The following is a 65,881-nucleotide window of genomic DNA, read 5'->3' as shown; positions in this document are numbered from 1 at the left end:
ATTATGTACTAAAGCACTTAGTGTGTAAACACAATGTGAATAAGCAATAACTACATGCAGTAAGCTACAAAAGAGCTGTTTCCTATTGCATCATGAATACAAGCACATGCTTGTAATATGTTATTCATGGACTCTTTTTGAAGAAAATATGATTAGTACTACTAGAAAAATCTAATCTGTAGTGAAAAGACTAGCTTAAATAAAAATAGATGAGAGAGAGAGAGAGAGACACAGACAGACAGACACACAGACACACACACAGACAGACACACAGACACAGACACACAGACCACATGGCTCGCAGAGGACACGGAATCTGAGAGCTCCGTCCTCGCACATTGACCTCCTCCAATGTCTCCGATTGTGGACGGAGCGGTCCACTCCAGGGCGACCTACTCAGGAGCCCATACATGGACTCCTGTACTTGTGGCCTGCACCTGGGCAGCGTCGGCACGCCGGCACATGCAGCTCAGCCTCAGCCATGGAGACTGCAGGCATTAGCCGCTGCTAGTTAGTATGACTCCTATGCCATCTAACCCTCTCCCCTGCATCCACTGGTGGACCTTGTTTGTTCTTTTAGCTTTGCTACATGTACAGGGAGCTGCCATTTTACCTCTGGCCCACCACACTTATAGACCTACTGTAATTCCAGGACTTTGCTTCAATCACCCAGCCTCTTTTTTTTTTTTTCTTTCTTCCTTCCCTGGGTTTCAACTCCATGGGCTAAGCTGCTCTGTTATCAGAGGATTGTTCTGTCGTCATCCTTCGAGATCTGCTAATCCACTTGCAATGATGTCATTGTCTGTGTCACCAGGTCTCCAGTGCATCTAGTCATACGTTTAGTGGCTCTTCTATCAAGGAAGACAACCAAGGAGAATGGGACTCTGTGAGCACAGTGCTTCCTCCTGATGCTAATGCGACTCCTATACTGTTTCATATGTGGTGGGCAATTCATGGCACAATGGCACCACTGACTCAAGCTCAGGCGACTTATTTTAAGGAAGCTATTAAAGATTTAATTGATCAGTTACTGCAAAAATTTCACCAAGTGGAGATAAACACAAGATCGGAGAACATATGCAGAGCATTTCTACTGTATAGCAAGTTTCATTCCTACCACATCAATAGCTACAGATGGTCCACAGCATTGATTACCCGGACAATAGTTCCAGGCACAATAACCTTCGCCTTGTTGCCTAATATTAAAGGCCTTTTTTAATTTCTTACATCTGATGTGCCCGGCTTACTTAATGTGACACAGGACCTGCGTTACTATGAAATAGAGAGTGCACATTGCTTGGGTCCTACCAGGGACCCGATGGTGTCATAACTCTGCAATGTCATCTTTAAGTTACGCAACTATTCTCACAAATATACTCTATTGTCTGATTGACACAATCCTATGGTCAGACCATCAACTTCTCCTATTTTATTTCTACTCCATGGAGGTTTTGTACCCAGCTTGTCTTATGATAGCAGGGACAACACAGATTTTGCCACTGTTCTCAAACTTTCTTAATGGAGGAAACCCAATAACAAGATTTTTTTTTTTCTTAGGGGCTGTCGCTGCTCCACATCCCCTGCATCTGGAATGGCACCCTGCGGCCAGTAGCGTAGCTTCAGTAGCGTCCAAAGGATGAAACGGGCATGCACACCGCAGTGTGTAGAGCCGCCCGGGAAGTCTGGGCAGTTCTACGCTCTCTCCTGCCAATAGCTCGTTCCCTCTTGTGACATGTGTTTGGGGTGGGGGGCTGGCACAGGGCACCGGAAAGCACTGCTCTGGCGCTGGATACCAGATGTAAGTTATTGTATTGTCTCCAGTATATGGCCACTGTGATGGAGTCTCACTGATTGAGACACAATAAACATACAAGCCCAATGGAAACATCTGGTCTGATGGATATGTTTGCACTATGTGATCTCCTCCTTAAATAGGAGGGGAGAGAGTGTATATGGGCTGTGGATTGATAAGCACTGCTCTATTTGAAACCTGATTTTTTTCTCCTTCATCCACTAGGGGACACTGGAGTTCAAGACAGTGGGGTATAGACGGTGGTAGAGCAGAGCCTGGCACTTTAAATAATTCTTAAGTGTGACTGGCTCCTCCCCCTCTATGCCCCATCAGCCCCAGTTTTTAGAATGTGCCCGAGAGAGCCGGGGCTGAGCTCCAGCCCACTCTTAGTATTTTTTCTTTTATTTTCAACTTTATTTTAATTTCTAGCTTTCACAAAGCATTGAGGACAGGCTGACAGAGTACTGCGTCTGTCAGCCTGCTACATGGAGGCATCAGGTGACCCGCCACCACTAAAAAAGAGTGCGTGTCGGAGTCCCAGGCACCCTGGCAGTAGCTCAGGGAGGACACGCCACAGCTTAATATAGAGGCTGTGTCCGTGCTTCCGAATGCCTAGCCGCAGCCCTGATGCCAGCAGTGGTAAGTATAGCTCTGTTCCCCTTATGGGGAACGGAGTTTAATCTGCGGCCCCTCCACCCCCTCCCGGGCTCATGTGGTATATACTGTAGTATATCCCCTCCTGGAATCCTGTTATAATGCCGCTAGCGTTATTACAAGGGGCGGAGCTACCGCGCATAGAGCGCGGATAACTGTACAGGGAGACTGTTCAGACAGTCTGTAACGTTGCTACCTGCAGCATGCCTGATCCCTGCACGACTGAGCGCTGTCTGACTTAATAGAGCCTGACAGCGCTCTGTTTGCGGCTCTCACGAGAGCCGAATCCTCCCTCTGCTCTATCCCCACGGGGAGGGAGCCTGCTGGTCCCCGCTTCTCCCATAAGGGACTCTACATTGTGCACCAATTGGCCGTATGGCGGGGCTTAGGGAGCTGCTCAGCGCGGCTGTTCCCTGCCGCGCTGGTGCTTGTAGAAGCACTGGCGCTGGCTTCTGCACACAGCCGCCGGAGAGCGAGGCTGTTCACAGCGCTCTCGGCTGCGGGTTGCGGCGCCGGTGCTTGTATGAAGATTGCAACGGCGCTGTCTATTTCATTCTCGCTCCCCCACTCGCATTATGCCTACAATACATTGTTTGCGCCCCGCCCGCTTATTTATAGTGGGGGCAGAGTCTAGTCCATGCTGGCGTGCACAGATGCCGCCATACTCCAGCGAGTATTATTTGCATATGCACCTGCCTTAAAAGGAGCCGGGGCTTATTGCCAGCATCACCTGCATCCTCACTCTGGAGTTGTGGGGGGGGGGGGGGTGCAACCCTTAACAGGGTTGTGGGTTTTATTCCCAGTACGGCCCTAGCTGTTTGGAGTTTGTATATTCTCCCTGTGCTTGCATATGCGCTTCTACCGTTTTTTCTTTACTTAAACCTACAGCACCTGGTCTTATTAGGTTTAACGGCACAACTGTGGAGTTTCTACTTTAGCCTGCAGTCCTTATAGAGATTCTGGCTCTGCCTCATCTCTGTTATATTGCAAGTAGTTCCCCTACGGAACTGGGCAGTGTACTGGTTTAATATTATACATTAAAAAAAAAGGGGACCCGCCGCCACTATTATAGAGTGAGTGTCCAGGTCCCAGGCACCCTGAAGCACAGGGAGGAACATGCCACAGCCTAATATAGAGGTTGTGTCCATGCCACTTTGCCCACCACATATCTATCAGCGCCTACGGCCACACGCCCGATCTCGTCTGATCTTGGACGCTAAGCAGCGCCAGGCCTGGTTAGTACTTGGATGGGAGACCGCCTGGGTATACCAGGTGCGACAGGCTTATTACATTGAACATCTGGGGCAAATATGCTTGATGTGTAACAGAATAATGCAGTGTGTTTCTTGCATCTATAGCTGCCAGAGATCACTCTGCCTAAATGTGTATAGTATGCATAGTCGGGGCCACTGTTCTGGCTGCTGCCAGAAATTACGGTTATTGCATATCTTTAACCCAAGGTTAGCACAAGGGTGCGTCCCATCCCCAGGCTTATGCCTCACATTGGCTCGCCTTAAGAATGAGCCGTACTCTTCTCATGCACATATGTGGCTGCACATATGTTAAATCTCAACAGCCTTCGGTGCTTACCTTAGAAGGTATGCATCTGTGCATCTATATGGATTTATATCTTATTTATTCCCTTCGGCAGCACACACAAGAAGTAACGTATGGCCGTTGTGGTGGTTGGCATTGCTGTCTCACATCACTGAGGTCATCTTTTGATTTCCATCATCTAGAGCCAGAATGGCACACCTGATAAGGCGAGTACACCGGTAACGGAAGAGTCCCAGGATCACAATCAGTCTGGGATAGTACGTTGCTAACATTTCCTGCCCCAACGCCGTAGCAGAATGACTGCCACGCGCGGCACATGAGTAGTCTCCCTGTGTGGAGGTAAGCCACATGTATGTATATACTTGTATTTTATACTAAACCCTGCGTTAAGAACTGGGGCTCAGTTCCTTCTAACTATTGCCCATGTTATTTTTCAAATTATATCGTCACCTACTAATCTTGTATGTATGGACGCGTAGGCATGTAGGGATTTATGTGTGTGTTATATATAAATCTAGTGTATATAGTATGTGTGTGTGTGTATATATATATATATGTATATATATATATATATATATATATATATATAACTTCTTATCCTTACCATTAAAGCAGGGGTAGGATATGTTCTTCTCAGTTTTATGTCTGATACCTAGCATATTTAAAGAGGATGCTGCGATTGGAGGCTGGACTCTCCTGATCTGGTAGTTGTTCTATAACTCCGCTTTACACCATCTCTCCCTAGGGATAGGGTGGTGTGTGTATAAGTATATAATTATGGATATGTGTAGGTATGCCTATACTTCCACATTCATTAAGATACATATTATTCCACGTCTGGAAAGCTGCCAGGCTTTACCAGAAGCTGTCGGTTATATCCATACATATTATATGGTGGCTCTATAGATTAGAGTCATGTTCTGCAGCTTACATAGGATAGTCAGACTCCTACGGCATTGCTTCTAGTATGGACTCTATACATGTCCTGGGGCCTTCCTGTTTGTCCACACATGTATATAAGGATATGTACTTACACCCGCCTCGGGTTATAGTCCTGTTTCCGTTAGTCTATACCTACGGCATCCACTTCGGGGGACCTATTAATTACAACTATACTCTAGGGCGCACTTAGTAACAAACTTGTAAGACACTAGGAATGCAATGTGTGTATATATAGTTATAGCATGCTGATCTCCTGGTGCGGGATATGTGTGTGTGTGTGTGTATATATATATATATATATATATATATATATATATATATAATATACATATATATAATATAATGTAGCGTGCTGATCTCCTGGTGCAGGAGTTTGACAAGTGACTTACTATGTCGGTACTAACTCTTCCTTTCAAAGAGTTTGCCTTTTCATGCAGCTATGTTTATGTGTGTGTATGTGTATATATACTGATATATTCCCATTCCTTGTATGAATTTTCCTAATAATTGGAGAAATCTGTTTTTGGCCCTGACTGGCGTTATCACTACAGATATCTCTTCTTTACTTGGGATAATTAACGCATTCTATGTCTATGTACAGGTACCTTTCTCAGTATCGATTCTGGTACCTTATATTATTGTCTTGTCGCATATCTCAATAAAATAGGTATCTGAAGGTCCCTTGGGTACATTTCCTATCAGTACATAGAGAATCCAGGATCTATTCCATCCTCATGGCTTATTTAGTTAATTTACATGAGGCCTAGGGCCACCCGCCGATATAGGCAGGGTCTGGCCTGGCTTGTATCAGATTGTGGGCGTAATACACAATTCACCATTATAAGTGTAAGGATACACTAGCAGACCGTTTTTGGGGTATGTGTAATCTCTATATGGATACATATCCCTAATGGAACAGGCTCAGGTATAGCGTCCTGTTCTACGACCTTCTTGTGTCCATTAACAATTTGCTAGTTTCTACAGTATTTTCTTCTGCAGCATCTCCAGACTGAAGTCCGTGCTGTAGAGCATTGATCTTTGCCCACTGAGGCTACTCTCTGTACCTGACGTGGTGGTTTGCTGTGAGATGAATAAGGTCAGTGACATCCTACATAGCATCCAGAGGGCTTCTGGTCGCTCACAGGTAAGCGGGCTTACCCCACTAATGCCTCGGAAGATGCTTTCTTTTTCATGCATCCTGACATAGCTGTTGTTCTCTCTTACGCACCCTAGCTGCTGTCCTAGCAGCCTTCAGTTCTTTTAAATCAGTTGGTTGTACACTTTAGAGCTTTCCTGGTGTGTGGGTGCATAATTGCAACATTGAGATTTGTGACCCTATTCTACTGGAATCTGTTGGGGTTATGGACTGAAGTACATCTATGGGCTAATGCACATCTTTACTATAAAGTGTGACAGTCTCTATGTTCCATACAGGGGGCCTGGTTTGTTTCCTGTTCAGTATCTGTTGATAACTTCATCTCACTGACAGGTACCTCAATGGTACCTTCATAGTTGTCCTAGTGCTTTAGCCTTGCGGATGGGATACTTCCCTATATTGGTAGCTCTCCCTGGGTGGAGGTGACATCCGTGCTCTTTTTCTGCTAAGGGTATCCTGGGTGTTTTCATACTATGTTCAGGCCAGTAGTTGGTACTGATTACACTCTACCATCATGTAGGAAGTTGTCTGCTGTTTGACAGGATGGGTGGTACTGCCGTCTGACCCACTGGAAGGAATTGTAGTCTCAATCCTCTCGTATCCGCCTCTGCCTCATGCCCAGTGGGATCTCCACTCGTTGACAACTTCTATGGTCTAACCTTCCACTGGTTACCAACCCTTTAGTTGTTGGACCTCGAGAATGGTTCAGGGCGACTGTTAAGTCGTGACTCTTGCCTCCTTGTTTGCTTTGTTAGGAGTCTGTGGACAGGTTCAGCTCTGTCTCTGTATATTGGTCTCATTATACTTTTATCTATATGATGTCCCGCAGTGCTGGGATTCTGCTGTCAGAGACTGTTGCAGCTTCCTGTAGTTGTCGCTGGTTCGGTTTTCTCGAGTTTTGTTCTCCTGTTACTGCCATTCTATGGAGTCTAGTTGGGGTTTTCTGCTCCCAACGGTCTTGCTTGGTCTGTTTTTGGCTGAGCTTACGGTGTTCTGATGCTTCTTATCTGCGGGTACTCTCTCTAGCCGTATTCCATTGAATTAACGCTGTAAGTTGTGGAATGTCTGTGACTGTTCAGCAAGGAGCTCTGATTGTCTCCTGGCTCTACGACATGCCTCCAGTCTTGGGCTGTCCCTGTTTCGGTTGGCCGAAAGGTCGGCAAGTTCTCCGCGCTTCCCACCCGGGAGGTTGGCTTTGGGACGTCCCCACTGTCTTGAACTCCAGTGTCCCCTAGTGGATGAAGGAGAAAACAGGATTTTGGTACTTACCGATAAATCCCTTTCTCCGATTCCACAGGGGACACTGGACGCCCGGCCAGCGCTGCGTTCCTGCCGTTTTGTTGGGTCCTTATCTAGTTGTGTGACTGCATGTGTTCCCTGCAGTGTATTCCTCTGTTCTTCTTCAGTCGGTATTGTTCCGTTCTGTGGTCTTCTCCTTCTCCTCATTTTCCTGTTGTCTACCGTCTCCTCTCGGGCTCAGTTCTTAAACTGGGGCTGATGGGGCATAGAGGGGGAGGAACCAGTCACACTTCAGAATTATTTAAAGTGCCAGGCTCTGCTCTACCACCGTCTATACCCCACTGTCTTGAACTCCAGTGTCCCCTGTGGAATCGGCGAAAGGGATTTATCGGTAAGTACCAAAATCCTGTTTTTTTCCTCTATATATATACACTGTATCTATATTAATTCTAATCCCACACTTCCTCAACCTCTCCCTAAGAATTTGTGTCTGCTGCAAATCTGTTTGTTTGCGTGTAAAGGTGCATACACACATAAAGATTTTGTGTCCAACCATCCAACTAGTTGATTGGTTGGAATGAAAATCTGGTAAGGTATAACAGCAAATGACAATCATCAATTTGCTCCCAAATGCCGGAAAATGGACAAAAACTGTTGTTTGAACAAATTGTTTAGATCAAACATTTAACAAACTTGTCTGATGCCCATTTTCATCTGTTTCTGGCATTTAGGAGCAAATTGCTGATCATCTGTTACCATACATTACCAGATTTTCATTCCAACCAATCAACTAGTTGGATGGTTGGACAGAAAATCTTTGTGTGTACCCAGCTTAACTCACTGAAAACATGATTTCAGAATTGTCCGGCTAATCCTACTGAATTAATTACATGTATAACTTTATCTACATGATATAAACATATTCTATCTGATTATTCTTTGAACTGCAGAGAATATGAGCTCCTTTAATTAACAGGTCTTAATACAGTTTTTCATAGTTCAGTACTAACATTCTGCCCATATGTATATTTATCTGGCTGTATTTCTTGTTTTATCAGAAGTACAAATAGGTTTTATCAGAATGACAGACACCAGTGCCACACTCAAATCAATTTGCTTTTGATAAGTAATGTACATACCTTTGTACTGTTAAGATTGTTAAAGGTAAGATTACATGACCTCTGCAATGAATACCTATCCATTAAAGCACCAATCCTAGGCACAAATTAATCACTGCGGCAGATTATTGGTATTTGCTATTTCCACATTCTTTTCAGGCATATTGATTTATAACTCTGTACACGATAATGGACCACCATGGCAAACACAGCTGTATGGCACTCTCTCTGTGCTCTGGGCCTGGTTCAGTGATAGACGCTAATGCAATCACAACTGCATTCTCTCACGGAGTGCAGTAGCTAAAATATGCCAATGCCTTCCAAAGCACAGCCGAGCATAGGGACGCCCAATGCTGCCTTCTCATATCCGTCTGATGACATACAACAGCGCGAACATCGGCGCACATCGGCCAGTCACGCGGCATGTAAGTCAAGTCTGACCAGCCGCAAACACTGCAGCTCTTATGACACGCAGAGAGGTCACATGCTGTGAAGGCGATCGCAATGGCTAATTTATGAACACCTATGAAATGGCCTCACACATCTTTGGTTTACTAACCGCCCCCTGTTACCTCCCCCAAACTCTGGCTACCTGTCATTCACTTTGCGAATGGTTCCTATGTACAAGCGTAATCGCGATGCAATGCTGAGCGTGCGCAATACCAAACAATCGCTCCACCTATGAAAGAATCGGCATTGTATTTCTTGAATCAGGCCCTCTGATGACTTGCCTCATATGTGAGCCCTTGTCAATGTAGCTGCCTGTGTCTGACAGCCATACGTGTTTCATTTCCAGAGAGGTTTTAAAAAGGACATCTTAATTTTTCCTAGCTGTACAAATGATTAGATGCCTGCTTAAAAGGCACTTATTATTACCTAGATAAAAGAATAAGTGCTTCAAGGCGTACCAATATTAATAATGTATGTAAGCAATGCAACCCCTATATAGTGTGCCTCTGTAGATATTTACCACACATACTCAAAAATATGTTTATCTACCACACACGCAAATATTAGACTCTCCAACAGCTACTCACAGACATACTCCTACAGGTCAGCTAACTTAATGAGATTTTGGCAAGTTGCTTAACACAGCTTTAGAGAGATCTCTCTCCTCTGTCTCCCTTTCTCCCTCTTATATAAAGTCCCAGTTAGGGGTCTGTCTTCATTTTGATGGGGGTTTCAATATTCTATACAGCATTGGTCAAGGAAGGTTTAGGTGAATGAACCATTTATCTGTGACAAAAGGGAGCCTTCTACCCTTCACATCACATCCCAGTGGCCGGGACTCACGAGCTGCAGGGCAGCAGCAGGCGAGGTTTTGGTGAGAAGCAGGGGGTTGTGGCAGGAGTGAAAGCCGGGGCTTGTGGTGAGATGCAAAAAGCTGTGGTGAAATGCAGGGGGGAGGAGTAAGACGGAGGCTGATGTGAAATGCAGATAGTAGTAGTAAGAAGCAGGAGGTGGTGACATAGCGTAGGTTGTTATGAGATGCAGGGGGCTGTGCAGAGATGAAATTGCTCCTGTTAGAAAAAAAAAAATACATAGATAGATATAATATATATAATGTAAGCAATGGGGAAGTTGTAGATGGGAGCTCTGTATATCCCAGGTCTGTAGCTGCTGTCTGGTGGTAATCCAGACTAGTGAGGAACCTTGATTGGCAGACCACCTGTGAGAGGCTAATAAAGGATTGTCTGTTTTTTTTCAATCACTTTCTGACTGCCTCTGGAGCAAGCTGCTGGCTTGCTGAAATACATCTTAAAATGAATGCGTGCTATACTGCTGTTTTTTGGGGAGTTGGACCGTAGGTCCTTCCATCCATAGAGAGGGAAGCATTTTGTATAAGAGCCACTTAGGAATTATGTTTTGTTTTGTTTTACTTTTGCTGCAAATAAAAATAGCTGAGGCTATTCATACCAAACTCCTTGGGCTGGTGGGCTGTGAATTGGAAGCTGTGTGGAAAACTCTACGTCTACCCCTAGAAGATGGCACCGCATATCCGATCTTACCACACGTGGTTGAGAATGCAAGCATTTGCACTTAAATTGCAGCTATGAAAATTTAAAGGGACAGGCATCCAATTTTTATTTTTATGCTATTAATCTGTGAAATCCATGGAGGATGCCATTGTCATATGCTTAGGGGAGACAAATTCTGCATCTCCCCCACACCCAGAGCCAGGCCCGCCAAGAGCCGCGGCGGGCCCGGGGTAACGGGGTGTGGCCTAATCGCGGGAGGTGTGGCCACGCCCCCTTCCTGAAAAAAAGCGGCGCTGAGGAGGGGGGGCGCTCTGAGCCCCCTCAGCCCTGCTCAAAGCCAGGGGGGGACGTGATCAGTGTAATTGCATCCCCACCACAGGCATAGGAGACTGCTGTGGCTGCTGCTCAGGAGCCACGAGCAGTCTCCCACTGCAGCTGCTGTGGGGGGGGGGAGAGGCGGCGCCAGACCCGGGCCCCTCAGGAAGCCCGGGCCCGAGTAATCTGTACCCGCTCACCCCCCTTCTTGGCACCCCTGCCTAAAGCTAATATAGAAGGCATAGTTAAAGCACTGCTACACTGGCTCAGCTGGAAGATACCAGGGTGCAGCAATTGACCATTGAGGAGGGGTGGAGTAAACAGAAATTGGATACTGGGGAGATCTGGAACCAATAGCAGCTGTTGAAAACTGCAACCACCTGCACCAGGACCGTGAGGTCTTGCAAGAGATGGTGCAGTATCTGGCAGCACCGGCTGGAAGTGCTTCCACGGATATCCCAGCTAGCTACAGCTCTATGCAGGTCAGTCATTTCCTGCAAAAGTTGACAATATGTGATGACATTGAAGCCTGCTTAACAACTTTCAAAAGAACTGCGAGAAAAAGTTGGCCTAAAAATCAGTGGGCAGACCTTGTAGCACCCTTCCTGTCGGGGGAACTGCAAAAGGCATATTTGATTTAAGCCTTGCTGATGCCAAAGACAATGTTAAGCTGAAAATGGAAGTTCTAACTGATTTGGGTGTCACAAAGTCTGTTCGAGCACAATGAGTTTATCGCTACGGCTAGCAAGTGTACAAACCTCCCCGCTCTAAAATGCATGACGGCTATAGCCCGAGGATCTAGGAGGGCCACAGATCATGTCTGCAGTTCTGTGCAAGTGGGTGAACCACGGGGACACTTAAGACAGCAAACCAACTGGTGGAAATGGTGGAGAGGTATGTAGCGGTCCAGAAACTGTTGTGTGTACCTCAGGTCCCTAACAGCAGACCAACTGGTGGAAATAGTGGAGAGGCCTGTAGTGCCGAGAAACAGTTGTTTGTTCCTCAGGTCCCCAGTTCCACAACGACGATGTCCAGAAAATCCTGGTAAGACTGTTCCAGGGAAGATGGGTGCTGGGCAGTGGAATGACTGTAGGCTTGGAACCTGGAGATTGGCCAGTTGTGCATGGAAGGGTACCGCCTCATAAAAGACTTGTTTCAGATGTGGTGGCCTGGACCATGCTGCTGCTAATTGTCCACTTACCTCTGAACCCATGCATTGTGATTATGCTTAAAGTAAATTGCAGAGTATCTTTCTTTGCTCATCTAGCCTGCTCTACAGAATGACAAGCTGAGTCAGACAATCAAATAAAATCACTTTCTCAAATTCGGTCCTCAGGACCCCATACAGTTCACGTTTTGCAGGTCACCCAGCAGGTGCACAGGTGTAGTCATTACTCACTGACACATTTTAAAAGATCGACAGCTAGAGGTAATTATTTCACTTGCAATTCCGTGAGGAGATCTGGAAAACATGCACTGTTTGGGGTCCTGAGGACTGAGTTTCAGAACCTGTGCTCTAGAAGAATGATGGGTAAAGGCTCTTTTATACCCCTTTCACACAGAAAATGAAATGACCTGGTAAAGCTCTTTTACTTGCAGAACAACATAGGGTTTTATTCTGTGTGAAAGGGTCAACCCGGGTCAAAAATGTCGGGTCTCCGACCCTGCTTTTTACCAGGGTCGGAAACCCGGCATTTTCAACCAGAGTTGACCTTTTCACACAGAAAAAAAACCTGTGTTGTTCTGCAAATTTAGGGTAAAAGTGCTTTACCAGGTAATTTCATTTTCTGTGTGAAAAGGGGGAAAAGTCTTTAATTGGGAAACCCACCCGGCATGTAAAAGCCGCGTTATTTCACACATTCTGTGTCAAGACATCGGTGAAAACTGTTGGTGTAACCTGTATACACCAGGATACTCTGTATTGTTACTGTAGAAGTGAACATGGAAAAGCGATGTGGTCACACTGTGGGTTTAGATCAGGGATGGGGAGCCTCCGGCCTGTGGGCCGTATACGGCCCGCATGATCATATTATCAGGCCCGCCCGCTCCTACCTGCAGCTGCACACATGCAGGACCCGACCCTGTGTAAAAGCAAATCGTATAGGATAGCATCAGCATCTTCTGCTGCCGTCTGCCCTGGAGAAGCTGAGCAGAGCAGCACTGGGGTGGGGGCGGAGCCGGCTGCCTTATGACTCCTCAAATATTTATGCCAGTGATCTGAGAAGTCCGAAGTGAGCTGAGCTGTCTGCTTCAGTCTCCTCTCATTATCAGGAAGCTCCGCCCCCACTCCAGTCAGTGCGATGTTCAGCTTCTCCAGGGACCCTGGCAGCCAGCGCCGGGCATGCATACTAATGGTGCATACACACTAGACGATATGCTCCCTGAGCGATATTGTCTAGTGTGTCCCCGGCAGGCTGTGCTCAATGTCGTTCATGACACTGAGCACACCCGCTGAACGATATCATTAACGATATCGTTCAGCGCCGGGCTCTCTTCCCCCATTCCCCAACATGCAGCAACCTGACGACATTGTCAGGTTGGCCTGCATGTTAACCCGATGAACGATGATGACGAACGACCCGCGAGAACGCGCGTCGTCGTTATCGTTCATTGTTTTTGTGATAAAAATGGACGATAAAGTGGACGACTGAAAGATAACAATATCGTTATTGTTTAATCGCCCAGTGTGTACCCACCAATAGAAGCAGAAGAATGAAGATGGCCCTGGGTGACTTTTCCTTTTAGCGTTGGTACAGGTAAGTGTTGGAGGGGGCAGCACAGTGTGGGTGACATGTGGAAAGGGGGAGCACAGTGTGGGTGAGATGAGGGAAGAGGGTGCACAGTGTGGGTGACAATATATATAAATATATATATATCTATATCAGGCACATTTTTAAGTTGATAATTTTGTATGGCCCGCAAATTATTTTATAAATATCCAAAAGGCACTTGGCAGAAAAAAGGTTCCCCACCCGTTGTTTAGATCATGATTTGATGTATGATGCAATATTGGGGAGAGACTTTACCCACTTCTGGAAGCTGTGAGAAAGCTGATTTGTTACGTAAATATAATAACCCAGACCCATTTGATAAAGTTACTGATATAGTACCAGTGTATTTAGAATATGAAGTGTTCCCTTTTGCAGGCATGACTGGGGTCATATCTTAACAGAAGAATCAGTAGCATTTGTTACAATATTGGAAATAGCTATTAGAAAATTTGATCCATTGTGGAAACATACAAAATACAAAGAAAAGTAGTCTCATTAAGGAGGGAGAACATAGGTTTAGTAGCTATACAGTGCAGACTACAAAGAACCATAAAAAATAGACATACAATACACATACAATATGATACACATACAATAAACCTCAGGGTTGAAACAATATCAAATCCGGCATACAATTTAAGACATATACAGTATAAAGACAAAAGACAGTGAGAAGACTGGGAAGGGAGGGGGAGGGGTCCCATTTCAATATAATACACATCACCTTCAATTAAATACATGTGTTGTTGCATTTGGAATATGCGTGATTGATCGTCTTAGGAGTCAGTTGAGGTGGAACATATTCGGCTACATAGATACCAGTTTGTAGAGAATATGTTGTTTCGAGGTTTCCAAAGTAAATATTAGACCTAGTTGCTGAAGCCAAGGGGGAGCACGGTCTATCCACTTAGTAAGGATTCTTTTTATCGCTAGCATTAAGAGAACACACAATAAGGGTGCTAGATGGTTACGTGTTGGGAAGAGACCCCATTCACCCATTCATTTTAATAAAAACAAACGCTATTGCTTTATTAGTGTGCAATGTTGCCAATGGCTAATAGGCTTACATAGATTTAATGGTGATCTTACACAACTACTATACAGCAACACACTGGTTAAAAAAATGTTTGTGTATCAAACATTCTTTGTAACTTGTGAAAAATGTGTCATATTAACTCTTGAACAAATTTTAATCTATAACTGGAGGCAACATAAAAGAGTTTCTCATAGAAAGTTTACCGCAGCTAATTTGCAGCAGAACAAGCCTGTGCTAGACAAAAATCCAGTACTTAGGTTACAACATCTCTTGATCCTAAATATATGTACTGCAAATGACACTTGATGTGGTCTTTCAGAATTGTTATGAGATGAATGTATGTCCTCGTCATAAGCACATTAATAAATGAATAATAATAATGGTTTATTTTACTATCATTTTCGTTGTATACGAATATATGTGTCAGGTGGCTAATCTGAAAAGCATTAAAGGAAAATTACACACAAATCTTCTTTTACTTAATAAAAATCAATATGCTGGGTACTACCTACCTACTCAGAGACACACTGTTGCAGATATTTGACAGATGCATTGTGAATAACTGTCATTCATTTGAAAAATGTGTGACTATTGAATAATCAGTGCAGCTCACATTTTGTTTCTATGGATAAAATAAGGATATACAGGTTGAGTCTCCCATATCCAAAATGCTTGGGACCAGGGGCATTTTGGATAACAGAATATTCCGTATTTTGGAATAATTGCATATTATAATGAAATATCTTCAGAATGGGACCCCAATATACACACAGAATGCATTTATGTGTTATATACACCTTATACACACAGCCTGCAGGTCATTTTATACAATATTTTCAATACTTTTGTGGCTCAAGCAAAGTTTGTGTACAGAAATTTTTTGTTTCATATACACCTTATACACAGCCTGAAGGTTATTTTATACAATATTTTTAATAATTTGTGCCTTAGACAAAGTTTGTGTACATTGAACCATCAAAAATTAAAGGTTTCATTATCTCAGTCATGCCAAAATTATTCCGTATTTCGGAATATTTGGATATGGGAGACTCAACCTGTATTGAGTTTCAAGCATTGGGGGTAATCACAGTAAGCTGTAGTACACAATATGGGATTTTAATTAGGCAACATATTTTTAGCACAGTTTCCTTTATAATAATAATATTTCTCTTATGAATGAAATTCAAAGGAAAAAGATAAAAACAAATTTGGATAATGTTTGCATTGTGTATATAAAATTAGTTCCTTTTCTTAAATCAACAGACTCCTCTTAGTCTATATAACATTGGTGATTTTTGCAAGTGCTAATATAGTGCATTAAAAATAATTTACACAGCAATCATAATGAATTTCAGATGCCCTTGTGGAAAACAATAAGCATATATAGTATGTAGACACAGCAGTAAGAAAGAACACCAGTGTTTCATTATGTTTAAAATGTATCTGATTCCGAGATTTACACAATGCTGATATTTATGCAGATCGAGCGATTGTTGTGATTGAGAAGGCAGCAGCGGGTGTTCCTATGCTGGGGGAAGCTTTTGGAGACATTAGCATATTTTCGCTATTGCGATCCGTAAGAGATCGCAGCTGTGATTGCATCAGAGTAAATCTTATAATCAAGCCCTAAGAGTTAGTCACTTTATCAACATACACTGCAGAATGTCATAAATGTGATCTAAAATTCCTAATACTTTATGGAATAGATAGATAATAGAGGAGGTGACCTTTTAGCTGCACTATGCAAGAAGGAGATGTTTTGGATTTAGAATTTAGGGGCGTGTTTATTAAACTAATTATGTGGGAAACCGTCTGTTATGGAACCATAACTTATTTAATGAGCCATTCACAGTTTCACTGTACCGGCCATGTGTACTTACACGTGCATTGAGACAAGCATATACTACTGGAAGGATCAACCAGGTAGCTCTTGGTCGAGTTCTAATGGGGCTGGTATATTGTGAGATTTACAAAGCTCCAGAATGCTTCGTATTCCAGAGCTTAGACCCAGCAGCTAATGCCATCTTAACATGGCAATCGCCATTGTAGGCTATAGGCTACATATTGCAGATTTTACCAGGAGAGGGATCCTCAGGATCCCTCCCTGGTAATAGCCACTCACACATGTACTGTCTGCAGGGCCAGATTAACAATGGGGCGGATTGATCTCCAGCTCCAGGCCTCCACATAAAAATAGGCCCATCGTCATGACAGCATGGTGTTGACTGACCATCTGCTGCCCACAGGTAAGTCATAAATCATAAGTAGTAAAATGTTATTTCTATTTGCCTCACAAAATTAAGCATTTTTTTCTTTTACATATTTATAGATACATTGAGGCTGAGAGTATACAGTAGGTGGTGTACACACCCACATGGCACTGGCCACACCTACACATCACTGGTCACACCCACATACCACTGGCCACACCCACATGGCACTGGCCACACCCACACAGCACTGGTCACACCTCCCCTGCTTCTCATAGTAGGTCCTTGATCATTTCCAGCTCCAGGCCCATGTGGCCCTGACTGTCTGACATACTTACCGACTGTGAATATCTCCTCCTCCACGGGAGATGCCCTGAGAGGAGACACAGCTGGACATTTTGGGGGGTGGAGACGGGTACCTATGTCATTAGGCCATGCCCACAGCGTGGGAAACTGCAGCGAATCGTGGAACCATTAGGAGAGGCGGCTAATTGGCGTGTGGGGCCCGGCACCCTTCTCAGACCAACGGAGCAGCGAATCTCGGCAATTATGGTGGCATTCCAGACAATTATGCCAGGATTCCCGCCAATTATCTCCCAATCCTGCCCACTTCACTTAGAAGTGGGCAGGATACAGGAGATCTTAATACTCTTACAGGGGTGCGGGGGGCTACTCGAAAATTCGGGAGCACCAACTAGGAGAGTAGGTAAGTATGCTGTCTGATGACCACTCATGTGCAGTAGGCTGCCGGAGGGGCTCTAGCTCAAAGTAAAGTGATCGCTAATGCTATCAATTTACTGTACACATAACAGATACGGTCTACTGTCGGAGCTCGTGGCCCTGGATGTGTTGGATAATACATTCCTGTGGCACAGAATTTCTTATTGCTGCAAATAGCGGAGATAAGAAATTCTAATGATTGGGTCTGGGACCTGATAATTAATAAAGGGACCTCTTAGACACTCATCTCTCCCTCAGGGTTCAGTAATACATATTATTTTACAATTTTTTTTGTATAGAATGTTCTTTCTTCGGCAGGATCAATATGTATTGGTGAGGAGTACTGAATTTCTGTAGCATCCCGATTTTGGTCTGGAAAGTAGTTTCACCTGATGACTGACACCTGGTATTTCACCATCTATACCTGTCAGATTTTTTGACATGCTCATTCATGATCTTAATTCTGGTCGGAGTCCAGCTTTTGCCCACCATTTGTTTTTCATCACTACCAGTCACTTTTACTTATTGTCAATTGGCATATATTTTGTGATCATTTAAACTGTATCGCACAGTCTACTGCGTTTTACCTTTTGGAGTCTACAGCTGACATTTGATGGGAGACCAAGAAGCTGATACATATCTGTGCAAAGATCCTGTGATTTGCTGATTTGTTGTAACCTTTCTGTGAGTACAATACCTAGAGGGTGCTATACTGATTGGACCCCTCCATAGCGGTGGAATGGGCACACAGATTTTGTCCCCATTATATCATGGACCAGTTTAGAAATATCGCCCGTATCTCTTAAGATTTTATAACAATAACTTTGTCCTCCTTCTTTTACATATGATGGAAAAGATAATCTGATCCAGTGTGGACTGCGTTGAAGGAGAAAATACACCTTTAAGGAATGTATTTCATTCTCTTTGAAATATTTTAAAGCGTAGACTCAGCACATCTTATTTTCTGTGCTGATATTTATAATTAAACAGCAGCTTTTCTCGTTTATTATTTTGAAATTTGAAATGACTGTTTATGAATACATATCAGTAGTATCACTACAAGTTATATATTTCAATTTACACTTTTTTTTATTGTGTGTTGCAGTAATTTCAATTAACTGCCTTTGTCAGCCAATGCTAGCTAGCAATCTCTTATTACATATACAAAATGCCCACACAAGTGATGTTTAAGAATGTTCCATTGACTGTAGAGGAAGGATCTATTTTATTTATTACATTGTGAAACACACAGCAGGCACAGTACACATGGTTAGCCTGAGATGTCATTGTAGAGGTGGGGTGAAATGTTCCAAAGTACACTACTATACAGGTACATGTTGTGCAATTTTAACTTTGTTAATTCAATAAAGGATCTTGTTTGATTTACTGGAGCTAGCCACTTTTTGTGCAGCACAGATCTGCTTGGAATAGCTTTCGTTTCAATGGCAATAAATAAGATTATATGGACAATTTCCAACCAACGTGAACAGCAGCAGCTGGAAATATAAGGTACAAGACCACACTTATTTGCTAAAAAAAAGGGTACCTAGACTCTTACCAAAATAATTAACATAATGATTATATGTAAATAATTAATTATTAATCCACACAATTTCCTATATAAACATATTAGAAGTGAATTGATTATTTACATATTTTAAAAATTTAAGCATGGTGGAATAGAACAATATATCTGCATTGTCATATATAATGCATTTTCATCATTTAATACATTGTTTATTAAAATCTAATATCTATCACAATAAGCATTTGTATGCCGATTTCTTTCTGAACTGAGGAGGACCCCTTGTCCTCCTCAGTCTTTTTTTTTTTACTCTTTAGAGCATCTTGTCGTTGTCTCCAGGGCAGGGGCAGAGACCCAGGGAATGTGCTTCTTGGTTTTAATCCCTCAGACAGTTAGAAATAATCCTCTTTCGCTATGAATGTGAGCCTCATATAGTGCTGGAACCTAGAATTATAATTAAGGGTTGGAGATGATCTGCACATTTGGGGCATACTTGCTTACTTTGAAGGACTTCTCTCCAGGAGAAGCCCAGAGAAGAGATGCAGCTGACCACTTTATGGGGAGGGGCTGGACTGTCACATCATTAGGCCCTCCCCTTTGACATGATCCCGTAATTTTAGCCTGGCCTTCTCCCTACGGACCGGTGATATCCGGTATTATTTTCTCATCCTGCTAACTTTACTAAGAAGTGGGTGGGATGCGGCAGATCTAGCCACTCCTTCGGGGTGCATGGGGGGGCTACCCGAAAAAATGGGAGCCTCCCGCACCCCAATGTCTCTCCAGCTAGCCCCCAGTGTCTCCAGCCAGCACCCCTCTTTCTCTACAGTCAGTCTCCATTGTCTCTTCTGCTAGCCCTCCTTCTGTCTAACCAGTCAGCCCCCCTGTCTCTACTGCCAGCCCCCAGTGTCTCCCCAGCCAGCACGCGCAGTGTCTCTTCAGTCAGCCCCCCTCCAGCCAGACCCCTTCTGTCTCTCCAGACAGCCATTATTTGCAGCAAGTTTAGGCTGGTTCAAGTGCGCTCAGGTGCTGATGATGACTATTTATTACCAGTTATTTATATAGTGCGCACATACTGCCGCACTTTACAGAGAATATTTAGCCATTCACATCAGTCTCTGTCTCTAAGTGTACCTTAAAATCACTGTTATACTACCAAATTAAGCGCAAGTATAGGGTTGGCCTACCCGCAAAATGTATACAGCTCGGTATATCTGTGACTACAAGAGTTCGGATTCCTTAAAGGATACGGCTCATGCAGCCATGATAATCTAATCTCCTACTCTGCACACCTGGCTTTCGTGACTCAACAATTCATAAGAATTGAATGGTAGGAGCACCACTGACCCCAACACAGGAGAGAAGGCATAACTGAACAAAATGCACAGAGACTAATACACCACACCTGGATATTTTACCTATTTTTAATTTAGTTTTCATTTAAAAAAAAAATTATGAAATTCATAACTCATTAATACACATATACATTTATAGAATGAAGTAATTCATATAAACACCACAATCTGAATATTAATAATTTTTCTTAACTAAGAATATATTGAATTTAATATTACGCTAGCAATTATGTACTCAATCCCTATGTATTTCTTATTAATATAGTCAATAACAATTATTGCATGACTAATGCAATTTCAGAATTTGAAATATGTAGAACACTATGGGGGAAATGTATCAAGTCTTGGAGAGAGATAAAGTGGATGAGATGCCCAAAGCAACTGTCATTTCATAGACTGTGCTAGATAAATTACAGAAGCTGATTGGTTGCTTTTGCCAACTTCTCCACTTTATCTCTCTCCAAGGGGCCTATGTATCATTATATATGTGCGACATATTCCTCAAAAACACCTGTTTTTGGGGGATACCCAGAAATATTTAGCAGCCCCCAGATGTATTATTCAGGGATTGCAGGAGAAATCTCCGATATCTGCTGCGCTCCCTTAATTTCCGACAGCAGCCACAACACATAGATTTCTATGGGTGATGCGATGTTGTCAGATTTACCATGCGAAAGATTCTGGAGCTTGGCCCCCACAGCTAAGATGGCGATGTGCTCCTGTAGCCTATGGGCTACACTATGCAAAAGTGTCGTCGTCCCACGGCAATGGCCACCACTCATGCGTAGTCTCATGCGCAGGGCTCCAGCATAGGAGTGAAGAGACCGCTGATGCGGGGCCGGCAGCTGTGCAGCCGTGGAGGTCCCGCGGGCGGAATAGCGGGGCAGTGCCCGAAAAACGGGACTGCGCCACTGAAATCGGGATGGTTGGGAGGGGTGCGCCCTCTATGGGGTAGCGCCTCTGTTCGAACGCACTGGTCGAATGAGCCTGGAGCCGGCCCTGCAGGGATAGGTTTCTTTCTATGTCATACATTTCTGCGCTATCACATCTTGCTATGCAATTATGGTCCCTAATATTGCGCCCAGATTCGCATTGTGAATGCAATTAGTGATAAATGGGCCCCCAAGGCTTGATACATCTCCCCCTATATACTTGTTACTTCTCTTACAATAACTAGCGTGTAAATGCAGAACAAATATTTGACTTATTTATACCGTCATCTTTTTGTGGTATTATTTTCAATTCTTAGAACTAGTCCTGTAAACAGGATGAAATTCGTGAAATGAATAAAACTGAATAATGAATAAAATAGTCTGAAGAATTATCTTCAACTAGTAACTTCAACTTGAGCACCTTTTTTCATAGAACAAAAGCAGAAGTTTATCATTAACAGTACAGAGCGCAGGACCCTGGGTGCGGGGTCATTGCTGCTCCATTATCCTGGTGACGCTTGGAAGACATTTGGGACCCCATTTATCAACTAAGCATAACCCCTTTAGTGCTCACTAAAGGGGTTATGTCCTTGTTTCTGGATTTAACAAACAGTGGTAATCTAATCTTACCGCTGTTTGTCACAGCATCGTTCTCGCCATCTTTAGATGGTGAGAGCGATGTGGTCCCCATTGATGACAATAGGGACCCGGCGCTGCCCTCCTGGCTTCAGCGAAGTCTTCTAGGCACTGTCGGTTGCCCGTGTCATAAACATGCGCAGACGGACCATAGCGCATGCGCATTACACCAGAGCCCCGTCGCTGGCAGTGTTAGGCTGCTAGCAGCCCAGTGGAGGACCTCGCAGAGGAGGGGGACTTTGCGGGACCTTGCTGGAGGGGTAAGTATTGGTAAATACCAGTGGATTTTTCGTTTGTATCACAGTTATACCAAATGAAAAATTCCACTTGTATTTGCCTTGGTTGGGCTCTTGTATATAGTTCCCAGTGCAACAGATACTCCACCTCCTTCTATATATGTGCAGAGCTGTAGCCTGAATAACTCTAATGGCAAATAAATGAACTGTAAATACATAATCTATCACGCTGACAGGTTGTGAGCACTATATTAGTGTGTGTGAGTCTCTCCATACTATTATTATCCTTCAGTTTCTGGATTTTCTAGTCTCACTAAAAAGTTTCTGTTTACCAACAGTCACATTCAAATCTTCTCCCTGTCTCTCTCATTTACATACCATCAGGTAATACGCCGCAATGCTTTACAATTGGGAACAAACACAATCATAAAATCTGACATTAACAAATAGACAAAGAGATAACACTTGGGGGCCTATGTATCAAAGCTTGATGAGAGATAAAATTGTGAGAGAAAAAGTATTAACCAATCAGCTCCTGACATTTTTCAAACACAGCCTATAAAATGTAAGTTAGAAGCTGATTGGTTGGTGATCTGTATCTCACAATCTTCTCTCTCATCGAGCTTTGATACATAGGCACCTCGATCTTTATCTCTTTTAATGACATTCTGTCTGTTGTAGCGGTTTCCTAATTTACACTGATGTGTGCACTATAGTTCATTCTAGGCTTGTATTTTGCAGTCGTTCCCAGTGGGGTATCTATAATGGGCTCATGTGTGTGGTGCACATGGGCCCATCAGTCACGGGGACCCCCACGGCTCACCCTACATGCTATACGCACCTTTTAGGTTGTGTTGCAAAAATCAGCGGGAAAATGGCACCTGCGTCATTTTCCCACAGATATGCGTATGCGCAGTAGACTCTGGCACATATAAATTATGTTTATTATTTCCTGGCAGGTACAGTATGTCCATCATGTACTGTAACAAATGTTTTGCTAACTTAAGACTTGTCTTGATGTTACTACGACTGTATTAATATTGTATTTTAGCTCACACACACAAAAAGAAACAAATACAAGTCAGCGTGCCAATGCTGTGTCCTGATTATGGATGTGGAAAGTGCCCGGTCCTGTCCCTCACACCCAGCTCTGGTATCACTGCTGTAAAACCTGACATCATAAACTGGTAACGGCTGTGTGTGACCTTTATTTCATTTCGCAAGAACATTTCTTATAGGCAGAACCAAGAATCAGGTACACACAGAGCTCAGCAGCAGTCCCAGGTGTAGGAGGAGGAGAGGCAGGAACCAGTTCCTCCTGCTCCCAGGTGCTGCTGCTCAGGTGCCACGCCCGGCTCCCCGGGGCACTGGGGGAGGGGGCACAACAATTCCTCTGCTCGCACTCCTGCCCTGAGTCTCAGAGGGAGCGGGCTTAGCGTTGGGATTGTGCTCTGAGACTTTCTATAGAACGCGGAGAACTTCTCTCTGATCCAGAACCCGGAGGACGCTGAGGAGCCCCCGGAGGTGAGACACTTTACTTCTGCTCTTTTGTTTTTATTGATAACAAGTGGACACGAATAGTCCCATTGGCTAAACCGAAAGTCAGTAGTAGGAGGTGGGATTAATAAAGCAAAAGTGGTCAGGTTTTGTGGAACTGAAAGTCTCAGCATACAGGACGGAACAATGTAGTTAATTTACACAACAGTTGGAAACCTACAGATAGCCAAAGCCTGACTGCAAGTGATGTTGTTGATAGGATCATATCCATGTTTGTGTGTGTACAGTGCACCGATCAGCCATGATATTAAACCACTGACAGGTGAAGTGAATAACAATAATTATTTTGTTACACTGGTATCTGCCAAGGGTTGGGATATATTAGGCAGTAAGTGAACATAGTTTTTGAAGTTGATTAGTTGGAAGCAGGAATAAAAGGCAGGCAAGGAACTGGGTAACGTTGACAAGGGCCACATTGTAATGGCTAGATGACTGGGTCAAAGCATCTCTAAAACAGCAGGTCTTGTGGGGTGTTTCTGGTATGCAGTGGTTAGTACCTACCAAAAGTGGTCCTGTCAACGACAAGCGGTGCCGGGGTCATGGATGCCAAAGGCTCATTGATGTGTGTGGGGAGTGAAGGCTAGCTATCTGGTCCTATCCCACAGGAGAGCTACTGTAACACAAATTGCTGAAAAAAAGAATGCTGGTTATGATAGAAAGGTGTCAGAACACACAGGGCATCTCAGTAGATTGGACAGTGCCCATGCTAACCCCTGTCCACCGCCAAAATCAACTACAATGAGCATCTGAACTGGATCATGGTGCAATGGAAGAAGGTGGCCTGGTCTGATGAATCCAGTTTCTGGCTGTGCTTTGCTTACCTGGGGAAGAGATGGCACCAGGATGCGCTATGGGAAGAAGGCAAACCAGGGGAGGCAGTGTGATGCTCTGAGCAATGTTTTGCTGGGAAACCTTGTGGTCCCGGCATTCATTTTGGATGTTACTTTGACACGTATACTTTAGGTTCATCACTGTTCTCCATTTCTCAATTCCCCTTTGAATCTATCTGGTTTTAATTAAGTAATTAATAGTAAATGCTCTTATCCTTTAATGTAGCTACGTTATGTCAGTTGGTAAATTGCTGTGATAACCAGAAGCAGAGCTGTGTAGATTGACTAAAATGGGTAACGCTGTCAGGTATGCCTCTATGGCCCGTATTCAGTTGCCGGCAAAAAGTCCTTGACATTCCGCCTACATCGTGTGTTTTTGGAGAAAATACTTTCCGTGCGTGCAACCGCTTTTCGCCCTATTCAATTCCAAAGGATGCGAAAATGTATCCCGGCGAAACTCAAACAGGCGAAAAGTGATGTCAGATTTTGGGACACCCCCCAAAAGATGCACTAACCTGGGGGATCACTATGGATATCCCCGAATAGCCCTGCTGAAGGTATTTGGGGTGTTTAAATGCTCTCAATTTCTGCTATTTAGCATCTTTGCACAAGTGGTGAAGAATAACATTTAGCAGTATTTTTTGGCAAAAATAAGTAGTCCCAGCAAATTTGGGGTACATGAAAATGGGTGCAAGCATGGTTTAAAATTGTTAAAGTGAGGTTTTAAAAAAAACAAAAACTCACCTTCAGCAGACTCCTGCAATAAAAATAACACCTGGGGCAATCTTGGGGGACCCCCTGGAGTCTATTTAGCTGTTAATTTGGTCCCCTAACTTTCTTTTCTGCCCCCAAAACGAAAGTACTTTCTTGAGGTGATATCAAGTATTTTTTATGTTTTTTTTTTTTTTTTGATGCAGTTTATTTTTGAGGCACTGTCCCAAGGCTGCAGGGATGTTCCTGCAACTTTGCACCCCAAACCCCCAATTCTGCACTTTTTGTGCATCCATTCAGAGGCGAATCTTTTCCGCTTGTTACAAGGCGCAATCTTTTCGCACCAGCGAAAAGTCTTGGAAATTGAATACGGGGATAAGTTTCTGCCTGGCGAAATGACGTAATCAGCGGAAACTTTTCGGCTTTTCGCGGCAATTGAATACGGCCCTGTGTCTCTATTAACTGATGTTGATCTAAATAGCCATCTGAACCTGTTCTGTCAGTGCAGTGGTGCACCCTGACAGGTTGCATGTTATACACTGAAAACCATGAAAATCCGTAGTGAGCCTGAGCTAGTGGAGCAATGCCTAGATCTCTGGGTAGGGACTGCCACATGATCAAAGTGTCTCTTCTAGAGTCACTTTGAGGAGCACTGCTTAACAAGTTAATGATGAGGGAATGCTGTGAGTTGTGTGAAGAATGGTATGGGTCATTTTTAAATACTTTCCTATGATTTGCAGGCTGTGCTCCAAAATAAGTAAAATTTCTATGTCATCGATCCTAAGTACCAAACAGCCTGCATAAGATTCTGTCAATTTGTGTTTATTAATTTTATTTTCCTTAAAAATCCCATAGCTTATGATAGGAAATTGTGTATAATAATAATAATAATTATTATGGTTCCTTAGCGTTAACACAACACCCACTAAAGGGGCCTATCCATTACACGACTTTGTGAACAATCCGACCAAAACCAGGAGGTTTTGATCACATTGTTCACAAAGTGGTGTAATGGATAGCCGGCAAGGACCAGCGATGCGCGTGCACGCTGGGTCCTCGCCGACCCTGACTATCTACGGAACATGCTGGTCAACCTGACGACGCTAGTCAGGTTCCCCATGTTCCGATATAGGAGGTCGGGATCCTGCACTGAAAGACGTTCAGTGCGGGCGCCGCACACGGCGACCTGAAGGTCTGAATGCTAGACGTTCAGTCTTTCAGGTTGCCTAATGGATAGGCACCATTATAGTTTTAATACTTTTGTCTGGTCTACGTAGTCCAGTTGCCCCTAGTAGTTCGGATTTCAGACCTCAACACTGGCCCGACTCCTTAATGTTGGACAGCAGTTTTCGGGTAGGTCTACATGAGTGTTTGGTTTGTGCCCATGGTACTGTAAGCGTGAGTTTGGCTGTGAGTTTAAAAATAATAGATCTTGATTCCCCCCCCCCCTCCCCCCCCCAAAGCGCAGCCTGTTCATAGGAGAACAGGATCTCTATACACTCAGACAATCATATGAACACTTATTGAACAATGACTGTTTTTTTGTGTTAGTGATCCGTGAAGGGTTTATGAAATTGCCATTGTATGCACTGCGACATTCAGGCTGCCAGTACTGGCGAATTGACAACTCTCGAGAGTAACTATTGCACCGGTATTAATAATTTTTCATTATATTGGTGAACCCCATATGAACTTATTAATATATTACGATTAGGAATGTATGATAATTGTTTAAAAAAATTTGGGGGTGCCGCCTACTGACAACTAATAGAAACACTTTAAATCATACAGGCTACCTAGCAAATGCCAGAGTAGTCAGTTTCACCCAAAACAAAAGACAAGAGTTGTCTTGTTTTTGGTGCGCAAACTTTCATTTACTAAAATATAACCTTTATTATTTAAAGAAAAAAAAAAATATGTACACTTATACAGCGCTGTATAAGTTTTTTTAAATTTTATTTGAAAACTGTTGTTTGTGCATGCTAACTAGGACCTTAGATGGGTTTAGTGGTTTTATGCAACTAAACACTGTCTATTTGAGCCATACTTACCGACTTGTAGGCTGCCCCCTTCGGGAGGGGGCAGCCAGGTCGGCTATCTTGTCACAGCAGGTGCGGGTGGCATGGCGGCTCAATTGCGTCATTGTGGCCCCGCCCCCGGCTGTACAGAGCTGACAATGCAGACACTGTAAAGTAAGGGGCGGGGCTACGATGACGCGATGAATTGCGTAATCGCTTCCCGGACTACCTTCTTTTGCACAGTAAGTGGGCAGTCACGGGGAAGTGCGGGCCATTGGCGGCTGGTTGTGGGATACTTGCCTAGTCTTCCAGGCGGTCGGAATCAACACCCGATTTTCGGGAGGCTCCCGACCATTTTGGGAGAGAAGGATAAGTATGTTATGAGTGCGACATGCACGTAAAGGCTTGGGCGCCCTGATCTCCCGTCACTTTAGACAGGAGATTGGGCATGATAAAACTATTTGAATCGTCCCAAAAGACTGTATATTGTTACATTCTACTTGTATATTAGGTGTTTCATATTTGGTTAATCATGAAACTGTTGGAAATACAAGGAGTTACAGATTTCATGTTTTGACATGCAGACTAAAGCCATCCTTATATAGGTTGAGTCTCCCATATCCAAATATTCCGAAACACGGAATATTTTTAGCATGACTGAGAATAGTGAAACTTTTGCTTTTTGTTGGCTTAATGTACACAAACTTTGTTTAAGGCACAAAAGTATTAAAAATATTGTATAAAAATACCTTCAGGCTTTGCGTAGAAGGTGTATATTAAGCATAAATGAATTTCATGTATGTACACAAACTTTGTTTGAGGCACAAAATTATTGAAAATATAGAATAAACTTACCTGCAGGCTGTGTGTGTATATATAAGGTGTATATAAAACATAAATGCATCCTGTGTTTTAGATTTGGGTCCCATTCCCAAGATATTTCATTAAGGTATGCAAATATTCCAAAATATGGAATATTCCGAATACATCTGGTCCCAAGCATTTTGGATATGGGAGACTCAACCTGTAATATGAATTCTAGATGTACTGGTTAGGACAGCAAATCCTGTTTGTCTATGTGAGCGGTTACTGGCTAAAAGGTAGCCTGGGGTCACTTGTGATCTGTTTGAGACACCTACTGATGACCGATCTGTACCACTCCGCTTAGCGTGTGTGTGACCACCAAATCCGCTCATTCAGCATTTGATCCAAACCCATCTCCACATACGGGCAGCTGTACAGTACAATGCAGTCATACCCTTATTGTGCTTTGTACGATATAAATGCAAATATGGTTTAGCTTACAGCTGTGTAATGTTTGACTAAACCAAAAGGGGAAAAAAAAAAAAGACTACTGTTGCTGTATGTATTAGGCCAGACTGATGATTTTCTTTTTGTCGGTAGTGTGTTCCGAGTTTTGTTGGATATAAAGCTTCCAAGGCTAAATGGTTAAATGATATGAAACTATGTAGGCCTGTAGACTAGCTCTGAAATCCATTTGATGTTTGGAAACTCCCCGCAGAGAGCCTCTCCCGCTTCCTCTCCATATAATGCACATTTTTGCTCTCTAAACTTGGCTCTGGTACTCACAGCAGGGTTCTTGGTGTGTTCCTGTAGCAAAACAGCAGAAGGATCTAGTGTGTGCAGTCCACCGATGCCTGATTCACTATGCTACTACCTGTGGATCCATTGTTTTGCAGAAAGCTGTTAAAACAAACTATTTAGATATTACACTATGCTGCTCAGGTAATATACATTTTTTCTAGGGATGTGCGTTGATCCCATGTTTTGGATCTGGATTCGGTTTTCCAAAACCACCCTTGCGTGTTTTGGTTTTGGATCTGTATTTTAACAGTTGAAATCGCATAATTTGGTCCTGTTTTCGTTTGTACAGTATTAACATTTATTTCCAGTCATTTCCCATAAATTTTGACTGCCTCACAATATTGATTTAATCCAGTTTAGGCCAAAAGGTTGCATCGAGCTAGCTGGCTGATTAATAGCAGTGGGCTACACTAACATGTGGCAGTTCAGCTTCTAACATGGTGCAGAGTGGCACTGCAGTGGCAGACAGGTTGACCGTTTAAGAAACTATAAAATTAATCGGACAGCAATGCCCCAAACATTACATAATGCAAAGAAAAGAGGTGCAAGATGGAATTGTCCTTGGGCACTTCCACCCACCCTTATGTTGTGTATATAGTAAACAGGACATGCAGAATTTAACAAACCAGTCACTTCAGTGACAGGGATTGCCAATTATGGCTGAAGCTATTGGTTTGTTTGGGCCCCAACAAAACAAGGTACCAACGAGCAGCTGACATTGCTGGCAATGATCTTTCACAAACTGGCTTTACAGAGGTAAGATATTGTTGCCATCATCTCCGATTGCTCACCCTCATCAGTGTGTACATCATCATCACAATATTAATTCGTCCCCGCTAGAATCCACCATTACAGCCTCAGGTGACTCTAATTTTTGGATGTAATTGGTGGTAAAGGTCTTCCTCGTGAAATTTGTAGTTCATTTTGATGAACATCATCTTTTCCACATTTTGAGGAAGTAGCCTCCTACGTTGATTGCTGACAAGGTTCCCGGCTGTGCTGAAAACTCTTTCTGAGTGCACACTGGAGGGTGGGCAGCTCAAGTAAAGCAAAGCCACTTTGTGCAAGGGCCTCCAAATTGCCTATTTTTCCTGCCAGTAGTGAAACTGACTGTCTGACATGCCTATATGGATGCTATCATTGAACTAGTCCTCAACCATTCTTTGAATGGTGACCATATCAGATGGAGTCACGATAGAGGTCTCATTAATTGTAGGCAATTATTTTAGACCAGACACGGTCTGATGAATCCTGCATCACTAGTGGATCTTTTTTTTGGGAAAGTTTAGTTTTTTCCTGACAGCCTCACTTGCTGAAGAAACTGGAGGAGCCATTGCTGCATCACATGCCGCTTGAGCTGACAATTTCCATACCAACAACCCTTTGCATCTCTTCAGATGTGTCCGCTGGAAAGAAAGACACGAAGTATGACTTAAACCTAGGATCCAGCATGGTCGCCAAAATGTATTGATCCGATTGGTAAGATCCTGACAAGCCTTGGATCTTGGCAAAGCAAATAAAGTACTTGATCGATAAGTCCGACATGCCTAGCGGAATCTCTTTTGTTTCAGTTCCTCCTTAAGTTTCTCAAGCTTCTTTTCCAACAGTCTAATTAGGGGAATTACCTGACTCAATCTGGCAGTGTCTGAACTCACTTCGAAGGGTTTCAGCACTTTGCACAACACGGAAAAGTATTTTCCACTGAGCTTGAGTAAGGTACATGTGTCCCTTCTCTTCCTATGTCCTAGTTTGTTGTGTAGCTTTGGATGGCTTATTGCTGTTCCTCCATCTGCTGAAGCATATAAAGGGTGGAGTTCCATCTTGTAACTACCTCTTGCTTCAGCTGGTGACAGGGCAAATTTAAAATTTTTTGCGTGTGCTGGAATCTTCTACATGCACCTGCTGAATGGCGAAAATGTCCAGAAATTTGGCGGGCCACAGAGCGCATCTCCTGCACAGCCCTATCATTTTTATTTTTGCACCACCAAGTTGATTGTGTGAGCAAAACATGGGGCGTGTTGGAATTCACCCTGCTGTAATGCTCTCTCAATATTGGTGGAGTTGACAAAAATCGCAAATCCCGAGGAGTCTCCAAGCGGGGTAATCCATTTTGCAATGACCTCTGAGTTTTTCGAAGAGGTTGTCAGCAGTAAACCTCTTAGTGAAACCGCTGATATACAGTGTAGCCTTCCTTTGACTGAGCTGCTGTTTATTAAATTCTGTTGGTGCCACTGAAGGCAATACACCCACCCAGTGGGCTGTTAGTCATGTAACCTTGCATTTGTCCTGTTCCACTTGTCCACATATCTGTGGTTAAGTGGACAGTGGGTAGAACTGCATTTATGGAGGATTTTTTTTTTTAACGTCCCTGTTCAGGCTAGGAATTGCTTTTCCAGTGAAGTGGAACCTAGATGGATATGGTAACGGGGACCAAGGACCTCAATTAACTGTCTAAAACCCACTGCACTAATGGCTGATAACAGACACACCTCTAATACAGGCATAGATGTTATGGCATCAGTGATCCACTCTGCAACTGGGTGACTGCTTTTATACTTGCTCCCCCTTGCAAAGGATTGTTTAACAGTCAGTTGTTTTTTAGAACTACTACTAGTAGTCTTCCTGATCCTCTTCTGAGATGAAGATCCACTCCCAGCAGCAGCAGGTGTAGCGCTCAAGGATTCTTCTGAGGAATCCAGGATAGGGGAGGGACTGAGTTAACCTTATCATATTGGATGCAGGACTAGTTCAAATCATGATTTGAGGATATTGTTGATAAAGGTGGTGTTGGTGAAGATTCCAGGTGCTTCGATCTAGCAGAGAGAAGGGAGCTAGCTGACTCTGGACTGCTTGTTATTTTTCTGCCAAAGTTTCTGAGTTTTGCAAACCCTTTTGATGCATGCGCTGTAGGTGACGTACCGGGGAGGAGGTTCCTAGATGGGTAGGGTCCCTACCTCTGCTTACTCTATCAGGACAACTGGTACAGATGGCTTGACAATTGTCTGGATTTGGGTAGAAATTATTCCACACACAAGTGTATTTTTTTTGTTTTATGCCCAGGCATAACCATGGGCTTTTCCTTATCATGGGCAACAACTGTTTCCACTGGGACCTGATTTACACAAACAAAATCCTCATCATCCATATCCTCATCAATAACATCCTTTTTAGCATTGGCTACTCAAATATATCCTCATCCTGGTGCACTTCCACAGAAGCATCCTCAATTTCTGCATGTTGACTTGATCTGCTCATCACAAGTGGTGGAAGGAGGCTCCTCTTTGAGTACAGTATTGGAAAAGTCAGGCTCACACATGGCACTCGCTGACACACTTAGACTCTCCTCAGGGATTTCAAACTTATGAGCGCACAGTCTGTTCCTATGCCTTAACGATTTTACATTTTTTTTATTTTTTTTTATTTTTTAAACGTCTAGAGGGAGAACCAACAGTCACAAATAAAGGCCAAGGCCTTAGACTTTCCTTGCCACTTTGTGTGGTGAAAGGCATATTGCCAATTTTGTCTATCTGCAGCTAACTTCCCTTTGATGTTTTCTTTTCTTTACCACTGTAAAAGATTGGTTCGTTGATTTTAGATGACCTGACTTAGCCCTGTATACCCAAAGGGCAGCCGGCTTTAGTACATGATGTAGACCAGGGCCGGCTAAAAGGTCGATCACTATCTACCGGTAGCTCGTGGAGCTTCCGCTGGTAGATTGTGACCAAACTGCTGCAGTTTCTGGCAATGCTGGTCTCTGAAGTGATCAAAGACTAAAGCAGCATCTGATCGCTTCAGAGGCAAGTGTTCCCAATAATGCAGTGCGTGGGAGCTTGGTTGACGTCCATGATGTGTGTAGTAATTTGAATTGGGGATACGATGTGTGATTTCAGCAGGACAGACCCCATGTCCCTTGCTGTGAGGTCACGCCCCCTTTTTGCATACCACACCCCCTTTTTCAGGCATTGTAGATCACAAAAGGTTTTTTATTTTAAAAGTAGATCAGAGTCCAAAAGTCTAGACACCCCTGATGTAGACTGACTAGTATTGTCATGACTGGTGGCACTGACAGGAGCTCCAGCACTAGTATGTGGTTCCTGTTCTCCTCTCAACTGATTGTTCTCCATATCAACAAACATGAATGGAGTGGGGTACAGCCCACACATCAGTTTGTACCAGTTTTAAATACTACACTGCGGTATCGATGACCTACAGTATCACAATAGTTGTTATGAGTAAAACACTGTGCTACCACTTTAGTGTCACTATTTTTTTTATGAATAAGAATAACACACTTCGCTACGACTTAGTGTCACAAAAAATTGATGATAAACTGCGGTCTAGCAGGCAGTGTCACCGAACAATAATAGCGTACTGCAGCCCTAGCCCCTTGATGGACAACACAGCAACACCCCTTTATGTACTGCAGCCCCTTTATGGACAAAACGGCAGCAGCTCTTTATGTACTGCAGCCCTAGCCCCTGATTGACAAGACAACAGGGACAGCAGCCCCAGCCCGACAACACTGCACCCTTGAGAAGTTGGGAACACGTGCACAGACAGAGCAGCACAGAGCATGTCTGTTCTGTACACTCTCCACAGCTGGATTGAAAATGGTGCCGATCACCGGGACCTTTTATAGAATCAAAAACCCGTGAAAATCCGACAGCAGGATGATGACGTTTTGGATTCCGCGTTAGGCAGGTAACCCGAGCCGGACTCTGATCCCTTATGTTTGGGTGGGTACGGTTCTCGGACCCGCTCATCTTTTAACTTCTTTTTTTAACTGACATTGTTACATGTGGCAGATTCAACTGTTATACCTGACTTGCAACTCGCTCTTTAGTTGCGTTTTACTTTATTTAAAAAAAATAAATTTGCACACATAATGGTAAATGTAGTTAATATTCAGTAAACGTAGTGGTAAAAATAAAGTCTCTGTAAATATATATCTATCTCTATCTCTCATTCTGCTACTAAATGTCACAAAACTGAGGTCTTTGCGCTGGATCTCGAGCTGCTGGCGGTGAGAACTCTTATCCTCGTACAACCAGAGTGTGCTAGTCCGGATGAAGGCTTCTTCCTTATCTCTCCCATACATCCATGCAAAATTCTTAATGTTTAAGGTACTATTTCAGTCACATCCGGTTTCCCACTTCCCATTTCAAATATAGGACCACCGTAAAGCTCCCTACAATACATCTTCCCTCCTCCATGACACTTCTTTGACACAAGCCAGATTTTACTCCAAGTCAGTACTTGCCTTCTTTTGGTACATTGCTTGTGAATGATATTGGGGTGGTTTCCGATATCCCCAAACTTGGCCATTCTGTCACTCTAACCTCTTCACAGGAAAATTATAACTTTACAACAATTAGCCCTTCTCCCCCAAGTATGGCATTTTGTCCATTCCTTTCCCAACCTGACTATAACCAAGCCCCTGACCTCACTTGAAAATCCTATGTGCTCCCAATCCTCTTTTTGATGGGCACCTGAGAGAGCAGCTCCCAGTCCCTCCCTGCCTTCAGCTGTGGCTGACTCCAGCAGCAGCTTCTGTGCAGACCCGCCATTCTTGATCGGTTCACTGTGCCGCACTATGCAAACTTTTGGCTTTGGCGCCTTCAAGTCAGCTTTGCCCCCGAGCCCCCCCCCCCTGCTTAAACTGGCTATGACAGCGGCACAATGGAGGCTTACATGTGACAGCATCAGCCAATAAAATTCTTATTGGCTATTGATGTCACAGTGACAGCCGACAGACAGCTGTGGCTTCAGCTAGCTGCGGCTTCAGTTCGGTGCAGCTGAGCTCGCCAATAAGAATCATCCTGATTCTTATTGGCGGCTGAGTCACCTGACCGCAAGTAAACATGGCAGCCATGGCTTCAGCTAGCTATGGCTTCACATCCCCCACTTGTGATTTTGGTGCAGCAGCCAATAAGAATCCCCCTAATTGGATGTTAACTTCTGCTGAACGTGCCAAGGCGCTCGACTGGATACTCGACTTGTTGATTGCGATTGATGCTTTGGCCACCTCTGGTCTACTGTTTTTATTATACCCCGATAGAGATAGCAAGTTAGCCTGTTTTCTGACTTGTTTACATGCTTGTTTCTTGTGTGGCTCCTGGCAACTGTGTATAAACTATAATAATATATACATACATATTTACGGTATGCGTAAACTATCTGCTCTACCATCAATGGTTTTTTACCGATGGCAAAAGACAATTGATGACCGGGCCACCGATATGCATGCATGCATGCATGCATGCATATATACATTTTCTATATCCAGAACATGACCTATAACCAAGGGTTAAAGTGGGGCTGAACTGCGTTCCTTCACTTCTACTTGGAGACGGAACCAGTTCCGCCTCCTCCGACCCACCTTAGCCCGGCACCGCAGGGAGGCTCCATTTGGCGGGCACCTGCTGAGATTTTGTTACCAGTGGTCACCCGGCTCCCTCCCGCAGCTGGCGCTCAAACCTGAGTTCCGGCTCCCACAGTGCACTATGGGAGAGACGCCATAGTTCCGGGGAGTGGCCAGCCGGACGGACACTGGAGCTGGGCTTAAGGTAAGAATTGTGGTGGAGTTTTTTTTGTGCAAGCAGCTTCATATTGGATGCACAACTACTGGGGACATTACTTCTACAGGGGGCATTACTAAAAGGGGAACCACTCCTTTGGGCACTGTGGTGTCATACATGACTAATACCCCTTTCAGACATACGACCCGGGAAATTTCCTGCTCAGACCCAGGAATTTCCCATGTGTAAAATCCTGGGTATTTGGTGGAGACTCCCCTTTCACACTAAATAGTCTACCCGGGAAATTCCCAGGTAGACCCCTTTCAGACAAGAGCAGGGTTTTTCTGCTTACCTGCCTCTTCTCTGCCGTCTGCTCCTCCTAGCCTATCCCCTCTCTGGCTAATGATGATGATGTAATCATTCAGCAGCCGGAAGCCAGCCAATCATAATGCAGATTTATTTTTTTTTTTTTCTATTATTATAATTTTTTTTTAATTTTATTTTAATTCCCTGGTGGTTCAGCGGGAGTGCGGGCGGCCTGCTGCGGCACAGCCGGCTGGGGGTGGTGAGCAGCAGTGCTGAGCATCCTATAGGACGCTCTGCGCTGTCAACTACATGTAAAAGCTGCTTGGTGCTGCCCGGGAGTAGTAAATTTCCGGGTAGCACCATTCAGATAGAAGCAGGGTAATTTCCCGGGACTTAAGTCCCGGGAAAAACCCAGGTCGATTGCAGGTGCGGCTACCCAGGAACAGACAAACTTGGCTACCCGGGAATTTGGTAGGCCAAATTCCCGGGATTCTCGAGATGTCTGAAAGGGGTATAAGGGACATTACTATGTGGTGTAGTGTGAATCAATATTGTGCTACTGTGTGGCGTAATTTGAATTGGGAATACTGTTGTGTGACCAACCCCTTTTTAAGACCACCCCATTTCTCGGCACGAACCTACAACGCAAGCTGTCCCTTTTCTTAAAACAAACGCTGAGGGGGGGTGAGTTCCACCACTTCTCTAGGACCACTTTAAGCACTGCCTATAACAGACCATTATTAATCTACTAGCTTGACTATGAAGCCTTAATTTTGAAAACCGTGCGCCTCCCTGCCTGGCTTTGCAGTGTATAATTTGTAAGAATTTCCAAGTCACAAGGAGTTTATGAATTATATGTAATTTGTGACAATAGTCGGGCTGTTTATTCACAAAGCAGTTGTACCTCCAGGAAGGTTAATATCTGTAAAGCATGCCTCAATGCGTTTCTTCCATAGTAAGGGCATTGTCAGTGGCCAACTGTACAAAACATGTCATTGGACATAGCCAAGCAGTGACTGTGATTATCACATAATTCGCTGCTTTGTTTCTTGTTCTTAAGAAAGTCCTCAGGTCTGTATATATACTGAGCTTGTGATGTGTACCTATTTAATTAGACTATACCTAGTTTCCATCATCCATGCTGTTGACTTAAAATGTGTATCAATTCTATTATTTTTCTCTACTACAGGTTCCTCATCTGATCTCCTGCATTCGGAAATGTCTTCCAGGCCGTTTGAAAGTCCTCCACCTTATCGGCCAGATGAGTAGTACGTATTTGCTTTGCTTCCTGATTACATAAACCTCTGATAAGTAATTGCCATTCTTTGGCAATATTTGATTAGTCTAATCACAAATCAGCAATGTATTTCCTAGGACCTGTGTCTTGTATTGGGCTCAGAGCAGCCTTCTGACCTCCTATGTAGAACAGATGAAGATAACACTTCATTATTGCTGCACGAATGTGTTTCACTGTATGGGCGTGCTAGATATGTGCCGTCCTGCAGTAATCTACACCCAATGATCCTATAAACAAAAGTATGTTTTATATAAAGAACATGGGTGGCAATGACCAATTACACTTGCAATATAATAGTTAATAAAAAGTTCAATGCCAACAAGTTCATTTGAACACAAGGTGACTTCTAATATACTTTTTGTTACATATGGTGATACAATAACAATGTACAGGTTTCAATTTCAGACAAAGCAATCTTTTATGTGCTCATCCCCCATATCCTGATGCATCATACCTTCATGTCAGTTACATATTTCATTACAAAGCACTTTCACCGTGAGTCATGTGACGTAACTCCCTCTATTGGTTATATTTCCTGGTATTAACCTTACAACGGACCAGATATAAGGCTATATTTTCCTGGTATTTTATATTCATGTCCTTGTGCTTTTATAGGGATACCTTTCATTGTTGTTTTGTACATAGATTTGCACTATTAGTATCCAATTTGTAAGCTGCTAATGTCTTACATTACATCACTGGTGAAACGTGTTTAAAAGTGCAAGTAGTAAATGTGTCTTAAGAGTTAATATAAATATGGCGGTCATTAATTTCTCAGACTAAAACCAGACCAGCCGGTAATTCATAACCACATTCTATTTACATAGAAACTGTCAGAGTATTATTTGATGTCGTAACTTTGCTTTAGTACATAGACTTCTGTACACTGTTGTTAGACAACAGTACCCACGATCACCCGAGAGAGCATTTTGCTCCTTCCTTGCCTGGCTTCTAGCAGACTGCACAGCAGGAGAGCTGTAAGTTATTTAGGACCGAGCCACCACATTATACTATGTAAGTCAAAGCTCCTATGCTGTGTGGTCTGGAGGAAACTGACCTTGACGAGCACCAATGAACAAAGGCTGTGCTGGATTTGATGTGTTCTAATGACTGATTAGGCGTTGTTGTTGTTGTCAAAACAATAGTAATATTTATTTTGTTTTCTTGCTAACCCTACAAGTTGCAATGTAGTACAATAATAAGACATCAGAGCACCTCGTTTGCTACATAAAGAGAAATCCAGCCAAAGGTCTCTTCTTACAGTCCATTGTTTTACATCAAATGGAGAACACAACATGTTACAGTTGTCAAATTATTTATGAACCCATCCTGTTATATAGAGGTACACTGTGGAAATTCTCCATGAGATTATAGACCAATTACTCAAAAAATGAACAATGTGTGTGAGTGTTGGTCTCCGGGAGAGAGAATGTTTTGTTGGCTCCTAAACTATGGCTTATATGAGCTATAATATAAAGGCTACTGATAACTTGCACAAATTGATATGTCAAAATATCAGAAGTTTATCAGCGCTAAAAGAATTTGAGGGAAAGACTTTATGGGGGGATTTTTTTTTTCTTTATGCAGAGTAAACTTCCTGCCAGTAATCCTACTGAAGAACTTTGCAAGCAGCCCTTTTATTTCTTTTTTTTTTAGCTATAAAGCAGAGGTTCCCAAACACTGTCTTTAATGCACCCCAACAGTTCAGGTTAGGCACCACCGGGGGGAGAATAGGTTTAGGGTGAGGGAAGGGGGTGATAGGCACCATTATAGAGAGGGTTGGGGGTGACAGGGGAAGGTTAGGGTACTTACCAGACTCAGTCGGGATGTAGAGCCTTCGGTCTTCCGGTGTCAGTATTTCATCCAGCCGCGGCAAGATCTGCAGGTGGTGCAAATTGTTTCAGTTGATACACTGAGAAGACCTGGGAAATGCACTGTTTGAGTTCCCTGAGGACTGGAGTTTTGAAATGGTGATGTACAGGAAATACATAATTGTAAGAATTTTCTGCTGTTGTAAACCAACTTTTATTATTATTTCTTTAATTACAGCAAACCCTCCAACTATGCCCCCAGCCGAGATATGTATGGGGGAGAGCTGCGCTCACAGCCCGCTTACTCCTACTATCCAGAAGATGAGATCCAACACTTCTACAAGTGGACTTCTCCTCCCGGCATCATCCGGATCATGGCAATCCTTATTGTAGTCATGTGTGTTGGCATCTTTGCCTGTGTGGCTTCCACGTTACCCTGGGACTTGGATATCACTGGGCAATCTATGGGCTATGGCTTTGGAGGAAGTTCTAGTTATTCCTCTGGCGGGTACAATGGCTATGGTTTTGGAGGATCTCAGATGGGCATGGGCTTCGCTTACGGAGGGAATTACACTGATCCACGAGCTGCCAAAGGCTTCATTCTTGCCATGGCCGCAATTTGCTTTATTTGTTGCATGGTGCTCTTTGTAATGACTGCAACAAGGACTCACACTTCCACAACTAGAAGATTCTACCTACTTGTCATAGTTGTCAGTGCAGTCGTAGGAGGCTTGGTCTTCATTGCTACAATTGTTTATACAATAGGGGTCAACCCTGTAGCTCAAGCATCGGGATCTGCCTTCTACACACAGATAGTATCTATATGTAACCAGTTCTATGCACCCGTGACCACCGGAGTGTTTGTGAATCAGTATCTTTACCATTATTGTGTGGTGGAACCGCAAGAGGTAAGCACATTACTTCTCATTGATATTTAAACATCAGCATTTCTTGTGGAGAGTGGTTCCCAATAACTGAATCTGTATCATTCCATGCATGTTTCCTTTTTTTTCTTTTATACTAGACAGGCTTCCATGTTTTTGTGTGTTTTTCTAATCACTGAAACTTATTCGGAATTTGTTCATGCTGTTTTACTAGCATCGCAATGTGAAGGCTACACCAGGTTTTCTATTGTTATGTAGACAAAGTTTGCTGAGTAACCAAGACTTGCACTATTGTATTTGGATAGTTTTAGTTTGGCATTTGGTTGCTTTCTATGACACTTAAGTTTAATTCTGCGTGATGGGTGCGAAATACCACCAGAACAGTCAGACCTGGGACCTCTTTGACCTGTATTTACGCCAAGTTTTCATCTTGCCTTATAGATACGTTAGGTTAGATTAGTTAATGTGTGCAGCCAGACTTCGCAGTGATGTCTGAGACATTGTGATAAGTATAGAACCTGGCGCTTGTGAAGCAAATACAAATCTAAAAATAAATAAGATAACTAATAAAAAATAAAACTACCAATTACAACAATGCCGCTGGTCTAAGTGTCAGTTGCAATTCTGACACTATTTTAAGAACAGAAACTACATACCGTAGATGGACCACACTGATGCTAGAAATAATTTATTCAATTCTCATGCTTGATTGATCCCAATGAATAGGCTTCTTTACATCGCATATACACATTTATTAAAACAAAAGCAATCAACATCACATAGACATAGATAAAATGTATCGGTTTATTAGATATAATATTACAATGTGTCCAGCACACTGCTACATGTAAAGATCCCTCTTGTGTATCTGTAGCAATAATTTCACAAAGCATAGTCTCTGCTTAATGTGTGTTCCTTAAAAAAATTGGATGGTACACTTTATGCTCACCAGTAATAATGTATTTTGTGTATTATAGGGCAAATCCTCACAATTAAATTTCCACCTTAATGGGGAATCGTATCCTGGGCTTGTCCAACACCGCAACCAGCCTCTTATTAAACCAGCGGTGGGATGGTATCTGTAGTGCGCCGGTTCTCCACTCTTGGTGGGACCTTGACGTATTGTTGGTTATGGAGAGCCTTTTAGTTTATAGCGGGCAGTGATAACGGAAGCCGGTTGTCTGTGTTCTGCAATAGCCACAGTATGCTGTATTACCTCATGCTTCTGTGTTCTGGCCGCATACACTGCCCTGCTGCGGGCTTCTCCTCCTCTTGGTGTCGCTGTAATTGGAACGGCTCTATGCCCACAATAATGATGGGTAAACTGGGGGTAATGGTGAGCCACAAATATCGAACTCTGTCCATACAAATGTAGCAGGAGCTAGATTAGTAACACTTTCAACGCGTTTCGCTCCCTTCCTGGAGCTTTTTCAAGACTAGGTGTGTCCTCATACATCTAGCCTCAATACGCCACACAGCGCGACTCATCTAGCACAAGTGAGCTACAAAATCCCGTGCAAGTCTGCTAGCGTCAAGCGTTTTATTTTTTTTTATTTTACGAAAATGTGTCAATTGTGCTGATTAATTTGATATAGACTCCGGTGCAAATGTCGCATATCTGAAGCCCAACGGAGCTTGGAATGAAAAAAGCTGCGGCCGCTACATTGTAGCACATCATATACATATTCAGAGACTCGGTCGAAGACAGATATGAGTGTAGCATATCAAATTAATCGGCACAGTCTGCTGGTGTTTCTTAAGGGGCCTATTCACTAGGCGACATGAAAGACTGAACATCTAGCATTCAGACCTTCAGGTCGCAGAGGTGCGGTGCCCGCATGGAACGGCGTTCACTGAACGTCATTCAGTGCAGGAGCCCGACCTCCTATCTCTGAACATGCCGAACCTGATGAGCGTCGTCAGGTTGACGGGCATGCTCAGTAGATAGTCGGGGACGGCAAGGACCCAGCGTGAACGCGCATCGCTGGTCCTTGCCGGCTATCCATTACCCGACTTTGTGAACAATGCGACCAAAACCTCCTGGTTTTGGTCGGATTGCTCACAAAGTCGTGTAATGGATAGGCCCCTTTAGTCACGTTGCATTGCGCCTTGGATGCATTTTTGGCAAAAAAAAGTTGCCTCTCTCTAGCAGAGAGACCGGGCGCTCCGAGAGGGGATGTTTGGCGCAATTGCAGCAAATCTGTAATTACTGTCTTTTGTACTCTGTTCTGGAAGTGAGCTATTATATGCTGCATGATTTGGGGGAAAAAAAATTGTGGGTGTTGTGTTCTGTACCTCTGTTAATTAATTAATTGCTGTTTTCATTAGAGGTATCTTAAGAGGCCTTTTGGAAGATGAGTATTTGATACATTTCATATTTTTTCGTCGTAAACATTTTTGGGCTAATAGATCTGGTTCGAACATAAAAACTGGCCAAACATTATTAAGCCAATTGACTATATCTGTAACCAGGTGACCAACATGGCAAGGTCAACTTTTGTGGGTAACTTTCGTTATGCAAGATGTGCTGTGTGGTGATTGAACCATTAGATCTTAAAACCCGATTGTTGATGGCCAACAAATGGAAAAACGATTAAATTGATCACTTGACAATGGCCGTATAGACCAGTTTCTTATCGTTTCATCATGGGATTTTTTTTTTTTTTTGCAGTAAAATCAAATGCAAATGTATAGGGAACTATATACATGTGGTGGCTTATTTTATCTTGACGCCTAGAAAAAAACAACACACTTAGAACCCCTACTGGGGGCTATTACATAAATAAGAATACACACTAGTGTTAAGGCACACGTCTACTAGACTATTAAATTGAGCTATCTAACGATATCGTTCAATCGTTCATAAATCGTTTGCAAATCGTTTCGAAAAATGTCTAAAACGATCAGCGATGCACGCTCCCGCTGGTCGTTTAGACATCTATCATCGGGCAAACATGCTGGACAATTGACGATAGCAGGTTCAGCATGTTAGATGGATGATGTGCCTACACTGAATGACTGCTCGTTCAGTGTAGGCACATCAGACTGACAAACGACTGCACAATTACAATGTCGTAATCGTGCAGTCGTTTTGATGTATTTTAGTGGATGATGTGTCCCTTTAAAACAGACATGCCCGAACCCATATCCTATAGTGTACTTATTTTTCCTACCTGGCTGCTTATTTGCTGGGAGTTGTCCTTAATAGTGAGGAAGCAACTTTGTTAATATTAAACAAACTGTGTTGTACAGTTTGTGCTCCGCTAATAGTAAATCTGAGCAATAAGAGCTAGGTGTTAATGACTGACCCCGTCCAGGAGGAGAGGCTGGGTGGTGGCCTTGAACTATGATGATTGGGGCAGTATGCCCAACTATGTGGCTGCCCTCTGATGAAGGCCCTCATTTGGCCTATCCATGCTGCTGCCCTTCTCATCCTTAATGTACAAATATTTGTGTACGCTATGAAACAGTCACTTTAGTCATTTTTACACTTGACCATCTAAACTTTAGTGAGACCATATAGTTACTTTCCAATGTTTTGTGGACATATTATTGGTAGACCTGACTGTTTTGCTTTTCAGTATTGAAAGTATTAATATCATACACTTATTTCCATATGAACTGTTCTGCCTATATGATCTGTCTATAATTTATGTTCATCTTTAGTCCTACAGGCATAGTAATACGTAGTGGGGCAGATTCAATTCAGTACCATGTTGAATAGCTTCAGGAAGGAGTTCCTGGAGAAATTCAATTGAACGCGCTGTAAACTCCCGACTAGAGGATTGCGAGCAGAAATCTGACTAAACTAGGGCCACGATTGACAGTTACCGCGTCTTAACACCTGTCTTAAGGCACGGTAACCGGCATCTCCAAACTAAGTGCAGGGCACAGCGCGGTCAATTGAATAGTTCTGGAAACTCTTTCCTTGAGCTATTGCCTGTAGCAATTAACTGGATTGATTCATTTGGAATACTGCATGAGTGCTAGATAGAATTTAATTGCATACTATGAGCAGCGCCTCCACTTTTGTAAGCCTACGTTTTAGGAAATGTGGTATACCCCGCCCTTCTCCGCCGCATAGATCTTGGCCTCATAATAGGCTATAACAATGTTATTGAATTTAATATGACTTCATGTATAAATATACAGTTGGCCAACAAAATACTAATGGTTTCCTTTTTCTAGGCCATTGCAATTGTGTTGGGGTTCCTCATAGTCGTGGCATTTGCCATTATCATATTTTTTGCTGTGAAAACAAGAAAGAAGATAAACAAGTATGGCAAGCAAAACATTCTGTGGAGGAAAGAAAAGTTTCCTGAAGAGGGAGATCCGAAGGTGGAGGAGTGGGTATGTAAGAGTTACAATAACAGTGCTGGAGGAGTGGGTATGTAATGGAGCATACACACGGTCAGATTTGTCAGACTTGTCAGATTTGTCAGATGAACGATTGAACGATTTGAACGATTGAACGATTTTTGACGGCATTAAAATGAATGGAATCGTCCAAGTCTGACTGCAAACACATCAGATGTCAGAAATCGTTATCTGACCATCGGGAACGCGCATCGTTGATCGTCCATCGTTCAGGCATGTCAGATATGAACGATTTTCCTTCAGCTATGAACGACTGAACGATTTTTAAATCGTTATCGTTCATATCTGAAGGAAAAATCTGATCGTGTGTATGCACCATAAGAGTTACAATAACAGTGCTGGAGGAGTGGGTATGTAAGAGTTACAATAACAGTGCTGGAGGAGTGGGTATGTAAGAGTTACAATAACAGTGCTGGAGGAGTGGGTATGTAAGAGTTACAATAACAGTGCTGGAGGAGTGGGTATGTAAGAGTTACAATAACAGTGCTGGAGGAATGGGTATGTAAGAGTTACAATAACAGTGCTGGAGGAATGGGTATGTAAGAGTTGTTGTAAGTAAGTGATAATAGCGCTGTTTTCACATGGACCTGCTTAAACTGTGACATAAATTCACTCTTTCTAATAAGCAACATTAGTCTTGCAAGATGTTTATAGAAATAGCCACGTTTCATATGTAAAATATTTATGGAGAGATTTTTTTTTTTTTTTTTTTTAAGGATATCTCTTGTGGACTGATCTCAATCATGTGTTATGGGCTTTGCAAAATATACAAACTGCTTACTTTGTATTATAGCACTTTGTCATTATACACATTGTGTCAACGTGTAGGCAAGGGTACTTAATGTGTGTTTACCGCATGTGTGGTGCGGAGAGTATTTGCACATACTTTTTAATAACCTCCCCAGCATATAATATTGACATTTTTTAATGGTAATGACCCCCACCACTTGGTTTCCCTGGGGCCCCCACAAACTTTAATCCAGTCCTGTGTAAAGGTGGAGCTAGATTTTTTTTAGGCATAAGCTGTGCAGTCCATAAAATGCTATTCAGTCGCAGAGCAAGACAAGTTTATAACATACATGCCAACTTTTAATCTGCCCTCCCCGGGAGCGGAAGCAGTCGGGCAGTTATTGGGGCATCATTAGGCCCCGCCCCCTCGTGGTTAAACTCCTGTGAATCATGCATATTTTAATAGGGGGGCTAAACAACGCAATTATAATAGAATCACATAAGCCCCGCCCCCTAACAACGGACCTCAGATTTCTGGTAAGTTTCTGCCCACTTCACTAGGAAGTGGGCGGGATACGGGAGAAGTGCCTACACTTCCGGTGGTGCAGGGGGTTACCCGAAAAAAACGGAACCTCCCGCCACTTTCAGGAGTGTAGACGTTTGGATTATAATGTTTGTTTTAAAAGGCCCTTATGAGGGTGATCTTACAAAAGATGTGCAAAAGAGCACAGGGAACGATCAGCTACATATGATCTATACAAGAACTCTCCACCAATAGGCTAAATTGGTCTGACCTATGCCCTCGGAACCAGCTCCATTTCCAAAGAGCTAATGACACAAGGGATATATACCGGTGTATTTCAGCCACAAGAGCAATCGCTAGTTTGGTCATTTTGCCTACACACTATCATGCAGTGTCACAAGTGCTAATCTATCCCTGGTGTGGGCCCTGCTGTCTGTCATCTCTGAGCTCCAGTCTTTGGGCCTAGGAAGTGCAATCATGCTGCTTACCTATTATAAAGGGAATTCCTGTGATATGATATAGACATTCTAGTAGCAGGCAGGCTCTGGGAAAAGCCGAGGAGACCGGAAGGGTCTGATGTTGCTTATAGGTGTTGACCTATCTAGCACGGTCTATAAAAAGACAGAGGCTAATTGGTTGCTATGGGCCACTTCTCTTTTTTCCAAGGCTTGATAGATCTCCCCCACTATCTCAACTGGGTGGGACGAATCTGATCATTCCCAGCTCATTAATGGGGAGATGTATCAAACCTTAGATAAAGTGGAGAAGAGCTGTTACCTAGCAGTCGTTAAAATGAAGTTGCCCATAGCAACCAATCTGCTTTTGTCATTTTATCTCTGAAAGTTTGATTCATCTTCCCCTAAGTATTAAAATGGCATGTGTAGAATGTTGGTCATTATACACTGCAAAAGCAATTCTTCATGATTGTTTTTACTAATCCATGGCAGTTTGTCAGAAGTCCAGTGACGACAACAAGTGGATAATGGTGTTTGTGAATGCAATTACTTTGCACATATCCACCTTCTTAATTGATGGTTCTGTAAGCACGTTTATTTACCTTATTCTTGAAAGTGTGCACAGTGAATTTTAATTAGAGAACGTTAAGGAGCTTATTGCATTGCAAGAATGGTTTATATAAATGTAATGTGTTACTGTGGTTGCACTTTATTTTTCTCTGGGTTATTGCAGTGCAGTCATAGATGAGTATACTCTGTAAATATTCTAGAGGAGGTGGGGACATTCCAGATCTCCGGTGTGCTGATAAGTCTGTTTTGGTTGCCGTGAATTGATGATGTCTTATGACAGATAAGCGTTTGTGTGAGAGGAGCGAGTTTCTGGGCGGGGTCTGTAGTTTCATTACACTGTCAGCTTGTTTGTTCTGGCTCCACAATGAAAGTGCAGTGTCTTTGTGTTGTGCTCACAATGTACCCTTTTGAGCTTAAATGAGCAGGTTTTTAAAGCTTTTTATTTTTTCAGCCAGGATCACATTACATTGAGGAGACCACTACATGTGTGCATTTTACAATGCATTTAAATGCCCCCCAAATAATTGTGAAGGAAAAATATAATATAAATGTTCATTTTTAACATAAGCTGCAAAATTGCATATTAAACTCTGCCCTCTATTTCATTGGGGAATATACAGAAGGCCAAAATCATTAATACAGGAGTTGGCTTTTCTTCAGACCACTTAACACAAAGTCATGAGGCCAGTACTAAGCCACAGGGGCACATGGGTTGTAAAGGCATCAGGAACAGGAAAAATCACATCCTACAAATATGAACAGATGAGCGCTTTCATTGCTATGTTATGAGTTTGTACGCACAGGCATTACAATCAGAGTTCCAAACGCATCAACAAAGCCTACTAGATGCTCTAAGTGTAATACCAGGGGCTATATTTAAGCTGGGTACACACTAGGTCGATGGGTCCCATCTGACGATTGGTAAGTGTGTGTGCCCTTGCCAATCGTCTGCCCGATGTGCCGGGCTTGATGGCTCAATTTGGTGGGCATTTAAATCACCAACCCACTTGAGCTGTCAGTCACCGCTGGGTCCCCGCAGAATGTGTTTGGACCTTCGAGTAGCCTGTACACACTAGCAGATGACCGATCTATCTGAAAGATATATCAGCCATCTGTTGCGCTGCACAGCAGATCGGATAGGTGTGTGAATGACGTTGTTCAGACATATCCGCTGTGCACACCCGGCGATGCACTAAAGTGCGGGTTTTTAGAAGTGGAGATGTTGCCCATAGCAAAAAGTCAGATTCTACTTGACATTTATCTAGCACCTTCTAGAAGATATTGGCTAGAATCTGCTTGCTATGGACAAAATATCCACTTCTAAAAACCCGCACTTCTGTAAATATACTCCCAGGAGACCTAAAAACAGCAGCTTCCCAGACTTTCTTGAACCAGAGCACCCTGGAATATCAGCATTTTTTTTCACGGCACCCCTGGGACAAAAGTATTGAGAAATTCAGAAAAAAATTGTTCTCCCTGTCATCTTTTAGGTTCAGTTGTATAATGGATCGACAGGATTGTGCTTCGGTTTGTCCATATATTTTATAATTGGCTGTCGCCAGCACTAGTTTTGCGTATAAACCTCCCGTTGCAGTGCTACTTTCACTGTATTTTGCACAGCTAAACTAAACCATTCCCGGTCCTGTTGCTGGATACACAAGCTCAAGCTGACGATGGCTTAGGTCCAGAGATGGTGGTGTGTAGCAGCAGATTTTCGCTTCTATTTCTCAAACCTTTATAAATAAAGGATGCTAATAACACTTAACATTAATGCTGCTATAAGGCTCTACCAGATATATTTGCATAAAGGGCTTACAGATCTCCCTTATTACCAGCATTGATAGATTCAGTACATCCAGTAACTGAGGACAGGCACGAGAGACGGCTGTCATAACTGTGAGATCCGAGGAATTCTCGTAGCTGTATGCAGTGTACATAAATAATGTTTCTGACAAGAGTGCTGCAGACCCAGGGGAAGATGTATTAAGCTCTGAAAAGTGTTAAATTGGAGAGTGATAAACTACCAGACACTCAGCTCCTAACTGTCATGTTACAGGCTGTGTTTGAAAATGACAGGAGCTGATTGGTTGGTAGTTAATCACTTTCTAGAGCTTAGTAGATCTGTCCCTCAGTCTGCTCCTGCCTCCGGGTATGGCACTGTGCCCAGGCGCGCTTAGCCAATGTTAACAGAGGTCTGTTCAATAAAAACAGCTGATCTTAAATCTTCAATTCAATTAAAGTCCCAGAACTTTTAATCCTATAATAGGGAATATTTGATTAGTAGCTTTTGTCCTTTGAAAACTAAACCTAAAATGAATGTTACTTATCTATATAAGACATTTTGACACTCTGATATTTAGTTCAGTGGTGACTGTATTCCTATTAACATTTATTTTCAACATTTAGTTCTGTCATTCAGTAGCTCTTACAATTTACATTACAAAAATGCCTCGCTCATGATCAAACTCTTAGGGGGGGGTGACGATTCTTTTTGGGCGCCCAAAGCTCCCTTCTAAAGTAACGGGAGCTATTCAATTGTTTCCCTGACCAGCCCCGCGCCGCTGGTCATGATGGTTGCATTCTTGTGCCCGAAATACACAGGATTAGCTGCTTCAAAGCAGCTTTTCCCATGCAAAGTGCCAGTTAAGGCGGTCAAAAGCCGGGCGGGCTGCAGTTAAGACTCCCAAAAGCCCAACATTGGGTGGATTTCGGCTCGCTCTTCAGGAGGGTGCCAGCAGAAATCTGCAATAAATGATGGGCGCCCAAAACAATAGAAAAGCTACCGGTCTCTTTAGATTGGAGCTACAGGCGTGGGAAACTATTGAATTGCCCCCTTAAGAGGAAATGTAATTGAATCCGGTTTTGAAAAATCGGCAGGCTTTAATGATATTGACATTTTAGAAACATCTGGCAAATTGCTGAAAATCAAAGAATGTACAAAGAAAAGGAACCCATTAAAACAAGACCCTGACCCAGATTTTCTTTTGTATATTTCTGACAAACACCTGAACGTTTTGCATTAATAACGAATGACTGCATTGACCAGCAAAGGAGAAAAAGACCCTTGTACAAAGTAAATGTTAGGGTTTTCCATGCATCCCTCACCCCAAACTAGCAGGTTTCTGTTTCTAATGTAACTGAGTGTTCCTTATAATTCTTCTCTTGTGTTCTCATTTATCCTACTGTTTAGTTACAAATCATCATAGATTGAGGGCTCATTGACGGTGACTTGCATGGTGGTTATTACTTCTATAAATGTCCTACTCCCTGCATTAATATGTTCAGAGCTGTGCCAGGAACCAGTCATCAGGGAGAACCTATAATAATGACACATTCAGAAGCAGACTAAAACCCTACGTGTGTGCCATAGGCTGCTCCCAGAATGTCCTCCTGAGTGCCCGGCTGTTACCAGGACACGTGAATGCTTTCTGGATTAGTTGAAGAATACGGGTGGGTTTTGTGGGGGAGTAGGGGCCAGTCCCAGTAGTGATCCCCATCGTTAGATGGTAAATTATGTTCTTTTAATCTAATGCTTTGTACTTGCTACAGTATGTTCTCCATGTGCAAGCTTATTGGAAGCGAGAAAAACTGGTTTTGCAGCTGTTCTCAGCTTTGTCCAACTGTATTTGACTGCAAGAATAACATGAGGTTGTGTTTGACAATCTGGATGCATTTGTAGTCTAAATGTATCTAATGGACAAAGATAAATGTGAGGGCAGTTTCTGATTGATATAAATGACATAAAATGTGGCTTTATTTCAGCACTCTATGGTCTATATCAGCTAAAGACCAGGCCGGAGCCTGTGTCAGGACAGCTGATAATTAAGACGCCAGAAGCCAACTATCCCAGTGTTACTCTGCAGGAAGCAGAGGTTGAGACTTAGAGACTTTGGACTTTAACCTTGGGCAGCTAGTCTGCAAATAGTCAGGGGTGAAGAAGTGAGTCAGTGCCCTGAATTGGGGGCTAGGCGTTTTGTTATTTTTGTTTCCAGATTATGCTGACATTAAAGCACTTTTTATTTTACCTGGGAAAAGCTTTTCTATTTTTATGGCAATAAAAATTAGTGTATATGAAGCTGTGGCATAGTGGTGGGCATAGAGTTAAATGGTATGTTGTACATATTTGCATACCATCTCCCCCATCACCACTTGTACCATACACCTTGCTCTGTATGGCACACTATAGCCGCAGGTGTGTTTGAATGCTGTGATTGACTTGTTTTAAGAACCCGAGGGTAAAGTATGCACTGAAATAAGAAAATAACCCCATTCCATTTGCATTGACCCTTGTGGCTGCAATGCACATGCAGCACAATTTTATTGGGGCACTGTTTGATTAATTTCACTGCGTACAAAGTTTGAATTTACTTGAGAGCCCAAATGAGGGTACATTGAGCATAAGCACTAGGGGTAAAATAGTGGTTATTGTAACATTATGCTGTATTTTTACTCTGGAAGGGGGACACTCCTATTGATGTGGGGTGTGTGACACAGGCATAATGTTTCTCTTCTGTCCATAAAGGTGAAAACTGTTTCTGAGCGGATTCCAGTCATGTCAGAATACAACGAAAAAGTCAATGGATCGGTTATTGAATATAGAAGTGTGAATGGTGTTCCGGCATATTCAGACCACAACTTTCATTCGCACCCGTGAGTATGTTTCCTGCATTACAAGCAAACATTTTAGCTTATGGGGGAGATGTATCAAACTTTGGTTGGTATATTGTAGCTCCCTCCAATCAGCTTCTGTCATTTTTCAAACACAGCCTGTAAAATGGCAAGTAGAAGCTAGTTGGTATTTTAGCTCTCTCCTCGTTCTCCCTCTCCCTTTCTCTCTCCCTCACATCATGACAGTAACATATTGAACCACCTTTTTAACAGAAATAACTGTCATTATGTTCTTTACGAGGAGTATTGGTTTCTTACATTGTGTTTCAGGAATTTTAGCTCCCACCTCATTGCAGCACTACTGTATATGTCTGAGGGTATTGAATTATAGTTACACAGCCCTGTTAAGGTCCCTTCATAGCATCTTAATGGGGTTGAGGTCGGGACTTTGAGTTAACTATTCCCAAACATATCCTCTCCCAGTTATGGGCAAGTTTCAACTGTTGGACAGGTAGGTGGCTTCACACTGTTCCTCTGTAATACTTTTGTATAAAGAGGGTTTCATGGTAACTTCAACGATTATGGGGAATCCAGTTCTTGTGCTTGCAAACGACCCAACAATTTACATGCATACATACTGACCATAGAAATCCGTTAACTGTTTGTGTCCCATCAGATTTATTAAACTTTAGTTTTTTTGTGAGGATTAGATGATTGTGTGCGATTTTTTTTTTTTTTTTTTTTAAAATCTAGACATAATTAGCAGATTTTAAAGAGGTTGTACTTTGCACACCAAGTGTGTTTTTTGCTAATGACGCTTCCTTTTTAAAATGCAAAAAAAAAAAAAAGTCTTCATCGTTTGAGGAGGTTGTTTTTTCTTTTTTTTTTCTTTGTTTTTTTTAAATTACAGAATTGTTTGGTTGCTGGATTCTCTGGGTTTGAAATCTAGGAGAACATGGCCTTTTACAAGGAGAGGTCACTATGCACAAAATTTGCGATTCGAAAGAACCATGTTGTAAATGTGTCCCTGCCATTGTTTTCTTCTTATTGTATATTAATTCCCTTGAGCTTTTAGAGTTGCTTACTGTACATTCCCCCAGCTTTAATCCCATATCTGTATTTAGCCTTCCTACAGGAAATATTACACACTGCATTCATCATGGTTTGATTTTGGTTATTTTTTTTCCCTCACCAGGATCCCTGAAGAAGTATTTCCAGTGAAAAATGAATCTGGATTCTCCCCAAAGGTTAACAGCAGCAGCTCTGATGCAAGCAAAAACGCACCACGCAAAAAGCGGCCAGGTAGGGCCAGGAGATCCCCCAACGACAACTATGACACAGACTACACCACAGGAGGAGAATCTGGAGATGATCTGGATGATGAAGATTGGGACAGGTATTGGGGAAATGAATTTTATAGATATAGGTCATGGCTGAGTAACGCTGAATACAGTAATTTTACCATTGTGTCTAAGGGGGAGATTTATCAAAACTTGGAGAGTGATCAAGGGATCTATGCACCAAGCCTTAGAGAGAGAGTGTACCAACCAATCAGCTCCTAACCATGATTTTCAAACACAGCCTGTGAAGTGACAGGAGCTGATTGGTTGCTACTTTATCTCCCCCTCTCTCTCCCAATGTAAAATGTCAGAAGCTGATTGGTTAGTGCTTTCTCTTTCCGAGATTTGATCTCTCCCATAGTGTTCTCGCTGATCCTTCTCACACTGCTGAACTGTCCCATTACTACTTTTTCATATTAAATCTAGTTAACGTATAGGGCTTAAAATAATGTATAGCTGTCACTGGTGATTGTTGCCTACTGGTGTAGTTTATAGCCTGCTCGTAGTTCAATTCTTCTTAATGTCAAATACAAGAACCGCAAGTGAAAATTGTAACGTTATATTAAGTGTTTGAACTTGCCTGAAATGGGGATAATTAAATGTTTGTAACGGTGTAAGCATAAATCCTGTTAAGGGCCATATTCAATTAGGTGCGAAAAAGTTTCGCCCTTGACATTATTTCGCCCGGCAAAAACTTATCCAAAGACCGCAAAGTCTGGCACGTGAAAAGTACGGGACTTTCCACATCTAATTGAATATGCCCCTAAGTCCAAAAAGTACAAAGGCCTGGAGAGAGTGGCAAAGAAAAACATTTATAAATTTAAAGTCTTTGAATAAAATCTACAATTAAAAAAGGGGTTTATAAAAATGTTTGTTTTGCTCACCAAATTGTCTAGTATGACTTGCAATGCACAGTTTTGAGCATTCGGTCCAGTTTGACCAATATGCTACTTAATTATCGGACATGGTGGTAAATGTGTTGTGGAGATATTGGCTGCCAGCCTGTATGCACGCTCAATGTCCGGCTGCCGGATTGGAGACATATGTGAAAACTAATGGATCTTGTCCAATGCGGTCACCTACGGGAGTGATCATGTTGCGTGGCCAAGCAGCAGATTCAGTCTGTCGCTCACTTTATGGACCCTAAATGACCTGAGATACTACCAGAAATCTGGTCAGGGACAAACAGGTTTTTATTAGGGAAGGTTGGTAAATCCAGTTAGTCTTCTACATGTGGTTGCTGCAATCTGACTAATCTCTCAAGTGGAGATGTTTGTTTCTTTGGCAGTTGGGCCAAACTACTAAACATGTACAATGTAACCAGCATAGTATAGCCTAATAGAAACACTGGATCTGTGTTTAGCTTTTATAGTATCAAAAACAACAAATGTGATATATACTGTATATTATGAAGGGTAAAACAAATTCAGTTTATAGGATAATTTGATATCTATAATCACACTAGCATTTCCCCCTGAAAATATTTATGGAGACCCCCCAGAAATACTTCTTTTTTTTTTTTTTTGTTTGGTTGCATTTCTTTGCAAAATACAGTCACTGGAAACTATCACTATCTGTAATTGTTGTGGCAGTAAATTACAACTCTCGTAGCATACATCCAATTATCCATACTAAATACAAGCTGCTGGAGCCTAGATTCCTCAGCTGGTGTATGAATCCTGCTGTGCACTAACACTTGTGGGAAGACCAAATTAAACCTTTTGATATAGGTTAATTTGAATTAAGTAGCTTTACTCGCTTTTTAAAACCTTTTTATAACTTTAATAACCTAGACAAGTTCCAACCATCTATGTAGAATTTAGTTTGCATGGGGGTTGAAGTGTTTTAGCTATTTATCCAGTTTCCATTAATTGTTTCATGTGTGTTTTTTAAACCAGAAAAAATGTGTTCTCTGTTCATGCAGTGAATATCCGACCATCACTTCAGACCAGCAGAGACAGGACTACAAATATGATTTTGATGCTGGCCTACAGGAGTACAAGAAGTTACAAGCAGAGTTAGAAGATGTCTCCAAATCCCTGGATCAGCTGGATAAAGAACTAGATGAACACCCAGAGGGGAGCCAGGCCTACAAGGTCCGTTTTGAATTCATACGCTTTTTTTGTTTTAGGAAATTGTATGTACGTTCTCATTAATTTGTGCATGGCTAGCCGAACAGTAATTGGCTCTATTCTTTCAAAAAGTCTATAGTGAGTAATTAAAAAATAAATATATATATATACACACACACACACACACACACACACACACACACACACACACACACACACACACACACACACACACACACACACACACACACACACACACACACACACACACACACACACACACACACCTGAGCTATAAGTTGCTGCATGTCCACATACTATATTTTTATAGTTTCCAGGACAGGTGGGCACGTGGGGGGTATGTGTTTAAACTTTTATCGCTGAATTTAAAATTGCACTAGCAATAAATGCACAATGAGCCTGATTTCACATTTATTACTACTGACGTTTTATACAGCAGTCAAAGTACCAAGAATCGGCAGCTTTGACACCCCGTGGTTTAGTAAATATACCCCTTATTCTAGAAGTATGACTTTATTAGAACATTATACTTTAATTGTAGAAAAGAAAAAAACCTATGCAAATAAGGAAAAAAAAATCAGTCCATCCCTTTTTCTCCCTCCAGTTAATAAAATATCAAGCCAGTGGAGAGGTCACTTTTGCTATTTCATTTCCTGCAAATATTCTGCTAGAAGTACTTTACAGCACCCATGTCCTCTGCATTGTTATAAATGGCTTCTCTTTTGTTGTAGGCTGCTGCTGATGAATACAATCATTTAAAAGCAATTAAATCGGTAAGCATTATACTTGTAATCCTCTACTATGGTCAAAATTGTAATTTTTTTTCTTGCAATGTAAAGGTGGCTAATGCAAGTGTTACATAAAGCCTGTGAAGACCAGTTAGCCTAACTTTGGTGATGTAACTTTTTTTTTTTTTTTAAACCAATTTTATACAAAAATAAATCTTCTCTCTAGCAGGAATAGCAATTAGTTGCTGGTATCCAAGCTCAGAAAACAATATTTGATTTGCATGTTGTTCCATGTGCATATTTCCTAACTGGTAGATACCTCTTTAGCGGTTACATAGGGTATTACCACTGTCCATGCAGAGGCAGATTCAGGTATGTCTCTCTGATTTGGTCACCTGTCTGTTTTGGCTCGGGTGTTTAAGGCTATTTTGGTCTGAGATGACAGCCAAAGTAGCTGGCCGTATTGCCGTGTGTTTGGGCACGGCTTCTCTCGTACATATGTCGCACTTTCAACCTCCTTGGTTGTAATGAAGATCATAGTTTAAGATGCAGATTATGTATTCTCCAGTAGCTGCCAAACATATGGCACTTGAGAACCATATTTGGTGCTGCAATTACCCAGACGGACCAAACTAAAATACTATTTATGGTGTTTAACATCTGTTTATGAACTTGTTTTTAATGTATGATCTAATTTTTTTCCATTAAAAGCGAACTACTTGTATTTATAATATTGTACATGTCTTCAGTCTTCAGACTACAAGAACAAGAAAAAAGTCTGCAAGAGTCTCAAGGCCAAACTGAACCACATTAAGAGGATGGTCAGCGACTATGACAGCAGCAGATAAAGGCAACTGGACATCAAAATCTGAAGAGCTAATAAGATTTCTTGAGGCCCAGTGTATTAGAAAGTCAGGGAAGAAGTCCCAGGCCTACTACTACCTTATTGTGGTCCAATCTACCAATGAACTCAAACAGCATAAACCTGGAAAGTCTTTGTTTATTACAGGTTTATGTAAGAACTGGATGCATATGTTGAGTGGTTATTAATTCATGGTTTGCTTTTTTTTCTGCTTTAAAAAGTGTACATAAACTAATATTTATAAAACCTGTGAAGATGACATCTTAATTTTCCTATAACATAATTACCAGTCATGGAAACTGTTGTCCATTTCTTTTTTCCTCTCCTACATTCAATCTTAAAATTGTTTGCCTACTGTTCCCTGCAAAATGTAATTGGTTATATTAAATTTGGCTGCAGTAATTTTTTTTTTTTAACCAAGATTTTAGTATATACAAGTGTGTTTTTGGGTTTTTTACACTCTTTTTTTCTTTTTCTTTTTCTTTTTCTTTTTTTTTGTTTTTTTTGTTTTGAAAAGGGATTCTAAGAATAACGAACAAAAGTAGTGAATAAGCGTTTTATGACAGGCTGTCCAATTGTATATTTAATAGTATTCAGCGATTTATCTTGCGTTACTTTCTCAAATTAACATTAACCAAATGGTATTTTCCATGCTATATGTCCACGCCTTTTCAGCTTTATCTTTATCTTAATCTTTCTCACTGTATTCCTTTGGTTCAGAGGTCAAATGTTAAAGGGGATCGCCACCCAAATTGCATTATCCAACAAAAAGGGATTTGGAGAGCCCCCTTTAATCCTCTCCAGGCTCAATATTCAGGTGATCTTTTGTCCTGTTTCAGTGGTGGGGAAACAAGTCTCCATTCAGCTGTAGAATACTAATTAAAGTAAAACCATTGTCATGGTATAGCTCCTTACTGTACTGCTTTATTGGTTGTCTGAGCTGGCTGCCAGGAAGGGTTGGGGCTGACATCTACATTTAAGAGGATAGTTGTCAAAACCCCTTTTAGTTTGAAGTCGGAAGTATGCAGCTGGAGCTGGGTGGACTTAATTATTTCTCTGTTCTAGACTGTTCTTGTTACAATGTCACTGTTTCACTACTTGGTGTTCGTTTCTGCATTTTATATTGTTTTAAAGGGTTTGTCCTAATCTGTTTCTACATATAGGCTTTAAAATATGTGCTATGTAAAGTATAGACAAAAACCTTGCATTTCTCCTGTGTTTAACAGAGCATTATAAGTGTACTCCGTAATGCATCCCAAAGCTTACCTGCAGCATGGTGTACTACATACCTAAACCAGCATTATTGTAGACCCTGTGTAGCATGTAGACCTCAGAGCTCTGCGGGTAGTGTTGAAACTGACGCAGAGAGTGCTTGTCAGAATGCGTACAGTTCCATTTGCTTGTATTTTGGTTTTTTTTGGACTATTGGTATTGAAGCGTGGTTAGTAGGCTTTAGTCATACTTCAGCTCTTGTCAACACTGAACTTTTAATACAAGTTCTGAGTGAAAATCCATCACTAGAGCTGCTTGATGGTTGTTGCTAAGTTGCACTTCTTGCTTGAGTTCTTTAACTTGCCCATGGCAGTTCTTCTTAAGACACTACTGGTGTATAAACTATTGAGGTATTCATTTAAAAAAACATTACTTTTTTAATAGTAAAGTGCTGAATTGTTTTGAAATAATTCTAATAGTCTGCTCAAATGTTTTAAACACTCAAACATGTGGTTCTGATGCAGTCCAATAAATGATTATTTTTTTTCTTATTTCTTAACACATGTAAGCTGAAATTGCTGTAAATTTTGAATGCAGTCGATTCTTTTTTTATTTTATTCATTTTTTTTTTTGTATTTTTATTGTATAGATTTACCTTTTTCAATACATTTTGCATATTTGTAATAACTCAGCCAGTCTACTAGTAGACATGGACAAGAGATGAAAAGATCATGGCATTTTTATTAACATATTGGGCCTTTGGTTCTTGGACTTAAAGTTTTGTTCATGCTTCATCTTTCATCTGATGGCTGTATTTTACCTGTACTGTGACTATTTGCCAATAAAATGTTAACCTTTTTACTTGATATGTTTTTTTTGTTTTTTTTACTCTATTTACCATTCATGTGTTAATGAAACCTCATACTGTGGTAAAGAGGGGTGTTTGTTCTACTACAGGGATATGCAATCCGTGCCACAAGGGTGGCACTCAAGGATGTTTTAGAGTGGCACCCACAGGGTCTGTTATCCTCCCTGGAGGGCTGCTTCCCTCCTTCTCTGCCATCTCCCATCACAGAGGAGACTTATTGGCATGCTAGACCCAGAACTCCAAGTACCCATACATATCCTTGTCATGTCAAATAACAGTACAAAGTTCTGAAACATGTAATACAATACAACTAATCAATCTAAACTGATAAAAAAAAAAAAGAGGACAGGGAAGCCACTAACATTTTTAGTACCCATCTATTACAATATTTACAAACTGTTACAAAAAGTAATCGTGAAACTTTTTTAGCTTTTAATGTTGAACATCTGGCTCCCAAAGATAAAAATGTTGCCTACTCTACTATAGAAGTGTCCTAAGAGGCCATGGATGTATCTATAATTGGCTCCTGGGACCAGGGGGACCCACACCCTGCACCCATAAACTCTTTATACTTGCCTGTCCGTTGTCTCCAGTAGTGTTGTTCTGCCGGACCAGCGCTGCAGAGCAGTAAAAGTCACTGGGAAAATGGCAGCGGCCATTTTCCCAGTGACTCTCGCATGTGCATTTTTTCCGGAGACCCGCACATGCACACAAGACTCTGGCATTAAGCCAGAATCTATTGCTGCGCCACCACTAGAGAGTAGGGGGGCCCGCACGGAGTCTGCACACGGGCCCCCTGAAAGAAGCTGATATTAAATTGGGAGCAAAATAAGGGAGTAACTTAGCACTTTGTTAAAACCATGTTGCTTTGCAGGTGGGGAAGATTTAAAATGTGCATATTTAAGGGGTGTGTCCAAACTCCAATCTAAATTGCAGTGTAAAAATAAAGCTATCCGGCACCTTTTGGGCTAGATTCAACAGCATCTCCACTATTTGCCCTGCATACAAAAAAATTAAACAAAAAATACATGTACAGTATTTGCACCTCTTACATTGCAAAGTGGTTTGTTCAGGTGCACAGGTTTTTTTTGTTATCTGCTTCCAACTTAGAATCAGCCCTTAAATGCACTTAATCATAAGTCTTGTATCTGGCTGTCCTAAGCATCATGCTAGAATTAGGTGACAGCTCAACTCCCTTAGTGACAAGTTGTGAAATACCACTCTGAACGGGTCTGGTATATTGTGGTATCATTTAGGATGTTGACAGCAGAATGTTGAGATGCTCTGTCGATATTCCAGATGTCAAATGTGGACAATGGGATTTCCCATTCACTTTTAGTCTAAGCCTAACCCTAAAATGGAGTGCCGACATGTTGATTGTTGACATTCTGTACTTGTCTACACTCTGCATACTCTTTAAATGGTCTGAAGGGAAGTGCCCCCCCCCACAAGTGACAGAATGCACAGTTGAATGAACATAAATACATTTTTTTTTTTTTTTTTTAACTCCCTGAAATTCCACTACTATATTAAACCACTAAATAAAGTTCCAGAAATCTGACATGGAAAGCATTTGCAGTAATGTGCATCCATATGGGAATGGATGTTCCAGAAAAACCTAAAACCTCAATTTGCAACCCTACTGGTTATCATTTTAGGATGATAAATAAATTAAGTCATGACCGTAATGGACATGTAAAGCAGTTCATTCCATATGTGACACTTGTAGTGTTCAGTGCTGTATTACATTAGTATAATATCACCTTTTAGACATGCTTGCCTCTATAAACTACCCATGGTTGCTGCAAAAAGTATCTCATTAAAAGCTATGGGTGACATGTAGGAGGAAGTGTAAAAATCAGACCACTACAAAACTGTTGAAGTTTTTTTTAGGACCTAGGTTTAGTACAAGATGTGCGTGCTTACAGTACACTGTCTGAGAATAATAGAAACATTGTCTGATCTGGAAGCAGCCTGCCGTTGCCAATGCCTTTTCTGTGGCTAGCTCACATTCCAAACATACTTCCGTTTCTCTCACTCCTTTTACTTTTGTCTATTACACAATAAAGGGAAATGTAAAAAAAAAAATGTTCACATTGGAAATATGTATGTGTTTGTAAAAGAAAAATATATTTTAGCTGGTCCACGTTTCAGCGGATATTTGATTATTCCCCCACAGAAGATCAGTACAGCAGCTATGATATATACAGTATACATATAAATTATGTTGCAAGAACATTGCCTTACCGCGCTTGCTGGTTACAGGTGGTGGTTGTATGCTCCAGTCTGTGTATTCTAGGCTGAAAAGGATTTACAGCTGTAACTGCTGTATGCAGCATGACAACTGGGTAGCACTCAGATCTGGTCATCCATCTCCCTCCCCTACTATTTATCATCACATAATTCACAAGTACAGACTCACTACTCCGGATGAAGAAGCACCAGACAGTGGCGTAACTATAAATTTTGCTCCCGCCTGCTAAAAAAGTTTGACGCACCCCCCCCACTCTCCTCATGGTAGTTTGGAAAAGGGCCGTTTATACGGAATTTTGCTCCCAGTGCAAAAGTTAAAAATGTGCCCCCACCCCCCCTTACAGTTAACAGTATTTGTCATTTTTCCTCCTTTATAGTAATGCCCCTTACACATTATTCCACACACTGTAATGCCTATTACCAAAGTGCCGCTTACATATTTGCCCCTGACACAATTTTATGCCCCACAATAAGGCTTCTAATTACTTTTAAATTACCTGCTCGTTGCCAGGGATTTCACGCTCGTCAGGTGTTTCATGCTTCTCAGGCGTTCCATGCTCGTTGCCAGGGGTTTCATGCTTTTCAGGCGTTCCATGCTTGTTGCCAGGGGTTTCTTGCTCGTTGTCAGGTGTTCCATACTAGTCAGGGGTTTTATGCTCGCTGCAAGGGGCTTCACGGGAGAAGGTGCAGCTTTCTGCATCTTCTCTCGGCAGCGCCATCGTGCCTGGCACTGGCCTAACAGATGCTAGAGGTCCAGTAGGACCTCTAGCATCTGTCTCCTCCTAGGCGGCGGACAATTTTGGAGTGCCGTTTTCAGCAGATTCCATGCGGACGACTAGCAAAATACTATAACCAAACTGGAGGTAACTCCCAAAGTGAATGAGACGCTTGAGCCAATGAGTAGTCCGGCATAGTAAAGTAAAAGCAGATGCCTCCATACAGGTGTGGCTCCCAGTTATTTAAGCATTTAACACATCACCATTTTCAGGATAATGTATGCAAATGGTCTGCAGGCACCATTGCTCCATAATTTGTCTACAATCAGTAGACTGACATATCTCAGTGACAGAGGGGTAGTTTGAGATGGTCAAAGTGCCAAAAGTGCTTAGCTTGCTGATGGGACAGTGGTCAAGGTCAGAGCCAGCATAGGCAAATGCCTAGGGGAGGTTTGAGGGGTTCTGTGCTGGTGAGGGGTGATGTGATGGGTGCTGTTCTGGGAGAGGAGCGATGGGAGCTGTTATCTGTGCTGGGAGAGGGGTAATAGGTGGTGTGCTGTACTGGGAGAGGGGTGAAGGGTGTTGTGCTGGGCAGGGGCGTTTCAAGAGAGGAGGGGGGCCTGTGTGCAGACTCAGTCCCACGGCACTGCACTTGCAGTAGATACTGCGTGGAAAATGGCGCTGCGCATGCTCGAGTCACCGGGAAAATGGCCGCCACCATTTTCCTAGTGATTTTTGCTGCTCTGCTGCACCGCAGAGCAGGTAAGAGTAAGCCTCTATGGGTGCAGGGTGTGCGGTGTGGGCCCCCCCTGGAGCACCCATAATGGGTGCACTGCACACGCTGTACCCATTATAGATACACTCCTGGTGCTGGGAGAGGGGGTGATAGATGCTGTGAACTGTGCTGTGAAGGGTGATAGGTGCTGTGATCATAGCACAATCAGACCACACCCCTTCTGTGAGGTCACACCCCATTTCAGGATCCCACAGGAGGGCACGACCCAAAATTTTGCCTAGGGAAGTAATTTGGCTACGACCGGCTCTGGTCAAGGTGAAGTTGGCCTGGACATGCAATAGTATAGTCAAGCAAGGGTAATTGTTTGAGAAAGTGACTACAGGTTGAGTCTCCCATATCCAAAATGCTCGGGACCAGGGGTATTTTGGATATCGGATTATTCCGTATTTTGGAATATTTGCATACTATAATGAAATATCTTGGGTATAGGACCCAAAACTAAACACAGAATGCATTTATGTTCTATATGCACCTTATACATACAGCCTGCAGCTCATTTTATACAATATTTTTTATAATTTTGAGCATCAAAAAAAGTTTGTGTACATACATGAAATTCATTTATGTTTCATATACACCTTATACACACAGCCTGAAGGTTATTGTATACTGTATTTTAATGAAATTGTGCTTTAAAACAAGTTTGTGTACATTGAACCATCAGAAAGGAAAGGTTTCACATTCTCAGTCATACCAAAAATATTCCGTAATTCTGAATATTCCGTATTTCGGAATATTTGGATATGGGAGACTCAACCTGTATTGTATCAGTATGTCTATCTAAAATAAAGTCCCCAGTTTAGGGGCCTGTTTGTTCTTTCATGCTAATCTCTTGAACTGGATGTTAATGGAGCTTTCTCTTTTGTCTGGGCTGGGGGACACTGGACCGTGGGTTGTAGGTGGGAAGGTGTGGATTTGGCACTAACACTGAAAACTATTAACTCCTCTGCAACCCTTGACTGTAAGTTTAGTGCCTGTGGAAGTAAGGCACGTTTTTCTAGGACTGCTCAGCAGCCTTGGTTGTCTAGCATAGGATTTTTATTTGTTTTGTAATTTCTTTAGCTTTATTTTTTACTAATAGTTGCTGTGCACTGCTTACAGCAGGAGTGATGCGGCGGTAAGCGGCTGCCTGAAGGGGGGATAGCGTTGGGCGCTTCCTACCTGGTACACACTTTGGTCTCTGTGAGACCGCCTGGGCCCGGGGATTGTGCGCTGCTGTGCCTGATAGAGGTGCAGGCAGTTAGCGTGGTCCTGGGTGACTGGCACCATCTTGCCGGGTTTTCCTGTCAGCGGCTCCTGTGGGTGCGAGCGCCGACTACAGGCCGCTCGCGATAAGTGCGGGTTAGTCCAGGTGTTTTCCCCACAGAGGGGAGTAACACTTGAAGGAAGGAGCAGTCAGGCTCGTTTCAGTATGATGGGTGGCGGAGCCATGGTCTGCTGGTTCCCCCCACTCTCTAGTGGCAAAATGCAGGCTCCCAGGAAGTCTGAGCACAGCTTTTTAAAGGACACAAGCCTGGAGGGAGGGAGGACAGAGCAAGCTCCTTTCCCTCTGCAGCATACAGCTAAGTAGTTTTCAGTATTACTGTAATCTGTTCTTGTGCCTGCTTGGAGTGTTTGCATATTCATTGAAACTTGTTATACATTATTTTGTTTTCTTTTCTGGGCTGACTGCTGCGGCAGGGCAGCGCAGGAAGGGGGGGGTGCTCTAATTACGGACAAAAAGTCCACAAAGGGCCAGAATCCCACTATACTAAATTGCCGTGTGGACAACTGGATGGCAGGGGCTTTGTGTATGGACTGTCAGCTGGGGCCCACGTGTGCGCAGCCAGCTGGGGGAGCCACTCCGCTTACGGAGGAGCCGGCATGGGCTCAGGCTATGGGCTGTTTACTCTCTGACCTGGTGACGTTGCTCCGCCATAGAGAGGAATTAGCCCAAGTAGCGCCAGCGCTTGTTTTGCCCTCACATCCTGCTGTTGCAGGGGGTGGTTACCAGGGTCCTGATCCTCCTTGGGTCCGTACCATGGAGCGCTCGGTGGTAGGGGTTGGGAAAGTATCGGCCTTTATGGAACACTTCTTTGAGGAGTCTAAACTACACATAAGCGTCCTCCTCCATCCAGTGTCTTGTTGGAGTCAGATCCCGAGGGGGAAGGTTCAGACTCTGCATCAAGTCAGGGTGTAGAGGACCTTATTATGGCAGTAAGACAGTCTTTGGACCTTGACGCCTCAGCTAGGGCAGAAGGGCCGTTCAAGTGGAGGCGTAAGAGGGTCGTTTGTTGCCCAGTGTCTCAGGATCTTTCAGATCTGATAGAGTAAAGCCTGGAAGACCCCAGATAAAAAGTATGCAGCCCTTTATCCCTTTCCACAGGAGCAGGTCGCTAAGTGGGAGCTGCCTCCAAGAGTGGATGCGGCTGTGGCTCGTTGAGCAAAGCACATGGCTCTGCCGGTCCAAGGGGCGGCCTCCTTTAAGGATCCGCTGGACAAAAAATTGGAGGAATGCCTTAGGAGTATATTTATGGGCACCGGAGTGGTTATTTGCCCATTATTGGCATCTGCATGGGTCTCTCGAGCCATGGAGAAATGGGCGGGACAAATTAGTGGAAGGCCTTGCCGGTGACTCATCCAGAGAGGACTTACTGGTACTGGCAGAACAGATGTGTGTGGCTGCAGACTATGTTTGTGAGGCCGCACAAGGTGGAGCGCAGATTTCCTCTAGAGTCGCAGTCGTGGCATGCAGAGCACTCTGGCTTCGCGCCTGGGAGGTGAACGCCGAATCTAAATGTGCTTTAGAGTCTCTGCCTTTTTGTGGAGGCATCCTCTTCTGCTCTGAGCTTGATACTATTATATCCCATGTGACAGGTGGAAAGAGCACTTTCCTACCTGTGGTGCCCCAGAAGCTAAAGGGCTCACGTTTCCAAGTGTTCCATTCTTCCTTTCGAGAAGAGAGAATGATTAGAGGTCAGGGGGCCTGAGGACGCTCTTTTCCCAGTAGGGGTTCTGCCCCCCGGGGTAGATTCTCCGGCACATTCAGGCGCCCGGGTGCTAGGGCATCTGAGAAGCCGAGTACCTGACAGGATCTCAGCCCATCCGGTCTCAGGGAAGGTAGGGGACTGTCTCCTTTTCTGAGACAGGTGGGGAGCTTCAGGACTAGATGACTGGGTAAGAAAAGAAGCATTGTCTCCCGAGGTTATGTGATCAACCTAAGGGGGCAGCCGCCACAACGTTTCTTCACTACCGCACTACCCAGGGAGCCGGAGAAGAGACAGGCCTTAAACCAGGCTATCAGTTCCCTCTGTTCAGAAGGGGTTATAGTTCCTGTTCCACAGTCTCAACAAGAACAGGGGTTTTACTCCAACTTGTTTCTAGTCCAGAAACCCAACGGCACTTATGTCGAGTTTCTGGCGTCTATCGACATCAGAGATGTCCACATACCGATTTGGGCGGGGCATCAGTCTCTACTCAGGTTCGCGGTCGGAAGAGCCCATTACCAGTTCCAGGCTCTGCCGTTCGGTTTGGCCACAGCTCTGCGGGTCTTCACAAAGATCATGGCAGCAATGGCAAGCTTACTGCATTCCGAGGGAATAATGGTGATTCCCTATTTGGATGATTTGCTAGTAAAGGCGGATTCCGCTGCCCAACTTCAGCTCCACCTGGATCACACAGTGCAGGTGTTACAACATCATGGGTGGATACTGAATCTCGTGAAGCGTCACCTCATGCCATGCCAACGTCTGACGTTTCTGGGGGTGATCTTCGATACAGCACTGGAAAGGGTTTTCTTGCCTGGGCCCTTCGGGACTTAGTCAGGAAAGTGCTGTCTGCCCCTCGGCCATCCGTTTGGCTGGGCATGAGGTTACTAGGCATGATGGTCTCTACCTTCGAGACCATCCAGTACGGCCACTTCCATTCACGGATTCTCCAGTGGGAGATTCATCGGAGTTGGACGGGCTGCTCAGACGACCTTTCTTCTCAGTTGCTGGTTCTGTCAGACAGCACTCGTCAGTCACTTTGCTGGTGGCTGATTACCGATCACCTTCTCCAGGGTCG

At 42.9% G+C, this 65,881-nt stretch overlaps 1 protein-coding gene across 1 annotated transcript; it reads left to right on the top strand.

The window, feature by feature from the left end:
• The first annotated feature begins 23,531 nt into the window (after positions 1 to 23,531).
• OCLN (occludin) lies at positions 23,532 to 58,070 on the top strand. The gene is made up of 9 exons (XM_088443775.1): positions 23,532 to 23,694; positions 36,905 to 36,983; positions 39,062 to 39,731; positions 43,896 to 44,057; positions 50,884 to 51,011; positions 52,165 to 52,365; positions 54,234 to 54,405; positions 55,134 to 55,175; positions 55,880 to 58,070. The coding sequence occupies exons 2-9, from the start codon at positions 36,934 to 36,936 to the stop codon at positions 55,976 to 55,978; spliced, it is 1,524 nt and encodes a 507-aa protein (XP_088299901.1). The 5' UTR covers positions 23,532 to 23,694; positions 36,905 to 36,933; the 3' UTR covers positions 55,979 to 58,070.
• Positions 58,071 to 65,881: the final 7,811 nt, after the last annotated feature.

The sequence above is a fragment of the Taudactylus pleione genome, unplaced genomic scaffold, assembly GCF_031769625.1.
Source record: "Taudactylus pleione unplaced genomic scaffold, aTauple2 ptg000333l, whole genome shotgun sequence".
In the NCBI taxonomy this organism is placed as follows: domain Eukaryota; kingdom Metazoa; phylum Chordata; class Amphibia; order Anura; family Myobatrachidae; genus Taudactylus; species Taudactylus pleione.
This window is presented reverse-complemented; position numbering and strand designations above follow the sequence as displayed.

Bases quoted from the DNA above. Each gene is read 5' to 3' on its own strand.
- OCLN (XM_088443775.1), top strand. From the start codon at position 36,934: ATGTCTTCCAGGCCGTTTGAAAGTCCTCCACCTTATCGGCCAGATGAG. The intron at 44,058-50,883 runs GTATGTAAGAGT...CTGTCCATAAAG, and splicing joins ATCCGAAGGTGGAGGAGTGG to GTGAAAACTGTTTCTGAGCG. The intron at 55,176-55,879 runs GTAAGCATTATA...ACATGTCTTCAG, and splicing joins ATTTAAAAGCAATTAAATCG to TCTTCAGACTACAAGAACAA.